Source organism: Necator americanus, chromosome V (genome assembly GCF_031761385.1).
Source record: "Necator americanus strain Aroian chromosome V, whole genome shotgun sequence".
Taxonomy (NCBI): Eukaryota; Metazoa; Nematoda; class Chromadorea; order Rhabditida; family Ancylostomatidae; genus Necator; species Necator americanus.
Window position 1 is genome coordinate 24,867,402 of NC_087375.1, and position 61,414 is coordinate 24,928,815.

At 40.2% G+C, this 61,414-nt stretch overlaps 6 protein-coding genes across 7 annotated transcripts; 3 read left to right on the forward strand and 3 right to left on the reverse strand.

The window, feature by feature from the left end:
- Positions 1-2,384: 2,384 nt before the first annotated feature.
- RB195_015089 (uncharacterized protein) lies at positions 2,385-11,624 on the reverse strand (the record flags this gene model as incomplete). Its single annotated transcript, XM_064205624.1, has 5 exons — positions 2,385-2,505; positions 2,595-2,706; positions 3,274-3,320; positions 9,373-9,492; positions 11,572-11,624. The coding sequence occupies 5 exons, from the start codon at positions 11,622-11,624 to the stop codon at positions 2,385-2,387; spliced, it is 453 nt and encodes a 150-aa protein (XP_064061505.1).
- Positions 11,625-13,670: 2,046 nt separating this feature from the next.
- On the forward strand, positions 13,671-19,371 carry RB195_015090 (uncharacterized protein; the record flags this gene model as incomplete). 2 transcript variants are annotated; one of them, XM_064205625.1, is made up of 8 exons in its annotated part: positions 13,671-13,767; positions 13,847-13,968; positions 17,077-17,203; positions 17,272-17,447; positions 17,546-17,648; positions 17,709-17,870; positions 18,357-18,677; positions 18,740-19,371. In XM_064205625.1, 8 exons carry the CDS (start codon positions 13,671-13,673, stop codon positions 19,369-19,371), a joined length of 1,740 nt encoding a protein of 579 aa, XP_064061506.1. The 2 variants fall into 2 exon arrangements, with proteins under 2 accessions (XP_064061506.1, XP_064061507.1); XM_064205626.1 differs by lacking the exons at positions 13,671-13,767; positions 13,847-13,968 and having other exon boundaries at positions 17,146-17,255; positions 17,306-17,447; positions 17,709-17,861.
- Positions 19,372-19,715: 344 nt separating this feature from the next.
- Positions 19,716-20,297, forward strand: RB195_015091 (uncharacterized protein; the record flags this gene model as incomplete). The annotated part of the gene is made up of 1 exon (XM_064205627.1): positions 19,716-20,297. The coding sequence occupies one exon, from the start codon at positions 19,716-19,718 to the stop codon at positions 20,295-20,297; it is 582 nt and encodes a 193-aa protein (XP_064061508.1).
- Positions 20,298-22,171: 1,874 nt separating this feature from the next.
- RB195_015092 (uncharacterized protein) lies at positions 22,172-34,263 on the forward strand (the record flags this gene model as incomplete). The annotated part of the gene is made up of 30 exons (XM_064205628.1): positions 22,172-22,186; positions 22,247-22,384; positions 22,457-22,547; positions 24,012-24,187; positions 25,264-25,329; positions 25,566-25,700; positions 25,762-25,888; positions 25,941-26,014; positions 26,070-26,204; positions 28,046-28,177; positions 28,241-28,413; positions 28,827-28,983; positions 29,213-29,343; positions 29,718-29,808; positions 29,906-29,959; positions 30,021-30,112; positions 30,172-30,316; positions 30,380-30,527; positions 30,675-30,748; positions 30,807-30,895; positions 30,960-31,020; positions 31,990-32,119; positions 32,181-32,303; positions 32,376-32,467; positions 33,004-33,142; positions 33,195-33,289; positions 33,349-33,417; positions 33,530-33,622; positions 33,775-33,849; positions 34,108-34,263. The coding sequence occupies 30 exons, from the start codon at positions 22,172-22,174 to the stop codon at positions 34,261-34,263; spliced, it is 3,276 nt and encodes a 1,091-aa protein (XP_064061509.1).
- Positions 34,264-38,663: 4,400 nt separating this feature from the next.
- Positions 38,664-44,832, reverse strand: RB195_015093 (uncharacterized protein; the record flags this gene model as incomplete). The annotated part of the gene is made up of 12 exons (XM_064205629.1): positions 38,664-38,789; positions 38,910-39,019; positions 39,072-39,174; positions 39,246-39,336; positions 39,394-39,539; positions 39,763-39,906; positions 40,560-40,682; positions 41,017-41,184; positions 42,551-42,700; positions 42,774-42,870; positions 44,272-44,428; positions 44,706-44,832. The coding sequence occupies 12 exons, from the start codon at positions 44,830-44,832 to the stop codon at positions 38,664-38,666; spliced, it is 1,542 nt and encodes a 513-aa protein (XP_064061510.1).
- Positions 44,833-54,909: 10,077 nt separating this feature from the next.
- Positions 54,910-55,482, reverse strand: RB195_015094 (uncharacterized protein; the record flags this gene model as incomplete). Its single annotated transcript, XM_064205630.1, has 1 exon — positions 54,910-55,482. One exon carries the CDS (start codon positions 55,480-55,482, stop codon positions 54,910-54,912), a length of 573 nt encoding a protein of 190 aa, XP_064061511.1.
- Positions 55,483-61,414: the final 5,932 nt, after the last annotated feature.

The window sequence follows — 61,414 nt, forward strand, 5'->3', positions numbered from 1 at the left end:
ATAAGGAAAAAAACACATTTGTATAAAAATATTACGGTCTCTTCCTACGAACTAAGCGGTTCAAGTAAAAGGTACGAAAGAGGAAATTCTTGATGACTCCTTGGTAAACAAGGAGAACCAATGCTTGCAAACAAAGCGTTTCGATCGGCTTCTTGTTGTGTGTGTAGGATTAGACTCGGGAACCAATTTTTTATTATTGAAAAATATTTATGTTTATCGTGTTGATATTTTTCTGCATACTGATATTCTTTAGCACGCAATCACTCTCTTCCGACTGAACGACATGCATTTCCACCGAGCAGCACATGAAAAGTAAATTCTTATAAACTTCACAGTAACCGTACTTTCATTTACAAACTGGTACGGTTATTAGCGTTTAAGCTGGAAAGATGAACGAGCTCAAGTTAGCGAGACAGGGCCAGTGGATCTAACACCAACGGTATTAGAGCTAGAATAATTGGTGTTGGCGATCAAATTACCTCTTGTTCCGTTGCAAAACACTGAATATAACGTTCTTACCAAATGTGAAAGGTAAACTTTAGTCTCAAAAAAATTGGAGCCATGGTACAGCAGCCGATTTCCTGGTATGGCTTAGTGTTGAACACTTTCCTTCTTCTCTTTCTTAGGACCAAAAAAATCAACGAAACTGAATGAAGAGGCTTCTTTCAAGAGGTCAGAGCATTCCCATCTACGTACAGTAATCACAGTAATTCTTCGCCAGGAAACCAAAAAAAAAATGCGAAAGCGCGTCTCTTTCTTTTTCTCTCAGTAACTTGATTCATTTTACTTTGAATCATTAGATATGGACGGAAACCATCGATTTGCGATGACGATATCTATTTACCTACCTATGTAGTTTATTTTGCACTCTAAAAAACTATTACAAAATCACTTATCTTTTAAATCGCAAGCGGCAACAAGTTAAGGAACCAGATCCTGAAATACTGGCGCTTGGAGGATATATGAGCTTAGGTGCAAAAAATGCGAGGGAACTGAAGTTATAGTTAAAGGCATCACCCCACGAATCTGAGGTGGTGCAGATTTCAGGTGGAGTATTCGTATACTACAGAGAGGGAGGTGACTTCGTCCATTTCCTGCTAATTGCCGTAAAAAACGGCCCGGAAAATGCGGCGCCGCACAGGGCTGACGCGCTCCAATCGAACTCCTTGCAGAAAATAGTGCGCCGGAACGCTCGGAGCCGTATCTTCCGGGCCGTTTTCTACGGCAATTACGAAGAAATGGACGGAATCACCACCCTCTCCATAGTCTCCCATCCCGTATACGAATACTCCACCTGAAATCTGCACCACCTCAGATTCGTGGGGTGATGCCTTTAAGTATTCGTAAAGTAGACGTTACCATTCCACTCTGCTACCCCAATCATACGTATATTTCAGGTCAGACTGCTATGCATTCCCAGCTGGAGAGGATTCAGTACAACTTTAGGAGAATTTCTTATTTCTCCTTCTAAATGCTTGCTAATCCTTCTAAATGCAGCTTTCTTGGAAATACATACTTGTTTTGAGAGCAAGTACACAACTTTTTCTTTTTCCAACTTTTCAGCGGTTGTCAGTGGCCAAATATAACCGCTTCATTTCTGCAACTTGAAACTTTCTCAGAGAAATCTCTTGTCTCTCTGATATGTGGGCATTATACATACTTCTTTACGTTTTTAAAATGTTCATATAATTTTACAGGATCAGTTAGTGGATGAAATTTGAGATGCTTCATCAAGCATGATTGCTTTTCTTGATTGAAGGAAATTATAGCTCATGAAATTTAAATTGCAATTAACGTCAAAATATCGGTATCCGTGTAAGTTGATGAGAAAAAAAAATGCAGCATATGACATGTGCCTCAAAATCAGCAATTCAATTCAGTGCTCTTTGAGATCTTTAATTAATAAGGAATTGAGTTTTTATTTAGAACACGTCAGTCCATTTTTTAGTTGTACAAATCCCAGCAGTGGTAGGAGATTTGAACTCTACTATACTATTTAGCAGATAGGTAGCTACATGCCATTTACTATACCATTTATGCAGGAACAGTCCATAGACTAACGTGTACATACATATACATATGCAGCGTAAAACAGCTGTGCTACCACGTTCTGATACTCGGCTAAAATTGATTGTAAAAAGAAAAAAAATGTATATATAATATATATATAAACAAATATATACTATATACTTTATATATAAATATATATAAAGCCTGAGCGAATCCTCATTACACATCGTTTCTTATGTAGAGAGCATTAAACAACACTACTAAGGAGTAATGGTACTTACTAGAATAAGGACGTTGAATGAAAACACCTCAAACTGTCAAATACGGATATCGCTTCCACTTCCATCAAATACTTGCGGTCATTATGCCAAGATTTAAGGTCGAACGTTTACGCCTCCACTTTTCATAACAACATGCGTTACAACAAAATCCTTAAGATTTAAGTGACAAGTCTGATCAAAATGCAGTTTCTGCGATAGCTCAAGCGAGACAATCCTTTAATATAGATGAAAATAAAGAAGAGATACGACAGAGGGTTAATACAATGATTTCATGTTGTTGGCGAACACTTTATAGACACATACTGTTGTGGATGTTTAGAAGAAGTGTTTACTGTATGGGTAATGCGATAAACGGTGTGGCTTCGTTGCATTTCGTCACAGGACGCTTTTTCTCTCCAGTGTTCCGAGTACTTCACTTTAAAAATTGATATTAATAACGTAAGTAGGTTTCTGTATCTTCCCTACGATCTTTCACTTCACTTTGATTTTTTACCGGGTCCTGACCTCAAAAAAGCCAAATATATATAGGATGTAAGAAGAAAGTTCCCAACCTTAAAATTTTGACCTTTTCTTTTAAATTAAGTTTTTTCAATTGAAAAATTACACTTCTCTTATCTTATCTTCAGATAAAATAAACCCCGTAATATTGTTGAATTTCACATTAATCTGCACTGCAACAGTCGGTGACTACTCTTATCAGTGTTTTTATCCGGAGAAAGGTTATACGTAACCGATCGCTCACAAATAAGTGCTCGGGACGCTTCGGACACATACAAGAATGATTTTTCTTAACATAGCAGCTTTCAAATATGCTACCTGTGACCCACAACTTTCAGGGTGAGCCCGAATGTATTAGAGACTATAGTTTGCTAAGAGTTGGATTGCTTCCACCCTGTATTCTCTTATTCTCTGGAGAGATCAAACTTACCTGCATGCCGAGCGCAACCACTTTTAAAGGGAAATAATTTGTAAGGATTCTCACTTGGTGGGACTTCGATGAAGGAGATCACGCTGCAATGAGCAATAGTTCTGAAATCAAAATGGATGATAAAAAATGGTAGGGTTGTGTGGCTAGGATTAGCGATCCACATTTTTGATTCGCCAAGAAATATGATGGCAGGAAAATGCTTTTAGACGCCAACCTCATCCAATTCTTTATATTTTCATTCTCACACATCATAACGTTGAGTCATATAAAATAATTTTGGGAACAAGAGAGCTATTTTTAAACGTTGAAGAGTTTAAGATGCGATTTGATCAGAGTAAAAGATAAAGTATAAAGTCCCTTGCGTTAATCAATCCGCTTGGGATGCGCCCCCCACTTCACTTCAATTCAGAATCGTTTGAGGTTAACGAACGTGTAACTGACCTATGCAATGACTTACGGGGACCAGCCGATGTGTCAAGTCAGTGTTTTTATCCTCCCAGACAGCTCTGGTACCAATTTATCGACCCTGGAGGGATGAAAGGCTTGGTGAGCACTAGGGCGGATTCGAACCTCTGATCGATCGTGCAGGAAGCGTAACCAATTTGATCAGAGTGACCTTCTTTAATTCGTAACTGTAACCTAGTCACTTCAGATCTATATGATCTATATTAGACCTATAAATTATTTCAGTAAGAAGCGAACGAATTCAGTAAAAGAATAGAATTCCTAGTGTTTATCAATTCCTTTAGAACTCTATGTAAAAGCGCTGTGAATGTGTATGTGGTGTGTATAAGTAATTGCAGCGGGCAATCTACCAAGACATAGTTTTATATTCTTTCCGATCAAACTAATGCAAATGTATCGTCCCTTGAAACGCTTTGTTGGCCTGCTGCGGTGCCGAACCATCGGCCGCACCAAGTTTCTGGTCTTACTATCAAACTGTCCCTGGTGAAAACGAAATTAGATTTAAGGATTGATTTTCTTCCCACAAATCATATTTTGTTATGCTCCAAGTTGCTTATAATTAAATAAATCACAACGGCGGATAGAAGTATGCGGAGAAAGAGAACAGAGTTTTTTTTTTGTGTAAGCCGAGATAAAAGTGAGATCGATCGGGGAATGAACACGATCTGAAACGTATAAGCTTGGTGAATCTACAGCAAACACCACTGGTGGCTGCGCATCTGTTGAGAATGTAGCAACTGGGTGTAGAATTAACCGAAGCTGGGCTGGCAAGCCACTTGACTGCTTCGATAGGCGTAAGATGTGAGTGCCAGCCCATATGCGTGTGCATTTTCGCACCTCTACAATTTGAGGAAGATATGCTTCCCAGATTTATTGCGATGGCTAATGTGGAAGCGTTATAAATTCAATAAAGAAGCTGTTCGTCAAGGTTGTGAATTTCATTGTACATATCGCCGAGAGTTTTCTTTTACATAACTGCATCATCAAAAATGAACTAATTTCAAAAGAGTACTAGAGCAGAGGTTTCGAATATCTGGAACAAATCGCTTGTTTTCTTGCGCAAATAAGTTTAGATACGAGCATTTTCGAATTAATCTATTGTGCTAGTAAAGAACAAGAAGAAAGAGCAGTAGAAAAGCATGGATTTACTTTATTCGTTGAAATTATTAGTATGAACAACTCGTTCCAGATGAAGTTGACACTTTCTGCGAAAATAAAGAAAGTACGTGTGAGTACTAAAGAATATTTTACACAACCTCAAAATTGAGACACTACGGGAAATCCTGTGCAAGATAGGTTTGTGTAAGCTATACTCAGTTGGAATAGGTTTCATACTTCTTGTAAAAGAAATCTTGTAAAGTTTAATGAGAAAAATGAGCCTAAACAATGCCCACTAAGCGCAGAGATCCAGAACCCTGATTCGATGTTGTCCCAACTATGGCGAGATCGCTGGAAGAAAATAGTAGTAAGAAAAAAAGAAAGCATTAGTAGAAGCAGAACTTTAAAGAATATTTAAGAAGATTAAAGATCAAAGAATTTTGAATACATACATGTTGCAGGAAAAGTATGTTTTCGTCAACCAAAGACTCATTTATCAATGTATTCTTTTTTCCAGATCTCATTATTATTGTAGCGGCTGAAAGGAGGTACCTTTCAAAGTGCTATCTGTTCTGATTCTCAAGATTTCTCCTTTTTTTTCCTTCTCAGACTGTTCTTGTAACTGCAAAATTGTACTAAAATTGTAATATACTACAATAAACTTTATCAAAGGTGTTCCTTGACCCAAAAAGAGTTCCCTGAAACCACAACATTCTAAAGAAGATAAATGAACGAAAATTTGCAAGGATATGTAGTTCAACCAACATTGCATCCCATACTGCAACAAAGATTTGGAGCAGCCTTCACGCATAGAAATTTAAGTAAAGTTCATCTGGACAAAATACATCTGTGAAATGAACCACCAGCAGCAGAAAATGCCTAAGAAGAAGCCTTAGAAGCCACAAGAATGAGTAATTGAATTGAGACGTTACTTAAACGAAATTTCATGCAACAAATAGCGTGAAAGAATTTCAAAAATTACATCACATGTACTTTAGAAGGATAATTATGAAGACCTGGTCTCGTTTCAAGTTGCATTCACTCAATTTTGGAAAAGCCTTTTTCTTTTGAAAGAGCAATACCTTTCTCTGGCAAGACCGTGAATACTTTCTTCCTCACTTTGCTGGGACATCCAAAAAATTTGATATTGATTGTGATTTCACGGAGGAATAAAATAGACGAAAGAAACCCCTTCAGAAAAAAACGGTTTGTCGGTAGGAACCAAGGTTGGGAGAAATGTTGTTCCTGAAGCTTGAAGCACTAAGCATAAAATAAAATTCTTGAGAGCGATCACAGTGGTTAACAAAGAAAATTTAGTTCTCAGTTCATATTCATTTTTCCCACATCTCAGAAAATTTCTCTATTTGATTTGGGTATTGCAATTCCCGCCGGAGTCTAAATCTCACCCTGATGCTTCAATTATTGCAAAAAGATTTATGAAATCAAATACGAACTACTCAATTTTGATACACTGCTTTAAGGAAGCAAAAAAGGCTCTCAGCATCCCTTAAAAAATACAGGAACATGATAAGAAGAACCTCTCTTCCTGACGCTATTCTGAAGAAACTCATTTTCACCGCTAGATTAGGTGAAAACAATGATAACTAGGGGAGAAAAGTAGTTCCTTACTTCTACTCAATCGAGTTAGGTTGTTTCAGAGAATTGTGCTGAATGCAAGCATGCTCTTTCTTTCTTTCTGCAGCGGTCATGATCGCAGTTGCGCAAAACGCCACTTCCAAAGCAAGAAGTAAAGGACCAAGGTGTTGGATACATTCTCTTGTCGCAACATTAGAGATGTTTGGGTCAGTAAAAGGTAGGAATGAAAGTATTTCGAAGAAGAACTGCTCTAATTCTTAGAGTTTCATCACTGTCCAGCTTGACGTAAATAATAATGCTAGGAATGTAATGGTGCAGGAATAATCAAAGGCAGCATTCCTGAAAGTGTTGGATGGAAAATTATGGGAAATTCTCTCCAGTTTTAGGTTTGAGGAAGAATTTGAGACACTGAGACACAGTTTGAGAGTTCCGCATTTATCAATACAAAAACCAGAACCACCGTTTATAGATTCAGGAATCGCATGGGTCAGGAGCATTAAAGTGACCAGCTTACCCGACGAAGAAAAGGTGGTAAATTGGAAGCGCGTGATTTGGATTTTACCACACAAGGTAAATTTTTCAGGGAAAACCCAGAGGTTCATCTCCTGATCCATTTCACTTCTTCGATTGTGGAAACAACCTCACATTTTCGCTGATGGACTTTGAAACTACGTCAAGAACCCTATTTATGTAGCTGGAAAGAATCAAACATCAAAAGTGACGATGTCCTTAATGTGAGGTTAGCGAAACTTTGTCCGAAAGATGTGAGTTCCAGATCGAGTTCGAGGTTGAATCATTTCGGTTTGATTTCGGCAGACTTGTGTTCATATCAGGAACTCCAACAGAGCTCAGTCTATTACTCCAAATTTCATGGATCCACAGAAGAAGTAAGTTCTAGATTCATAGAAGATATAGAGTGCGAATTTCTTCACAGTCTTGGAAAATTCTTTCTATTTCTGCCGATCCATCATAGCTACACCTGCATAAGGCTCAAGCCTTACAGAAACACAGTCATTTTACTGTTTTTAAAATGAATGGGAATGAGATCCAAACTTATAAGTACATGATTGTAGATAACTGTAAGATTTTGTATGGGAGAAATGATTTCCGGCAAATTTCAGTGCTCACGCTCAGTTCTCAACAGCAACATTTCCTTTTTTCCAACCAAATGAATTAGATATTTCCAGTATTTTCTACCGATTTTACTTAAAATCATTTTTACGCCATATTTCAGGTTTTATAGACTCCAAATGGAATTGCTAACTACCCAGCGACGTTGCTCAGTGGATGCTAACAGAAATGCGAAAACCATCCTGTTATCTTGCCAATAACAGTAAACGAAGAAACGCAAACGAAGAATAGCTGACAGCACGCAGCATTTTGTGGTGTCCATCAAACACAGACATAACAACCAAGGAATTTAACGTCAAAATATTTTACAATGCTGCTTGCATGAATATTTTATGTGTTTAACGAAGCGTGAACGAGTTTTTGCGCATGCCAAAGCACACATTCTCTAAGCCATACAAGAACGGGGGAATGCATGAGGACGTAGAACTGCTGACATAGAGTAAAATTACAGTATTCGTGGTACCTTGCCTATTCTTTCATCCGATATACAGTGCCGATTAAATAAGCAGTTTATATTCTGGAATCAGTTTCCAGTGTATCGTAGTGGTGAACGGGTTAAACGCGGTTTCTACAGTCGATGGTTCGTCACCACCCATGGCCAACCGAGCAGGCCATCTCTTCAGTGTCAGTACATTGGTACGATATTTACTTGAGAGGGTAGAACACTGATTTCAAACATCGACTGGCTCGTCATTCTCGTACAAGACACTGGTTCACCGCATTCATTTATGAATGATTCATGAATGATTATGGTAAACACATTGCTATAAGTAAAACACAGAATACTCTTGCACAGCTATTATTGATCCCAACTATAACCGAATACCTTAGCATTAGCGAAGTACCGTACGCTGAATGAACAGACGCCTCAAGTTTTATTTTACTGGTGAACGAACGCACTCTATCCAAGCAGATAGTCGTCGTGCATCAATAGAATAGAGTCCGGCTCTCGTGTCCAATACTATTTATCCAACTGGATAAACGTGCTTTGGCGGATAACCGTCTACGTGTATTCTGCGCTAATGAAAGTTTTCTTTGCGGTTAAATGCAGCATGCAGCGAAAACCCCATGTATTCATTCCAACATTGAAATGTTCATCTAACGAATACCTCGTTACCGCAACCACGTACCATTGCACTGAGTTTGCGTCAGTAAATCTATCAAGTAATAGTGGATCGCATGGTCGGAGAAAGAAGTTCGCTTATCACTTTTATCGTACCCATTTATCTTTGAAAGCCTAAATATATTACGGTTATGGATACGGTTTCAGAAGCCCAGTCGCTTACAGGAAAAAATGCAAACCATACTGCAAGGGAGAAAGTAAGAATTTAAAGGCATCACCCCACGAATCTGAGGTGATGCAGATTTCAGGTGGAGTATTCGTATACGGGACGGGAGACTACGAAGAGGGAGATGATTCCGTCCATTTCTTGCTAATTGCCGTAAAAAACGGCCCGGAAGATGCGGCGCCGCACAAGACTGGCGCGCTCCAGTCGAACTCCCTGTAGAAAATAGTGCGCCAAAACGCCTGAAGCCGTATCTTCCGGGCCGTTTTTCACGGCAATTAGGAAGAAATGGACGGAATCACCCCCCTCTCCGTAGTCTCCCATCCTGTATACGAATACTCCACCTGAAATCTGCACCACTTCAGATTCGTGGGGTGACGCCTTTAAACCTAATATGCAAGTAAGACACCACTGTTTATACGATATTGTGAGAGTGAAATGCATGCTAAAAGAATTCCCAAAGTACAGCCCTGAAAATACTGATTTTCATGAGTAGAATAGCAATGCTGACTCTGTTGTCACACAGGATATATATGGATTTCTTCAATTTGATTATACCGCTATAACGTAAACATACTCCGTAAAGCCGCCCAAATAAAAAATTCCAACGAGCGACGAACGCGGCAAAAATTCCCAGAACCTCCATTTTTTGATAGAGTAGCCTTTTTTGGATGTGATGGAACATGAGAACAGCTCCCTGAAAAAATATGTCATAAAAATCCGAAAAAATGGTCCGCTTCCCTTCGCTCTCAATTGGTCCCAAATTTCTCACAAAAAAAACTAATTTTGAACTTTCTAAAAATTTGTAATGGACTGTGGTCATCGGCGCGGCGTTACTTATACTACTTAAAAAATAAATAGAAGGGCCCACTACACAGCAGTGATCCACTGACACTAACAATCACGGACTGGCAAAGATCCTGGATATCCTGGATAGCAGGAGTGCTTTTTACCTCCAATAATTAGAGTAAATTCGATGGACATCCGAAACTGATGAAAAAGAAGAACAAATAAGGAATTATATATATATATATATATATATATATATATATATATACATTTATATAAATGTGGAGGCGGGTCTAGTGTAGCGGTTAGAGTTTCCGCTTCCTGCACGATCGATCGGAGGTTCAAATCCGCCCTAGTGCTCACCAAGCATTTCATCGATAAATTTTTACCGGACTTGTCTGGGAGTATAAAAACACTGAATTGACACATCGGGCGACCCACGGCAAGTCATTGTCTAGGCCAATTACACGTTCGTAAACCTCAAACGATTCGGAATTAAAGTGAACTTGGGGCGCATCCCAAGCCAATCGATTAACGCCAGAAACTTTATCCTTTAAACTCAGACTTTTATCTGTAGAAGTAATAAAGAACAGGGTTTTGAGGTCGTTCGTGACTCTTAGTTTTTGCGACCTCATCCTCGAGAATGGGCGTCACATTTCAATACACTGGTGACATCGATGACAATCGTAGAAACCAATAAGTTTTAGATGTATCACGCGAATTACACCTTTCTTATCTTATTATTAAAATGAAAAATTAAAATGAAATGAATCCTATTAAAACGGAAACTACGGTAGGATGACGCGGTACATACGCGCCCTGCAGAAAGCTGCATAGCTTTCACCATAAGTGATTTGTAGCAGTACCGAATACTCAGCAAATTCTAGGGTTACAGTGTCATTCCACATGAGAGAAAATTTCAAAGACTTCTTTAAAAGCAGCATCGTCATCCGCTCGTGGAAGCGCGCGCACGGGAATCGCGTATTGTACGATTTCGCGAAAGAAAATTCGTCAAGGAAAGCCGTCTCAAATGCCCTTTTCCAGAACTATTAGTGGGAATGGAGCGTGAACATGCTCATTTTCCTAACCTAGCGCCTAATCCTATGAGGCAAGAAAGGGAGAGTGTCTGGAAGGAGAAAGATATACAGCGACGTAAAAAAAGTTTGCCAGTTTTTTCTCCTGCCATTTTTCCTCTGCTATTTTTCATTTTCTTTTGATTAGATCTAGTCTACATTGTCGTTGTAAAGAATTCAATACTGTTCTAAAAAGGGGAAAGGGCAGGAATAAACTCCGTATTTTTAAATCTATTGAGAAATGTAATTATTTTTTACATAGTTCGAGTTAGTTTAGCGTTTTCTTGTTGCGCCTTTGTCATGTTATATACTTTCAAAACATTTTTTGTTGTAGGTGTCTAGAATGCTGTTGACAGAGTATGGATGTACATTAAGTGGGATTTTTTTTTATTTTTGCATCCTAAGAAACTACTTTGATAATTAGCTTCTGCATATCCAGAGCAACTTTTTGCTTCTTATCCAGTTCAAAAAAGAAGAAATTTGTTGCGAAAGTGCAGAACATGACAAAGGTTCCTCAAGACAGAGCAAAACTAACGCAAACAAAACATTGACTGAAAAATTGCAAAAGTTTTGTCTGAAATTTCTAGAAATAGACATTTTGTTTGTTGCTTCCGCCTTTTTCAAACGGCAGTGCATTTCTTCCATCGCTGCCGGTAATGTGTTCTCGATTATACCAAAACAAAATAAAAAATCACAGCAAAAATTCAAAGACGAAAAAGTTGTTAAACTTATGTTTACCACCGTACCCACTGTTTTACCACCGCTTTACCACGGTGGTAAAGAAGCCAATCAACTAAACATATTCGGAGGATATTATGTGTATCAAATATATAATATATATATATATATATATATACATATAAAGGATGAAGGGGTGGGTGTAGTGTAGCGGTTAGAGGTCCCCCTTTCCGCACCGCACGGTCGATCGGAGGTTCGAGTCCGCTCTAGTGCTCACCAAGCCTTTCATCCCTTCGAGGTCGACAAAATTGGTAGCAGACTTGTCTGGGAGGATAAAAACACTGACTTGACACACTTGGCTAGCCACCGCAAGTCATTGTATAGGCCAGTTACACGTTCATGAACTTCAAACGATTCTGAATTGAAGTGAGCGTGGGGACGAATCCCAAGCGGACTGGTTAACGCCAAAAACCTTATCCTTTATCCTTTATATGTAAAAAAGGCAACTTATTGATGCGAACTGAGGCTACTAATTCTGGAAAACATTACAAGAACTCAACATGTACCAGCTTGTGTCCTCACAAGGTACCGGATTTGCGACGATTTCACTTGCAGCACGCCACCCTTGCGCACGTGCCGCACTCAACTGCAAGCGGTCGGAGAACTTTGCGTTTGCGTGTTACATTGCGTGTTACTTTGCGTGTTAGAACTTTGCGCGCTCTAACGTTATTCGTGGAGAATAAAGCTGTTTCCACACCTTTTCTCACGACGATCAGGGAAAAATGAGCGAAATCACTCTGGGTTCTGCGGCCTACTTATCCGAACTCTTGGCACAGCCCGTAGTACGCTTTCGTTGTGGGTTCCGCACCACTTCAAAATTGTTATGGACTGAATTTAGGGGAGCTTAGGCACAATGTCAACAAACGAAGTAGCTGTAAAATGATAAAGATCACGTGAACTGACGTTATCAGGTGTAGTACGAGTTCCAGATTCAATGCAAGTAATCATGACATTATCTATGGCCGACCGGAAGTCAATCAGCTCGTGGTGATGAAAGAACTTCTCAGTTTAGCTACTCATCTGCTCACTAGAAACGAGATTAGTTCGCTCTGGCGGCAAAGGGAACTACGAGGAGTTTTCATGCCTCATGAGGTGTTTAGATAGGAAGTAAATAAGAGGGTTATGTCGGTGTACATATGTCGGTTTTCTTACCGGTCTAGCAGAAATTCAAGCTGAAGAAGTAAGCAAACAAGAGAAGAAGGAAATTTGGAGATAAGCGTGAAAAGTTCGGAACAGATTTGCCAGCGAAGTAGGTTGGATAATTTCGAACTATTATAACTTGAAACGTCATGGAGGAATTTTACAACTGTGTTTTTACAACTTAAACGCTAGTGTCTACTAGATGAAGTTGTAATTTTGGGGTTTCTGTAGGCGAACACTGATTGTCGTTCACTACCTGACTATAATCGGCCCAAAACGATCTGAACCCTGGTCCGGCTACTTATAGGCAGCGTATCACGAAATTGGGGTGAGTCACGCGCAATAAAGGATTCAGAGTATAGATTACGAGTATGAGCGTGTTCATGCTCAATTCCTCCTAATCCTCCTGAAAAACGGCGTGAGAAACGGCTCGTAGACGCGACTGATGCGATAGCGGCGCGTTATGAGGTATCGTAGAAGTTCCGCACACCGTTTTTCTGGACTCTCAGAAGAATTAAGCGTGAACGCACCCATACTTGTAATTTATACACCGAATCTCTTATTGTCCACGAGAGATCCCAACATCGTCAATTTCGTGATACTCTGGCTCTGTGTGTCTGGGCTCAAAACGTTGCGGTAAAGCCAACATTCGCGACTGAGGTGAGGTCCTCGCTTACATCACTCATTCCCATCGGATTGCTACAGACGAGGGTGCTAGCCCGAGAATAACCTCTTACACAATTTCATCGGGCGTCGGTCTTTGACTCCATGAGACTACATGAGCACTGCTAGATTGTCTGTGTTGAATCATCGTAACACAACATTGATGTGATGCGGAACTCACAGCGAAAGCGTAGAGTTCGAATCGTAGATTGCGAAACTCAGCGCGGTTCTGCAAATCCTTCCTCAATTGTCGTAAAAAAAAGGGCGGAAACCGCTTTAGTTCCTACGAGTTAAGTTAGAACGCGTCTGAATGTGCAACTTCCCCCACCACCCTATCCATTGGTTTCACTCGCATAGGCTAGTGAGAAGAGATCATTAATCTTCGACCGCGCGCTCGTGGATGCGGTGCGTGGGTGGTGCGTTGCAACTGAAATAGTCGTAAAAAAAGGTGTCTTCCATGCCGTTTTTTACGATGATTAGGGAAAATCAGTGGAACCACGAGGGATTCTGCAATGTATTACCAGAACTCTATGCTTACGCTGTGGATTTCGCAATACGTCAAAGCCCTGGTTCGTTGCTTTTAACTATAGTTCTGTATCTAGTGGTCGCAACACTGAGACCTTTCTTAACCTCAGAATTGAAATCAAGCTAGATCGTTTGTTGTTCGAGGAGGCCTTGAGAAATGTGATGACGGTGTGAATAATATGGATAGTGTCCTCAGAAAAGCGCAACACCAAAATTTGAGAGTTAACTTAGACGAACTTTATGAGGTATTAGCATGCTGAAATAAAGAAATATCAAGTGTTTTTAAAATAATGGAACGGCACAACGTTCTGAAACATTACCGACAAATCTACGAGGCCCAATTGTATAACTAAAAAAAAAAAGAAAATGTTCTGTGTGATGGTGAATTAAAGGCATCACTCCACGAATCTGAGGTGGTACGGATTTCAGGTGGAGTATTCGTATACGGGATGGGAGACTGTGGAGATGGGGATGATTCCGTCCGTTTCTTCCTAATTGCCGTAAAAAATGGCCCGGAAAATGTGGCTTCAGGCGTTTTGGCGCACTATTTTCTACAGGGAGTTCGACTGGAGCCTTGTGCGGCGCCGCATCTTCCGGGCCGTTTTTTATGACAATTACGAAGAAATGGACGGAATCACCCCCATCTCCATAGTCTCCCATCCCGTGTACGAATACTCCACCTGAAATCTGCATCACATCAGATTCGTGGGGTGATGTCTTTAAGATTCATACTTGTAGGTATCTTAAAGAAACCCTTGTGTTGCTGGATGGGCGTTGCCGTGGAAGCTGTGGTCATTTGCGCAAATTCAATTACTATGAAGTAAGAAAAGCATATCTAGGGCCTAATTCAAAAATGTTGAAGATTAGCAAAATTAGTATCACTCTTCCAATTCGCATTTTCTAGTGAAGATACTTTGGAATGTGGTAAAATGAACGGAGAGACGAGGAAGCAAATAGCGCGAACATCCAAGTTTTTGTAATTTTCGCCACAAACGCTCTCCATAAATTACTGGAAAACTTCATTTCTTTTGCAAAGCTCTACTTTGTGTCCGTGAATGGGAACCTCGAAGAATTATTCTAATTTCTAGAGAATTCTAATTAGAAAATGCGTTGGTGTTCTTCTTTCGCATGAATTATCCTTGATAACTCACAATCTCGCTCTTGTTCTTAAATTCAGGAGTTCATCTAAAGTTCATCTTGACCTGATTTGATTCCGTAATCTAATGACTTTTGCGTCATTGAAATACCCTACATGTTTTTTTTAACAACTGTTTCAGAAGCTGAAAATGAGTTCTCCGTAAAGAGAAAGGTACTGGTGTTCAGGCTTTTGTGCAATAACTAGGAAGTGAATCCGACACTGGATTCAGTATTTTCTTGAGCTGAGCCCGCCACAGGGTTGTTGAAATTTTCATTCTTGCTTGCGTTACGGCGACTTCGCTTTCTTCAGAGCCTGAAAGGCTCAAATCTAATATCGAAAAGGATACTTGGGAATTTCATTTTCGGGCGGAGAAGGCGTTTGATCAGATAAATCACTTTCGATTCCACCTTTTCAAACTGTGAAGAAGACGATCTCGCCGAGTCGGGAGTCGCAAATAAATGATTTTAACAAGTGCCCGGATCAAAACAATAAAATACAGAATCATCATCACGCTGACGTTTATTAAAAGTCAGACATGGTGACAACAGATCGTTGAAGAAGTCATCAGCGACAACACTTTAAAGAAAAAATGAGATGAATTTTGATCAGATCACCTAGAACTCTAGCTGCCTACTTTACCACCATATTGAAGCCAGCGAGAAATTTCAGCTGCACCAAAGCCCGGAAGTCTCCTTTTCTCAATTTATATGATGGGAATAAAGGACAGGTCTCAAAGAATATGGAATTTAATTTGTCGAGATGAACATGAAAAACAGATTACGAAGCTATAGACAATGATGAGACTATGTGAAGCTCCCTGAACTGAAGGGTAAGGCTGAGTTGTTCACATGGGTGGAATATTCTGAAAACTCAGCATTTTTACTGGTTGTAAATATTTCCGCGCCAAGTTCTCACATGAAGGTTTTTTGAATCCCGTTATTTACCGCTTGAACATGACAAATACGTCGGTTATGACGCAAAACGTCATTAGCACACTTCTGAATACTTTCTGCCCTTGGATTTTTCCCTTTTAAATTTAGCGAATTCTATAGTCATTATATTATAGGAAAAGTGAAAATACTGTTTTCGTTTCCAAAACAAGAACAACCATATCTGGTTCAAATGTGTTTTGTTTCTCCACACATAAAGTCGTACCCCATACATAATTGCATGTAGCCACTAATTTTCTCAGTTTTGCATAAATCACATAGTGATTCAAGAGCTGGGTAAGTAGTAAACACTGAAATGCGGAGCTGCAGTAAATTTCAGAAGCGGAAGGATTCCAGTGTTAAAGGAAGGCTTACTCATCATGCGTTCCGGACAATAGTAAATATCCATGATATTCTTGGAAGTCATAGCTGCAAGTGTCTAGGAACTCATTTAGGGAGTTAGGCGCTCATAATTTCACGAATTAAAAGTATGGTTGGGCCACGAGTGTTATAATGGAACAAGCCGAACAGCAACGCAGGACAGAAGTCTTAATTGAAAGCTTTTGGAAAACACCTAAAAAACCACAACAGCAAAAAACAACAGAGTGTAAGAAGAAGGCAAAGATGAACGGATAACACTGAGATTCAGCGGAGAGAAAAGTGTAGAAAACTCCACGTACACATAAACCTGCAGCCACTAAGTTTAGTCCTGATAATCTGACCTGCCAAAACCAAGAAATAGATCAAAGTCATGGAGATTTTTTAGTAATTGGAAGATAACAAGCTCTAAGCCAAATTGATGTGAACTGTAGTAATCAGAAGGGTCGTGGTTATGGCAATTGTTGGTTCCTCGTCCATGAGCCTACTCGTTATTTGGTACAATAGTAAGCTATTGTGATCCGATTGTGCCATCGTGATTCATTCTGATGATTGTGATCCACGAGAACGGTAGAAGTGCTAGCTGAGCAATCCCCTTCTCCCTTGGCGGTGGGCATCCATAGTGATGTAGCGGTGATGCTCTGGCAAAGCCACTAGGTACGAGTTTCTGCTACGGGTGTGTCTCAGATTTGACGGGACCTTTATCGACCACTGCACACTTAGCACAAGACATAGTGCAATGAAAATTGTTCCGAAATAGGAAGATAATCGCGGATATCTGTTGGATCGGCATCGACGACATCGATCACGTAATATTCTGGCTCTGACGATTGTGATGGATCACGATAACGCGCTCACCTATTTAAAGAAGAAACATTACGTTTGATCTCTATAGTGTTGTAATTCAGTACTATCATGATCTATTACTGAAAGGGGCTGCGTATAAAGGTACCTACCATTTCTGGCCTGAAGGGAGCATGGGATCTTTGGCAACAACCATTCGTTTCGTCACGCTGAACTGTCGAACATTGTCGAGTGAACTCCAACAAACTGCCCTGTCTCGGCTTCTGCGATATCTCTCTGTGCCGTTTGCTGCACTGCAGACAACACGCACGCAAGTCACACCATATACTGCAGCGATACTGATGAGAAGAAAGTAGATGGCTGCGCGATAGCTGTGAGGAACGATTACAGCAACCTGGTGGAGGAATTTGGCTCAACGTCTTCTAGATGCGCCTTCGTAGGACTGCAAGATCGCAGAGGACGTAAACTTCAAATCGTAAGTGGCCGCGCACCTACGGAAACCGCTGAAGAAACAGTAACGTCGCCTTCTACGATGAAGTCAATGCGTTAGTGTTTAAAACGCACAACAAGCAGGTGATCATTGTTGTAATCGACGCGAATGCGAAGATTGGACTTGAACAACAATTCGATGTGCTAGAGAAATGGTATTATCCAGTGGAGCGCACGTTGGATGAGGGTAATCGTCTGGTCGACTTTTGTAAGCAGCACCTGCTTCATCATCGTTTGAACGCTTAAGAGGAGTCATCGTCGCTGTCAGCTTACGTGAAGAAGGTCAACTCTTTTGACGCCAGAAAAGCAGTGCAAGCGGACGATGAGGACTCTCAAACGTTAGCTCGACTACGTTCTGGCGAGGAACATCCCTCAGTCGGATATCCGAAAATCCAGAGCTGTTTGGGATGTTGCTTCCGACACTAATCACCGTCTAGTTCTTCTCAGCCTTTCGTAACTGTTGCAGAAGAGAAACCGAGGAGTACCTCCCCTACCAAAAATCGATATGACGGTCTGAAAGATGATGAATGCAGAAAGAATTTCCGCCAATGCCACGTCTATTCATGTTGGAGTATGGACCAGGAAGAAGCTTTGCGTTGCAGATTCCTCTACAAAGCGCATCCAGGACGCTGCAAAGGAAACCCTCCCGGTTCAAATACTGCGGGAAAAGTTTGCTTTCTGCATCATCCGCGGAGACAAGATCCACGCACTACTACGTATGTGTCGCTCGCAGCACTGGCGATTTCTTGGAAGGAAGTTGCATCGTCAACCGCAACAAGACCGCGATAACGACATCGAAAGCGAAGGAGTCTGAAAAGGCTCGGAGAACAAGAACCGCGGAAAACGCATGCTTTATTAAAACAGTATGACGAAAAGATAAAAAGATGTTCTCCAGTCCACAACACTGCCAGTGGAAAGGCAGTCGGTGAAGCAGCCTTTCCAATTTTGAGGGATCACTTCAAGACCTTGCTGAACCGGCACGCGGCATCAGTTCTCGAAACCGAGCACGTTCGTACACCGATATATGCGGTTAGCGAGGAACCACCGACCGAGTCGGAGGTTCTGATCTGTATCCAAAAGATGAAAAATGGAAAATCTGGTGGAGAAGACAAGATTAACGCAGAAATGCTGAAATATCTTTCTCCGCCTGGGCTTCGTGAAATGGCAAAGATCATACTTCAATATGGATATACGAAGGGATACCTGACTCGTGGAGGTACGCTATCATAATTCCCCTTCACAAGAAGTTATCATCCACGGACCGTAGGAATTATCGAGGAATCTCCTTGTTACGTGTTACATACAAGGTTTTGGAGCGGATTATCCTGGACCGACTCATTAAACATCGCGAAGAAACAACGCGCGACGAGCAAGCTGGCTTTTGTCCTGGCCAATCTAAGATTGACCAGACGTTCATCGTTAGGAGAGTGACCGAAATCTGGCAGCGGTACTCGACGCCAACGCAATCAGCCTTTCTGGACTTTGAAGCCGCTTTCGACTCTCCTCATCAAGGCCGTGTTCTGAACGCGCGCCGACAGAGTATCAGAGAGTTCGTTCGCGTGCTTGATGACATGAATCAACGAACAACTGCTGCAGTGCGAACACCAGCCGGATATACAATACCATTCGAGGTGGTAGCTGGAGTAAGACAAGGGGCAGTGGCAGGAACCTTCCTGACCAACTTTGCTCTCGACGATATCATGCGAGAAGAAGTCGATCAGTATCCTGCCGACATCGTCTTAGAATTATCAGGGTGCCCCTTGACTGATCTCAAGTACGCCGACGGTGTTTCGCGTTATGGTCGTATGTTATTCGCTGAAAGCACTACAAGACCTCAACATGTTGTCAACCTCGTATCGAAGTTGACCGCAACCTATAGATTACGTCTACGCCCTGATAAATGCAAGTAGATGTGGATCTCTTCGAGACCTCGAACGAACAGGGAATCAGGGTGGGCGAACAACCAATTGAACTCGACGATGAGTTCTTTTACCTGGGCTGTTTGCTGAAGAACAACGGCAGCTACGAGAAAAATATTCAGCAAAGATGCGCTAAGGCCATTACCGCATTCAACTCCTTTACGAAATGTCGACCTCCTTCACCAACGACGTCTACCTATCCACAATTCGTCCAATCATGATATACGGATCGCAGAGTTGGGCAGCACCGTTTTCGGTGATGGATAAGCTTGTTTTCACGAAAAGGAAGATGCTTAGACGGTTGTTTGACTACCTTTGGCCTGCAGTATGCCACAATGGTACCGGCTGATGACACGTGGAAGATATCAACATCTCGCACCGCCATCGAAAGTGGCTACAAAAAATTGTCTTCGCTTCTTTCGTCATATATAGGAAGACCAGCAGGTCGCCTTGTTCCACGAGATTTGAGTTTGTCGGATTCAAGCTGGAAGAGGCCGCCTGGTCGAAAACGGAAGTTCTTCATGGAGGTGGTGAAACAGGACCTGAGGACACTCGGCGGAGATAGGCAGTTCAGGCGAGACGTAAGGTTTCGCAGGATATTAAGTAGCGACGAATGGATTGATTCCGTGCAAGCTTTCGCAGAAGATCGAAAAGGTTGGGCGGAACTATGTTCAAGGATACACCTCGGCGAAGATGCGGGTAATCGCGTCAGGACATCTGCCCGTCGATTGAGTAAAGTTAAGTCATCACCGGAAGATTTTGCCATTGAAAAAAGAACTCTTTCCTTTCTTCCTAAGAGAGAGATGAGTGGTTTGGGATCCGGCTTCAGCACTGAATGGCCGCAGTGGATAAGTCTGTACAACAAAGACGAGCTCGAGAGATTTCGGAATCGTTGTGATTCTTTGAAGCAGAAATGAAGGTACTTCCTGTTTTTTTTTCTCTCACAAAATGGGCGTCCAGCATCATTGTAAGCTTTGTTTTGGACTCGGTACAGAATCTCCCCCTCGATTGAGCTGTTTTGCACTTCCTGCGGTCTAAGCACTTCTGCTAAGTGATTATTTTTTACTGTTCGCAACTTTATTCTCCTGACTCCTTATTAAATTACTGCTGTGCTCTCGCAAATTACCACAGCAATCAAATATAACTTTAATGTAAAACAGAATGTCGTAGTGGTAGAAAATTCTTGGAATGCAAACATCTTCAGTTGTTGTCGAACATGTCAGCCTGATGTCCTAGGTCCTTGTGTGCAACCAGTGGTACAGTTGGGTCAACATTAAGCACGGTGTAGTTGCACGAGCGGCCGCGCTGGAGCAGCGCGGTGTCTGACCGCTCGTAGACGGTCTGCGGTAGGCATTGTTTGCAATTCCCCATGTGACGTCAGTCAGTCCGCAATTTTTGATTGTTTCCATTCTTTCTGCTTTTCTTTCTGATTTTTTGTCTTTAAATTTTTCTGTATTGTTGTTGTTTGCTGTATTTGCTTTTGCTAAAGAGACCTATATTGTACCTGTATTGCTCTTAAGTTTATTGCTCCAAGTTATTGCATTTGTTCATGTTTTGCTTTTGAGATTTGGTTCACAATTGTATTTACTTCTGTTAAAGTTTTTCTTTGTTTCTCTGCTAACTCACCGTCCTTCATGAACAAAACAAACATTAATATGAAAATAAATACATAAATAGGAACAAAACAATATCCTAAGAATAATTCAGATACAATATAGATCTATATAGCAAAAGCAAATACAGCAAACATAACAAAAACACAAGAAAAGAAACATAAAAGACGAAAAAAAGTAAAAAGAACCGCTCGTGCAATTACACTGTGTTTCATGTTGTTCTGACCCAACTATACATTTGCTTTCTGTATCCTCGATCGATACGACGATAGTCGTAGTGTGATGTCTTCGATGGTAGCGAAAAAGGATCCTGCTACTGAAGAGGATTTTGAAATAATCCGAGTCATGTGCATGGAGAGAAGGAACGAAAAAGATACAAAAAAAGTCCTTGAAACTTATCGACGACGTCGGTGCATCCACTAGCACCTCACTGATCTTCCGTTGCCGGGAGGCGGCAAAACAGTGCACGCCGAGGACATAACGTATAAATATGGCACTAATCCACTCATCGGTGCTGTTCGTGATGGTCCCACCTCGATCCAACCGCTAGCTCCTCTACACAACTTCGGGCGCGACCGCGCACGCAAGTGCACCGAACTCCGTTTCATTTGCACCCGACTACAGATCACAACACTCTTCAACATAATAATGTAAGTTCTTAGTCTCTTCAGTCCTTCTCAAAGCCTAAGGTGAATTATTACGTAAGATTTAGTTCTTTCTTTATTTTAGTTTCTGCTGTTAGAACATGGCTACTGGAAAGTAGTGTTTGTAAGGATTTTACTGCAAAACTGCAAAACACTAATTGCCTGTAGATATTAATGCGTGCATCTCTCCCAGCAAACCACAGCCCCGATGTTGGTGGAGCCTATCTCGAGAAAAAAGATGCCACGCAAGGGGATGCGGACCCCCGGTACATAGATAGTAACTCTGCGTCCCTGCTGTACTTGGTGTCGCTCGGTCTGCGCTCTTGCCTCGTAGTGGACATCGGCACTTGCGGTACATTCTTGTTAGCCATCATTCTTGTTTGCTTGTTGTTTTTTCAACATTGCTTCTGCATTCATTTGATACGCTTACAGTATGATGACTTGGTGTCAATATTTGGTTTTAGTCTTACTTGGACATCTATTAGCGTTTCCATCTTCCTATAATAAGAGAGAGCAAGAGACATTGTTAGAGTAATGGAGGAGCTTGAGGTAACACTTCAGTCTATAAATGTTTGAATTGGTGTGGCGTGAAATTGTCTAGGATTCCAGGTTCTGAACCGTCTCTGCAAGGAACTAGGAGAGAGCATAGATCCAGTCACAAGGGCACGGGCGGAGCAAAATCTGGCGGAACTTGTCGATTCACCACAATGTCTTCGACGTTGTATGCTTCTTCTGGAACAGGGCGATGTATGTACGACTTAACCGTGAGTCCGGCGGAATCGCGGAAAAACGATGATATGGTCGTTGCTTATATTTCAGTTACCGTATGGTCCTATAGTAGCAAGCAATACTCTGATGAAACTTCTCAATTCAAAGACAGGAATTCTAGTAGAACAAAAGCTTGAACTCAGTGAGTTTTTTTCATTGTTGTTATCTAGGCGCTGTTTTTCCTTCCCTGCTGCTACACATGCATTGTAGCAGCAATGTAGTTCTTTAATTTTATAAGAGGTTGCTGTTGTATTTATCTTTTCGTATTTATCATGACCTGTGCTCTCTAGCAAAGCAAGCATGAAAAAGCCTTTTACTTTTAAATGGTAGCTCGAACGATTGCTTTCGCAGTTTTTAATGCAGTTATCGGCGCGTGAAAACGACCTGAAGTTTGGTGCAGTTAAGTTGCGGTTGCGCTCGAAGCAGAACGAAAGGGTTGGATCAAGATGGAATCATCGCTAGCTTGGCACGAACTTCAGCTATGAATGGTGTCGCTTACGCTACTGCAGCAACTTGCAGGTCACTTTGGCACGAATATAAAACGTAGGAGTCTGTGCTCAGAGGTACTTTTAAGGTGTCAGTCCTACCTTTTAAATTTTTCAACTTTCGGGACGTCCATGACTAATTCAAGCGTTATTTCACACTCCCAGAACGATTGTATCCATTGGGCTTAAGAATGAAATCTGTGAATGGTTTTCGAAAGAAATCAAACAAACTGCTCGTGGCTAACGTAAGCTTCCTTAAAGGCAGCATACCACGAATATGAAGTTGTGAGGGAAACCTAGAAATGGGGTCGTTGATTGCGGGATCATGGGTGGTTCCGTTTTTCACGACGATTTCAGTTGCAACGCGTCACCACTGTGCACGCGCCGCATCCAGCTGTGCAGCGATCGAAAGCTAGTGAGTTCTCCTCGACTGCCTATTCAAGTGAAACAAATGAATAGGCTCGTGGGGACCAGATGGTATACGTACAGGAGCCTTCTAACGCTCCTCGTAGAAGTTAAAACGGTTCTCACGACGTTTTTTTTAAAGACTATCAAGGAGGGGTGAGCGGAACCATCCCTGATTCCGCAATCTACAACTTCATCTCTAGCTTTCTCTGCGGATTCCTTGAGATGAGAGATCCGTGAGATTCGTGATGTGCTGCCTTTAAGTGGGAAGAAAAAAAATCATATTACCGAATACTGACATACCGTAAAAGAAAAATTAAGAAATTAAAAATCAGATCTGATCAATTTTCGAAATGGTTCGAGATCGAGCCACAGGTCAAACGAAGTCTATGTTCCCAATTGTTCGCAATTGGTTAAGCTCGTGCCCAGAAATCTAGATTCGTTCTACTACATTGAAACTGCTTTTAGATTTAAATCTGAGAAAATGTTAGTGTTATAGTCGTTTTCTACGTCTGATATTACCCCGAAAAACCCCTCACCGACCCCAAGATCGGGTCTTGCCTATCCTCCGACCCGACTCCGTTCATGCTTATATCCGTGCAAGTTTGCGATAGCATCTCTGGTAAAAAGCAGTAAAATCATACTTGATGAAGCATAGTCGAAAAAATGGTTGCAACAAACTCACTAATCACAGTCCGCAGTCCTTCTTTGTTTAGGTCGGTACCTCCTCAACCTGCTCGGTGCACGCTCAGCCTCGCTTCCTTCATTCATCGTGACGTCATTATGTCAGCTGTTCGCAAGAATCACAAAACAGGAGTGGACATACACTGACAGCAGTGATCACCATCCGTTTCATGCACCAGTTTCGGATTTAATTGCTACTATCGATGTGGTAAGTTGCTTCGTGGACGCTGCATGTTTTCCAGGAGATTTCATTGGATGTTCCTAAATTGATGACCGCAGTTAAAATCTTCTTTTTGGAATTTTGACATACGAGGATTTATGTGTTAGCCACACATGAGTGGAACCAGCTCTGTCTAATTTCAATAAAATACAACAGTTTTCCCCTTTTTCTTGTAGTTGTGTGGATAAGAATCAATGATTTCTATCGTTAATCTTCCCGCGCGGCGTAATCATAGTTGCTGCGCATCGATAGGAAATGTAAGGTGGTTGTTTGAGAAATTGCTTAAGAGAGATACAGTCGTCGAATTTTGGGATTGTAGCAGTCTTGAAGAGCTATTGAAGCATAAGGTTTTTCAAAACAAAAGGAGTTTTTTTTCTGGTGAACGGCTGGCCTTCGGATAAGTTAACACATGGTCACCACAGTTTCGTTGCGGTAGTGCTTGAGAAAAGACATTAGAGTAGATTCCATACGGATTAGAGATCACACTTTATGTGATCAAAGTGGCAGTTGATTCCTGCTTGATTTGCTCAAATTCTTGTGTTACACATCTTCGGAAACTTCCTCAATTTCAAATAAATTGAGATAAGGATATTTTTTACAGTAAAAATCTTATTATATAAAATTCCTCCATTCAAGGCTCAACCTCATTCATCTAAGACTCTTACAAACTCGTCTGACTCCCGAAGATCAAAAGTTTTTGAGTTTAGAGGAGACTACGTTTTGTTGCCAGTTTTTAGATCTGAAGTGTTGAAAGAGTTCAAGTAATGTTTAATTCTTCGACAAGTCTTTCTTCGATAGCTGATACTTTTTTTGCGGGAGTTTAAGGACATTTTTGAGCTAGAAAAATTCGTCAAACTCGACCAGGAAAAGACGTTACAGCAAATTACTTGTTCATGTTGTAGAGGAGTTTTTGTTTCTCAAACAACCTTTGGGACAACTTAGCGGAATAAGTGGCTGTTACATTACACGAAGAGACCTTATTAAACGGAAAGGTCTCTTCATGTAAAAAAGGTGCAAACTTAGTAGTCTTTGATTGAACATCTTAGTCAGCATTATTTTTACAGAATGGTGGAAGTCAAAGTATGCTGGCCCTGCAGTTGCTTTCAACATTGCTGACAGACTTCAACTCGGTATCTTTTTTTAATGTATGAAGTTCTCTCTTATGATCTCTACATGCCTGGAGGCTATGCGTTTTATGCAATTAGTAATTTTCGTTAGGTTGTATGACATCCATTCTGCAGTGAACAACCACGTTGTACTTAATGAAACTAAATTTAATTGATTACCATTCGAATTTCCAGAATATTTTGGTGGAGCCATTTTCCCACCCATTGCTTGCTCAAAATGCTTTGACTTGTAATTTTAGCAAGCAGGAATGGAGTCAGTGAATAAACATCGCAAAGGAATAGCTTTATTCCGCGACTCGCATATTTTCGAAATCTTTGAGACGTCTGTTTCACTGCTTGATACCATTTCTCAAAAGGACATCTCTAGTTTGCAGGTACCTAGCAATTTTTGCCTAGTATTATTTTAAAGTACGGCTTAGTTAAGCCAACATTCAGATGCCATTTGTGCTAGCTGTTTTGGACCTGTGTTTAAATACTCTTCTGTTTGACTTCATTGGGAGTCTTTCTGATGAAACTAGTGAGGACAACTATACAGTGCAGGTCCCGACAATCTGGAGAACAGGCGAGATCTAGTTTTTGCATCATGATTTCCGAACTATTTCTTTTCCTTTCAGCATTCACTGATGGGAAATTGGTTGATCTAGTATTCCAGCTTTACCTCAAACTGCCCAGTATTGCGTCAGAAAAGGCATATTCTCTTATGATTTCGCTGCGCTCTTCATGTCCGAAATACTTCCTTTCAGATTTTGCATATCGGAGTTCAGTTAGCTAGTGTGCGACGAACACTTTTCAACGGGAGCGAACGTCAGACCTACCTCGAACATGTTGTTGCTGGTGTCAAGAAGGTCATTGAGAATCCTGACAAGTTGACGGAACAGGTTAGTCACTAGATTGTGGCTAACAACCGGAGCGCGTTAAGCGTATTTGTTGTAAGTCTTGCTGGACAGTGAGTAATAGAGTAGCTCACCAAAATCAGCGGCTGATGAGTCCGAATTGGCGCAGGAACCTCCGCCAATGTGGTATTTCGCTAACAGCCTTGCTGAACGTAGATCGAACTTTTGTCGTGAGATGAAAACGATCACGATTCTTCTCGATTCTTTTCTAGTGGTCGGCACCCCTGTCATGTCCGACCATCTCCTCTGGTGGTATCTCCCGAAGGGAGAATCCGTGGTGAAGCCCCACCATTCGGAGGTGCGAGTCACGAATAAGAGCATGAGACATGGCACACCTACGGACGTGATATCAACAGACTTTCTTCGGGCTGTTGAGCATCGGCATCATGTAATCCTAGCGGCGCACATGACGTCCTATTTTCAGAAAAAAGGATCCCAGACCAGTGAAACAAATCTCGAACCGTTCTCCATAAGAAAGCTGATCGAGAAGACCTTCGAAATTACCACTGCTTGCAAATGTCAAACAGTTCACGAAGATCCTCATGCGCATATCAAAAATATTGAAGTTTAACCTCAAGAACAAGCTGGGTTCCGTTAGAATTTCAACAGCATGGACCATATCCAGATAGTGTCGAAAGTCATGGGGGTTTACCGCCTTCCCATTGTCGTAACCTTCGTGGACTATGAGAAAACCCTGGACAGAGTTTAAATGAGTGCAATATTGTTAGCGCCGGTCGATCACTTATTGACGGAAGATTCTTCTCAAGCCTCCATTTGGCGGGCAACATCGTTCTTTTTCTGAGAAAAACTGGTGAAGCAAAATCGATGCTCAAGGAATTAGAAGAGGCAGGGAGATAAAAGAGATTGTGAGTAAGCAGAAAGAAGAAACAATTAATGGTGAATGTCCAATGCGAGGACATAGGAATACAACATAAAAGCTACGTGGTCGTGGAAACTTGGTCATACGTGTAACTCGGACGTTCTATCAACATGTAGAACTTTTTAAAGGAAGAACTGAGCAGAATAACGAGAACGGCGTGGGCAGCTTTCGCATCCGTCTGGGAGGCTACGGACCGAAATTTCCATGTTCATCTGTTAGACTCGACAGCTCTTCTAGCGCTGTCTTACGCTGTTTGCGGTGTTTGCATACTCTTCTAGCGCTGTCTTAGCGGAGAAGTATGCAAACACCGCTGCCGCATTTAGGAATCTACTTACTACCCATAGAGCTCTAGAATGAATGGTGAGCCTTCGATATATATATATATATATATATATATATATATATATATATATCGAAAGCTAAACATAGATGGGCGGTTAGATTGCGAGAATCGACTATAGATGGACTAAAAAACCGTTAGACTGGATCCCAATAGATGTTAAATACTCTCGAGGGAGGCCATACACGAGATGGGTTGATGTGTTCGCTGCACGGATGGACCAGCTGAGTGCTCAGCTGGTTACGGCTCCTTTACCTCGTCAGCGTCACTCACGAAACTTGGGAATATCTTCGATGCCTATTGAAGGGAACGATTGGAAAAAATACGTGGGTTCCCGTATTCAATAAAGCCATCTTTTGTCTTCTTTAAATTTTTGAAACAGTAGACACCTAGATGTAAGGATTGCAGATGGAGTGTGGGAAGTTCGAAGTCTACCATAGGATGATGGTGTTCTGTTGTGAAATTGAAGCGACTGAAAATAAAATAGATTGCTCCTTAAATTGCGCTTGTGTTGAACCCTTTCTTTTCGGATTTCCGCAAGTTCCTGTTAATTGCTCTTTCGACTCCTGTATGAATGCACTACACGATTCGGTTTCTATTTTACAGCCGGCATTTCACGAATTCTGCAGGATGGTGTCGCGCCTGAAAACGAACTTCCAATTATGTGAACTGATCAAGGTTCCGGAATATGCTGCTCTCATGCGCCTTTTGGCACAATTCACTGTGGAAAGTCTCAGGGTTAGATTTTTGATTTCTCAAATTTAGGATATTGTTCGTTTCATTCGTCTGTTTCAAGTTTAGATGATGGATTTGTCTGCTAACAGTACGTATTTCTTGCTCACATTTTGGCAGCGAATGGTTACATCCGTACCTTACGTCCGTAGTAGCGAGGATCACTTATTAAATCTATACTGTCCGGAAATCATGAATGCTTTCGTGGAAAGTCGGTTGCAAAACGTTGAACGAGTCGTGAGGTAGCGAACATTCTGATCTGTTGACTCTTTGTTTGGGTTGCTTAGGTATTTTCTAAAGTAAGAAACTTCGAAGTTCGTTTATATTCTATGCGGGATTTCGTTTTTCAACTCTGTGTGGTCTCATTTTCTCATGAAATACTTTTTGAGCAGTTCAAGACTACTTACATTCGGCTTCAAAAATGTCGTAGGTTGAGGATGAGCAAGCTATCTCTAACTGATAATTTTTCCTCCTTAACTTTACTGATTACTGAATTTTGGAACTTGATGGACGATTTCAGTTCGTGGGCTTAAGTTGTGGTTTTCCTGAGTATGGAAAGCTTTTGTAGTCCAATATAAATCACGATTTTGTTGAACTTTTCAAAGTGATATTACCTGACCACTATTCATGTTTTTACAAGAACAGTTTTTGTCAGAGATGGGCATGACGATCCGCTAGAAGATCAGGGATCTACATTGCAAATTATGGAACATTTGGCTATCATATGCCGTTGTGAATACGAAAAAACTGCTCGGCTACTAGCTAATGCATTTGATGAAAATGCTAGGATAATGGAAGCCGGACCGGAAAACGTACGTTTTTTCTCACCCTTCCAAAAATTGGATAACATTTGTGATTCTGATAAGATTAGAACTAGCCATAGAATTGTTTCCTATAGTTCCAGAGTACAGAGTCTTCTTAGCTTTTGTGGAAGTTTTTCTTTATGTATTAGATTTCTTGGTGATTCAGGTATACTGAGGTGTTGTTGCAAGCTCTCTAAACCGAGAAGCCAAAATGGTGTAGAATGTGCTAAGATTGCAGGATGTTCGCGTTCGAATAGCAGAAGGACGTCTTGTTTGGCTGGTTACACTTATCGGAACTGCTGTTTTCGGAAAAACAGCCGTGTCCAACAATGAAGAGCATGACAAAATGGATGGAGATCTTGTTGCTAGGTACACTGTTGTTCCGTACAAAGTTTAGTTCCCTACAACCTCATACAGTCGTGTGTAGGGTCGGTTATAAAGGTTCACGTGATCACAGATATTTTCATAACTGCCGTTTCGGACAACCAAAGAGTAGAATTGTTTGATTCTGTCTCTTGCTGTGTAGTTACTGCGGAGCCATCTGTAATTTTTTTTTAGATGAGGTTTACTACGATGAACATATACAAAACTTTGAGTTGCACACTACACTTGATAGGTTTCCGTTAGTTAGTATACTAAAGATTGTAGGATTTTATTCTAACACCAATATTATTGAGAGCTTTTGCCTTTTATGTTTTTGTATCGCTTTGTATATGAAGAGATTCGTAATGCCGACCTTTTAGGTGCTTGAAGTTCATGAGAGTTAATGATAACAGGCTTGTTTTTCCAACAAACGTGAATGCTAATCCAGGCAAAGGGAATGTTCGTTTAGAGGTAATGAAACACCTACTTCTTCATTTCCACTTTTCTATGGTCTGTTATTCAAATTCCAATTTATTTTATATGTATTTCCAATTTATTTTCTTTGTAGGTGGCCTTTATTCACTTGTTGGAACAGTTCCGTCGGGCGTACATTATGGACCAGGTTTTTACGGACCTTTTTTTAAAACCTATTCATTTAGCTGGATTCAATGGGTGTTTTGCAGATAACAAAGTCAAGTCCTGTATATGACAAGCTGAACTCTGAGCTTGGTGTATCTGATGAAACGGACATGCTCAGTGTTATAGTTCAGAAGATGTGAGTCGCATCCATGCATTTCGCAAGCATTGTTGCGTTTACAAGTTGCAGATCTTCAGCCTCACTAATTTGAAGTATTGGGCTACTAACGAGCAAATTCTGGAGCTGTCATTATCTTTATTGAAAGATCTTTCTCTCGGTTATACAGCAGTTCGTAAACTGTTTCGGCTGCAGGAAGTTCAGCTCCTCCTCAGCAACCATACGGTAATTTCTCAAGTATATGAGAAGAATAAGTGATATCTGCATGAATTTTATCTCAATTATCAGGCTGAGCATTTTGTGTTCCTTGGTCAATCCGTACCCTACTCAACGATGAAACACCGTACTGTTTTCTATGAGGCGCTCACCCGTCTTCTTACAATTGATCTCAACGATGATGAACAGCTTTTTGATCAGTTCATGCAACCACTGGCAGGTAGTTCGATTCTAAGCTTTTGTTCGAGCTATGAATTTTCAGTCATATATTCCGCTAGGCTGCTTTACTAGCGGTTCAGCCAATAAATTCGGATTTCCCACGTACACGATGTGACTTAATTTCTATCCAAAATTTTGTACCTTATAGCGACTAAGCGCGAGCTGACTGCAATTATGACCACTCCAAACTATACCGGAGGGGTATCTCAGGATGAACTCCAGGTAGGTTTTTAATTGCACTTAGTAGTATTTTGCTATGCTTCAAGACAAATTATTCCAGAGAGTTGTTGTTGGTCTTTGTCGGGATCTTCGAGGTGTAGCAGTCGCATGCACGACAAAAAATCTGTTCCAAATCATGTTCGATTGGCTGTATGTTTTACATCGCTCCTCCTATGCGCCTTCATTCTTTTTTCTGCTGAAAACTGCTTTTTAGGTATCCGGATGTGTTCAACATTATGCAACGTGCTGTCGAAGAATGGTCTTCCTGCCCCCAGGTAAGCCTTCTTATTGTTATGAATTTTGAGCCGGTTGGAAAATCTAACGTTAATATAGTTTCATCAGAAGAACGTAGAAATAATTTTTGTGTTAACAAGGAAATCTGATGCGGTAAGGTTGCTGAGTGGTTCCTAAATTTGTGGAGGGGTCCTAGAAAAATCTCTTCCTAAGTTAGTTTATTTGCTGTTTGCAGGGGAAGTAAGCTCTAACGAATTGTTTTGGTCAGTAGACAATGAATTTTGGATAAGTATTCTTGTTCTTCCTTAGTTGGCCTTTCCGCATTAAAGACATCACCCACGAATCTGGGGGTGGTACAAATTTCAGGTGGAGAGTTCCTACACGAGGAAGTAGATTATGGAGAGGAGGGTGATTCCGTCCATTTCTTCCTAATTGCCGTAAAAAACGGCCCGGAATATGCGGCGCCGCACAGGGCTGGCGCACTCCAATCGAACTCGTGGAAAATAGCGCCCCGGAACGCTCGAAACCGCATCTTCCGGGTCGTTTTTCACGGCGATAGGGATGAAGTGCACGGAATCACCCTCCTCCCCATAATCTTCAACCCCGTATAGGCATAACCCACCTGAAATCCGCACCACCCTCGTGGGGTGATGCATTCAACTAGTGTTTGACATATTTGCGAAATGCGTTCTTTTCTTCGTTGTGGACGTTACTAATTCCTCTGTCACTTTATGGCCTCGGTTGAAAATAAAAGCCTGGCATTATTTCATTTCGGCTCTTTTTCTGCTTCTTTGAAAACGTTGCATCTTCGCAAGTTTAACATAATAGTGACAGGGGTTTTAAATGCGATGCCTTTTTTATTTCCAATTTCGTGAGAGTTAAAAAAGTCATTGTATCAGTCTTCCAGACTTTGTATCTTTCTTTCACGAAGCCGTATTATTTTTTTAAAAAAAAATCCATCTTCTCTTTTCGCTGTGGAACCATACTTTTTTTCAAGACTTCTTTTGCAGGTGATGACTCCAATATTCCGACTTCTTGCTGAATTGTGTCAAAATCGACAACAACGTCTTAAGTTCGAAATGAGCAGTTGCAGTGCTGTTCTTTTGTTTAAGGAGGCAAGCAAAATCATCTGCTCATATGGTATATTGTAAACATCTGACGAAGCCTGAGTGTTTTCTCGTTTAGTCGTCTTTATTCTAAGGTAACCGCATTCTCGTTATGCCGGATGTTCCCAAGGAACGTGCATATGCAGAGCGCTATAAAAACATTGGAATCATATTTAATGTATTGAAGTGTGCCTTGATTGGGGCTTACGTTCCTTTCGGTTAGTTTTAGCAAGTTTTTTTTTTTCGTTTGCCGTTGTTTCATTGTTCGTTTAGTTTTGACTTTGATTTAGGTGTGTTCCGATTGTACGGTGATCCTTGTCTTCAGGATTCCCTTGACATGTTCGTCAAGTTGTTCATGAAGATTCCGGAAGAAGACTTTCACGTAAATTTCCTTTGCACTACCATTTTTTACCAGATGTTCATATTTTTCGATTTTCGAATGACCAATGTGGAATTCCAATTTCATATTATCGATTATAGAGGTTATATTCACTGCCAATTATAGCACAGGTATGTAAAATGGGCAGTGGATACATGCTAGGCGTTTGTGTTTGTATGCACCCCACAAATGAACTGTGCCCAAGAAGTACTGGTTAATCCCTCGACTTTCTCACACTGTTCTCGATGGGCCCATTGAAACAAAGTAATTTTAATATGGAGTAGATCAACGTTTTTGGGGATAAATTACTATATATCTTATGTATCCAGTTGCTTGAATCAGGAAAGAAAGGCTTCGCGGGTTGATTAACCTCAGTGTGCACTGCTAGAATCTATGCAGTAGTATTCCACCGGTAACCTTCCGAAAAGTTTAAAGACAGCAATAATCAATTGGCATGAAAAAGGATAATAATGGTCGTTATTCATTGAGACACTATTGCTCTGTGTATGTGAACGGTTTCTGTACTTCACTATTTTCAGTCGTACACCAAAATTGCTCAACATTACTACAACTTGCTCGAAAACGTGGTCCAAGACAACATTGCTTTCGTGTCCAACCTACAGCCAGAGGTGTTCGCAGCGATATTGCGATCAATTCATACTGGTGTCACTTCTCTAGGTACAGATCAGCTCTGTTTTTGAAATAGTTAGTTGTGGAACAATATTTTCAGACGCTGTTGTTATAACTTCTGCATGCTCTGCTTTGGACACCATTTTGAATTACTTGTATAAGAGATTCACAAGATCACCTCACCCTGTGGCTAAGGTGTGTTGAGTCGGGATTGCTAGGTGCGCTTGTTTTGATGCTTTCTAGATGTATTACAGGTAGGCATGGAACCTGAAGGGGATTCTTGCCTTGTTGCTGTGAAGAATCAACCGCAACTGATGTCTGATGTGGGTTTAAGTTACTTTATTCTGCTATAAATCGTGTTCTTTCTGAATATGTACGCTCTATGAATATGTCCTTCACTTTGAATGATGACTTTTGATTGGTTGTAATTTTCAGATTTTGACGTCGATGATGACTTCGTTAATGTTTGGTGAGGTTAAATGTCAATGGAGCATATCTCGTCCATTGCTAGGTCTTATCCTTCTACAGGTGAATCAGTATTCTTTTACTTCGTAATTATATACTCTTGCCCACATTCTATGGGTGCATCGACTCGTTCGATGTTCATCCTGTTGCTAAAAGCAAATGCAAATGGCAATGTTTATCATGATATACATAAATAAATAATCTTTCACTTTTAGGAAGAAGTGTTTACTAACTTCAAAAGGGAAATCATTTCACAACAACCTGAGGATAGACATGCTGCATTTGATCAGGTGCGAAGTATATGAGACATCCTCATCTTTGCTCCTTTCTCTTGTTCTTCTTTTCATCAGTGTTATTGAAATATCAAGGAGTAGCTTTTTTCGTTTTTTTATTTGTTGAACAACTACTAAGAGAAAAAAATCAAAGCAATCCCATTAAATTGAGCTCGGTGTTGCATTTTCCTTCAATTTTTCTGCATGTCTCCTTTAGCATAAAGAGAGAAATGGGAGCTGGATCATTGAAATACTTCTCTAAATTCCTAAATCTAGGCTTTCATCGCCTTAATGGATGGTGTTGAACTATCGCTTACTGTCAAAAACAAGGACATTTTCACTCAAAATTTGGCCAAATTCCGGCGTGACGTTGTTGAAGCAGTGAAGGGCAAGGAAGTTTCACCATCCGCTAGCAATAACGAAATGTGCTGATGACGATTCACTTTTATCCATCCTCTCGCTCGCCTCTTCTGATCACAATTGGCGCATTCAGGTTTTTTTTTTCATTTTGCACGCTCTTCATCATATATTTCTTCGCTTATGTAATTTTTGTATCCGTGCGGGTGTGCTCATTTTTTATTGAGAAAATGCGCAACCGGTGTGCATCTCGGCTTTATAGACTCGTATATATGTCTAATTGATTTGCGACTCTTCCGTTTCTATTTTTTTGGCGACTTTGTATTTCTCTTCTGTAGTGTCATGATTAGTATCCTCGTAAAACTTTTTGAATATTTTGACTTTGAGACTTTGTCAATGTTTTCAGTTCTTGTTGCGGTCTGGTGTATACCGGTTTTTGATATCTGTGACATGCTGTTTAATTTATAGAAACGTAGATTAGTAAATCTATTAAATTTGATTGCTTCTTCTTCTTTCAAATTCAAAAAGGTGAACAGTTCTGCCCTTGTGACACAGCAACTTCTTGAAAGTTATATTCTCAACGTTGTCAAAATGCACCTTTGTACAAATTAGGAATCACAGCCAACCCAAACTCTGGATCATAAGTGCCCATACACCTACCGAAATGCTGAAGAGAACAACTGGTACGCCCTCTAGATGAACTCAATGCGTTGATGTTCAAGACTGTCCTAGTAAGCAGGGAATGTAATTGTCAGAATCAATTTCGCTATGCGATTAATCAGGTCCCATTGTTCGGAGAGTGATTGAAGTAAGAAATTCTCTTTCAATGTTAACATTTTAACCGATAACATCATGCGAAGAAAAATTGAACGATGTCCGTTGATGCCGTTTTGATTACGTCAACGTGCCCTTTGACTGATATGTGAACGGGGATACACTAATATTCGCTTTAAATACTCGACGTTGTAACAAGATATTGAAATTAGCTGCAGACAAGACACAAGGATTCCCCTCGATAAGTTGCGTTATCTACCAAGAGACATATTCAGCAGAAATGCACAGGAGCCAACTCGGCATTCAACACTTTAATGGAGTGTCTGTGATGGACCATTCGCCAATGAAATCACACTGTGACTCTACCTATCCACACTTCGATATATCATGATGTACAGATCAAGACTTGAAAGGCACAGTCTGCGACGATTGCAATAAATCGGATCTCGTAAGTGAGCCGCAAAGCCGGCTGCTTGGTTACTTTCGGCCAGTGGTGCGTTAGAAGCGTTTTTTTTTTTTGGGTATTACGCTAATAAAGGCCCCTTTGCGAATGTTCGGAACTTCACTGGTGATAAGCGACGCATTAAAAATATGAGCAAGAGGAAGACACAAACGTCTAGGTACGGTAAGAACTTCATTTGGACAAATAACAAAGTCGAATGACCTTTGAACAACGTGAACGGCAGAGGAATTGGTTGTTGGCAATCAAAGATTATGACAGAATAAATTTAATGAGTAGTTAAAAGCGAAGAGTTCAACAATTGCGTTATCCTTTTCGTGATAGGGTTTGATCAAATTCCCATTGTCAGTCCTCAACACAGGCAGTTTTTGTGCTAGTTTAATTCTTTTAGCAAGAAAGTTATGAAACTTTCATACATGTTTTCGACAGACGCCGCCCACGATATGCAAGGTATTTTTTCATGTCGTAGTAAAGATCTGCACAAATTTGTCAACCAAAAAAAAAAACCAAAAAGTTTAAGGGTTATGGAGGGGAGATACAAGAGTCGATTCTTTTGATCAAATATATTTTGTATATGCAAAGGATAAGTAGGTGCACGATTCTTCTTTCAGCGGTACAAATTTAGCTAATCTGTCGTAAATCACCACGCAAAAACGGCGATACATTTCTGCAGCCGACTGATGGTTGGTCATAGCTTCGAGCCAGTCTACACGAGCGAGATTCTTCCGTAGCTGAGAATAGTTTTCACGATAAAATCTGGCAAGGACAGGTAGAGGGGTTCTTCAGTGTTGAAGTCGAACGTGAAAGTAACAATATTATGATCAGAATTGGCGAAGGGAGTAAAAATTCAATACCGTTGACAATTGACGGAAGAAAGAATGAGATCGATAATGCCATGCAGACGGGTTGGAACCTCAATGTTTTGGACCATATCGCAACTTCCCGATAAAGTTTCGAAGAGTTCAGTAGTGGAATTGCTATGTTTGTTCATGTGAACATCAAAGTCGCCCACAATTATGATTTTGGGTGAAGAAAAGCAGAGTTCAAAAATAACATCAAACAATGTGTTATCGTCAGTCCTAACAGAATCTGGGGGTCGATAAGTAGTTACAAATTTGAGATAATGAGGAATGAAAAAAGAGGAGTTTAAGATACAACATACATCAGCAGTCATTCGAAGTTTGAGTGGAATAAGAATCGCGTGAAACCTATCACTAGCTAAGCAGCAGACATCTCCGCCCCTTTGAAGCGGCCTGTCTGAGCGAAACACGAAGTATGTTAAACCAGTTCGGAATTGGAAATGGTAGAGCTAAGCCATATTTCAGTAACAGCTAACTTATCAGGTTGGTCCAGACGAAGAAAGGAGTGAAAAAGTCCAACTCATTTACTATGCTGCGTGTCTTAAACAAAATACATTATGCCTTGGAGGGAGGTCCACGCTGGATTGCAAGTTTCCGGTCATTGATTTGCGGGCAAGCTCGGTTATATGAGTGCGACCATCTTTGTAATCCACTCACGCGTAGATGACTTTTCTGCCTCAACTTATAGTCCCGTTTTCGTCCTGCCGCCGTCACGCTTTTGCGTATAAATATGTTCGAAAGACTGGTCCAAGAGAATCTTCTCCTTACACCGTTTGGAAGGAATCATCAGTTTGTATGGAATTTGTTTGGACCCCGCTTGGACTACTACTACTAATCCACCAAGAGAAGCAGCAAACTGCCTTTGACCTCCCATATACTGATTACCCCACTTGCGTGGCCCTATGCAAATACTTATTCCATGGAATTCTTCAAAGTTATCCTCGTTGTGCTTATAGTAAAAGACAATGTTATTATGAGAATTGCGCTTTATTTTTTACTGGAGTGACGAGAGTTGGAGAAGATGTCGAGGAAAAATGTTGTCTTACATTCACAGCAGACATAATTGACTCCCTATAATCACCAAACAAGCCGCTATTCTCAATAAAAGATCTATGCTGCTGCTTAAACCACCATCGGTTCATTACTGACAGTTCAAATGACTGCTGAAGGACCCGTCTTGGTGAGTAGTAAGGAAATATAACAACACCTGTCGTGTGCAAATGAAAGAATCAACTGGGTGTTATCAGTGTTTGCAAGGAGCCACAACAAAGGCAATATGAATTTCTTCAGAAGGAGAGGAAATAGCACAAATCAGTTGTGAAACAACACTAACTTCATCAGCTGCACACCACAAGGAATCATCTCACAATTACGCTTTAACTTCATGAAATCACAAATTGATAGAAACTGCACAATCACATGTTTTCCAAAGAATGTTGGGAAACATCAACGGCGAATCTTTGAGGAAAACTAGCATTCGTTAATGAAGGAACATATTTGACAGGAATTCAGTCTTCACAATCAAACCGTCAGACAACGGACTCCACTTATTCAGAACTTTTTCAGAAAAATTCCGGAGAAATTGTCACACTACTCACTCTCCTCTCAAATTTTAACATCTATTTGGCATTCTTTTGTACATTGATCATCATGTGTTGTATATTCAAATTATATGTTAAGTGCAAGTTACACACATCCAAGAAAACTCCTTAAGCCAAAAATAAAGGAAAACAAACTCACTATTTTCGGTGGGGGAGAATGGTGGAACATGTAATGTAATCAGCATATCTGTGCTGTACAAGCTACAGTCAATCGCTCAGTCTAGTGCATTCTATTTTTGTATCCTTGTTATTCACATATTCTTATATGAACGAAAAGAAATGTTGGCATTTCTAATGATATTAAGTATTTCACCTGTACCATTTAGAAAGGCATATAAGGCTCATGATATGCTTTTATGGGAGTTTTTCTCCCTTGGTCCGAATAAACGTTTTCCACGGCAATTTTGACTGATGAATGACGGGTGGCTCTTGATGACACATGATTGTGATTATTTACCATATTTTAGGGACGAACCGCTGAGAAAAAAAAACCTGCAAATTGACGTTCTTTGATATTTTATTGCTTCAAACATGTTTATGCTACTCTTGAATACAACATCACAAATATGAATTTGTCCGAAAACCCGTAATAATCGAGCATTAATTTACGTACACAATACGCAACATATATACCCGCTAGAGATCCTCGCATCGGATAATCATCATCCGTGCATTATAAACTTTGAGAAATCGAGATGAATCGCCGTTGTAGACCATTCGTTTCGCACTGGTGGAATTTCGAGCGGTTTTCCCGAAAAAATGCTTTGGAGGCCATCCGTTTCAATACTGAGTTTCACATTGGATAAGGTTGATTCGCCGTTGAGGGCTGCTTTCGATGGTGTGACCTGCTGACTCCCAGAGTCTCCGAAGAGTCGAGATGGGATTTGGCAGATGGATGGATGGCGGCTGAAAAGGTAGGAATCAAAAGAGGTCGTCTTCAAAAATGTGCGTATTTCAGGAAAGTGAAATTCAGGCGTTTCTCTCTTCTGATATTCACCATAAAAAATATGCTCGGATCTCACTTACCTTGTTTATGTCGGGGACCACCAAACGAATTTCGTGGATCTCCAGGCTATCCCTCGCCATCAGATCTGTTCCTTGCCGAGCGTCTACGCTTACACGCGAAGGAGGAGCATCTGTTACATGCCCTATTTTTTTCTCCACAGATTAATTGAGATACTCCCTTACCAACTGCTAACAAATTCCCGGTGTACATCTTCGAAGTGCTTTCTCTGGAACTCGCATGGATTAGCATTGATGTGGCTGAGACACGATGTGAAGTTAATGCAAGCTGAAACAATAGCTCAACTATGATTATTTCCCATGCGGCCGTAATAAGAAGCACAGCTGAGTCCAGCTCACCTGTTCGGATTTGGTGAGGTCAGTAAAGCCGGACGGTTTGTGACGTGATAATTCCATCTGTGCTAATCCAGGCCAATCTTTCAGGAACTTCCTGAAACGGTCTGGACGTCGAGTCCAAGCTGCAGTAAGCAGGAAACGTCTTGTGTACCTGTACAGTGGATCAGGGAGACACGCGAGGAATGTTTGTATGAAGACGCTTCGAAATTTTCTACTCATTGCACAATATATTAGGAAGTTGACGGCGGAGTTTAGCAGCGACAACAGATCCATAAGGTCACCAAGAGGTATATAAATCTGAAATACATATCCTTGCTCACCATAGTTTGAGAACCGCTAGTCATTCTGCTATAGAAATCGAAGATCATCTAATTTCAATTTTAAAAAATCCAACAGGCTCTCCCTAGCTGCATTTTCCAGAGTTCCTTAACCGGATCTAAACAATCTCATTTTCATATATCTCTTCCTCGGTTTTTTGCATTGGTCAATTCACGAAGATCTGCATGTGACTGATACTAACTTTCTTATAGAAAGTCTCATTCGAGTAGATCGCATTGCAAACGTGCAGCATTCCCTGCGGCAATTCGGCAACAAGAAAAATGGACAACACAGCCACCAGCATCGGTGTCGTATGGTCACGAGGCATTCGTTTCTTGTTCATCACCTATAAATTCATTTTGTAGTCTAGTTACTTTAATTAAAACTTAAAAGCATCACCCCACGAATCTGGGGTGGCACGGGTTTCATGTGGGTTATCTCTAAGCGGGGTCGTAGATTGTGGGGAAGAGGGTGGTTCAGCTCACCTCTTCCTAATCGCCGTAAAAAACGGCCCAAAAGATGCGGCACATCCACAAGGCTGGCGCGCTCCAATACAACTCGGGGAAAATGTTGTTGGGGGGAGAGGGAGGGAGCACTCAGTTATTTCCAGAAGCTCTAACTTACTTTCTTCTCCTAGTAGCTTAAGTTTACATGTCATAGATCCTCTAAGACTAATGCTTAGGCCTTAGGGCCCCGAGTGATTTGATTATTTACTTCGAGAAATAAGGGCGCGAGTGAGTGCCGAGTGCCTTTCCTTTCCCCTCCCAACGACATTTTACCCTACAACTCTTCGTGGACAACAGCGCTCCGGAACGCTCGAAGCCTTATCTTCCGGGCTGCTGTTTTGGAGCGATCAGAAAGAGATGAACCGAATCACCTTCTTACCCAAAATCTACGATCCGGCAGTGGCATAACCCACATGAAACCCTTACCACCCCAGATTCGTGGGGTGATGCCCTTAATTAAGGGTAAAGTAATTTATGGATGACTGGAAGAAACCTGTGCCAACGACTTGCGTCTGTCAGCCACGTCTTTGATGATTTTTAACAAAGCGATGATTGAGACGGTGAGCAACATACACGGGACGACTTTAAACAGGATTCCGTTTGTCCAGAACGCTACCTGAAAGTTTGTTGCTCGTTTTCTAGTCGAATAAACATTTTTTAAAAACAATGTTATAGAAGAACCAATTAACTGCAACATCTCCTTTAATGGCGACGCCACTAGTGAGCAGGAATTTCTCTGTATTAAAAAAGCTTCGAAAAATGGAGGAAACGAATGATAGTACATATGAAGCAGTGCGAAGAAATTTGAAAGAATAAGAAAAGAAAAACATTCAGATTTATTTAATTGTGGCCGTGCAATGCAATGCAATATCGTTTCAGAAGCAATGCACACATGTACCTTCCACCGGCATCACCTAAAAATTACTGGAAAGCAAAGAAAATCAACAAACTTTTAGTAGTTCGCAGTCATTTTCAGATGCCCGGACATGGAAAATTTTCCCAAACGAGGAGCGTTGCGTACTATTCGTGGCTAATTCGGCAACGGTCATTGTTACATCGTCCAGAACGCCACCATTTTTAAGGCACGGCAGCCATAATTCTGCATCAATTTCCACTATCTGAAAGATGTAGATAGTTAATTAGCTCAGGAACATCCATTTTTTCCAAATGTCAAACAAAACTGCATGCCATGAATGCGAGTTATAAATTAGAATTACACGCACTTATAAAATAAAAATTTCAATGTCTTTTTTTAGCGATTTTACTCTACATCGTTTGCGTACCTCCACATAGCATGACATAGTACATAGATACTATGCCATGCTATGTGGAGGTTCGCAAAACCGATCCGTCGAATGATTACAGAGGTATATTTTCATGTCTGGCTAAGCATTGTTGGGTTGTATTTTTTTTTACAAATTTCCTCTTCAGAAATTGAAATATACCACTACCCAGATAACAGTAGTAATTACTCTGCAAGCGAAACATTAAGGAAAAATAAATGTAATCATTAACAACAAAAAGGGAATGCAATGAAAGTCAAGTCGAAATGAACCTGATCTTACGTAAGCCTGGATATGGGCGTATTATGCGCTTGTCACATAAGTGAATATACAAGTGTTTTGCTGTTGGTTTGAGGATATCTATTCGGTTGATTTTCTAGATATACTTACTGACTGGTTTTGGTTCGTTTGAGGCGCATTTCAGGTTCCTGACGAGCTAATTGAACGTTTTGAAGAAGATAACAATGAATTATGGTATGACTTTCATTTGATTCCTTTTCGTTGAAGATCTATGGTTATCGTACAATATTTCATTATTATTTTTCTATTTAACATTTATTTTATTTACAATATTGAAGGTGGTGGCTCATAGAAGTATTCATCAGTAACGCGGAGAATAAAAAAGTATGAATGGTTCTGTGTGCAAGACGTTCTACGCCACACTATTAAATTCTTATGAACTGCTTGATCTCAATGTCTGTGTTTCCAATGTGCGCCCCTTTGCGATCAATGATAGGAAGAAACTCGATCGGCGGCCCCTCCAATCCTCTGCCTTGATGTGAAGCCGAAAATGAACTTACTTAGCCGTACCACCTTCTTAAGGTCACCATAGAACGCGAGCATGAAAATAGATTTTAAAAAAATAAGATGTAGTTTGTACGGCTCATTGGTCACTCATCACACCTACTTAACCTCCACAGCCTCTGACGGGATAGGTACCGCTCATGGTTCATAGCAAACGAGGAATTCAAATCTCTCTTCATTGGCTGTTTCACACGCATCGACCACTCCGGCCGGGGCTGATCAACGCAGATTTGCGCCGTATAATATGCGGGCAAAATTGCACCGAATAACGTGGGATAATTCACCAGATGCAGTAATTGCTCGTCATCTTCTCTACTTTTCAGGTGAGTCCAACTTCTGACTAACATCACTTTGTTTTTTTTAAGAAAAAGAATAACTGAATTCCCAGTTAGCTCACCTCAAATGTCATAAAATTCGGAATATTCACTAAAGCAACCACACAAAGGGTGATAAGTGCTACACCACCAGTCGCACGAGCTGTAATTGCTTCAGACGGGCCAGCGGTTGCCCGTTTTATAGTGTACACACGTATTTGTGCGAGAAGGACCTAAACCTTGCAAGTCTCCTCTGCTAATAGTTGTAGATCTAAAAACTGCGTAAAGAAACGGGAAAATAAGTACCGTTAGCCATATGCTTGTAGCATGAAGTATTACAGTACTTTGCGAATGAGCGAAAAGAAAATACGCCCACGTCCTATCGTAATCGCCTGGATCACATCTGAAAATAGATGTCAGTTATTTTTAGCTTGGTTATCATTGAAATTTTCAGAAGTTGGAAATAAAGGATGACGGAAATAAGAAACAAAAGGAAACAAAAAAGAAACAAGCAAAAGAAATAGTCAAAGCAGTTCTACAAGGATTTTTGGTGAAAAATGCAATTGCGATAATTTTACTTCTGATTACATCAACTCCTCTTTTCACAATACTCTTCTAATCGGAATAATTTGATACCGTTGCAGCTGTTCGTGAACTCTTTGATGAAAGTTCAGGAAATAAAGTAGTAATAAAAAAACTCTGACAGCAATTAGTTCCGTGGAAAAACAAAGCTATCATATCACAGCTCTCAGAATCATACTGGAAAGAGGTCTAATGACGAAGTTTTTAGAAAAGCTATTTTCTAAACATGCCATGATTCATTTGGGGAAGGATTAGTGGAACTGCATTTAGATATGCAGAGGTGAAATGTAAACAAATAAAAGACTAGTCAATAAACTGGTGAAAAATTCTGAAGCAGGTTATTTAAAAGAGAATCGAACTGAATGTAATAGAGATAAATTTGGACGTAATTTTGTAAAGCGAGAAAAAATGAATAGAAGTACATAGTTAGGGTGTGTTAGTAAAAGTAGTTATAATGACTTCAGCTACAAAAAACCAAAACATGAAGCAGATGTGCAGAAAACGAGGTGGAGAGAAGCCCTGAACATTTCCTATGTTATGAAATCTCTTTATTCTCACATAATTTTGGAATCTTTCATTTGAGGTTCTTCAGGCAATTCGATGCGAATTCTGAATGAATTAGATTCTCACAAATGTTCATCTACATTAATTATATAAGACTTCTGGGGAATTTTCTGGAATTAGAAAACTGCGAAGGTTTTTTTCAGATATGCACTGTAAGAAGTGATATTAAAAACTAACAATATAAATGATTAGAAGGGTTTTCTCCTTTAAATGAATGTTGTGGCTGATTTTAAAATTGTTTTTGCTTCAAATACTGAAATTCGAAGAGCAAGCAAATCTTGGAAGTATTTTATATGAAATTGTTTTTTTATAGAAGGAAAAAAATTTCTCTTAAAGCCCTCTGCTATCAAGTGCATAAGTTCTAGTATGGAGAGGTTTCTATGTCCTTTTCAAATAAACAATTGGAAATTTTCCACTTTTCGTAAAATGTAGTTGGAAAGGGGTTCTGATGCCGTTATGTCTGGAAGTAAATAACTAGATCAGTCGGGGCCCTAAGAACTAATAATTTTCTTAGAGGAACTATGACTTGTAAGCTATAGTAACAAAGAGAAATGAGTAACATAGACGTCCAGAAGTAATGGGCGCCGATGAGCCCGCAATCCCTCCTCTCCCAAATACTACTTTTCCCCCACATTTTCGCATTTTCGCACAATCTCACCTGAAATTAGAGGATATGAGAAAATGATACACGAACACCAGCACCGATGTCATCACCAATATATCACAGATAGCAACCGCACAGAGAATTGCGTTGATCGGCGATAGCATTGACGGTCGCGTCAGAACCACAACCGTCACCGCATTCATAGCTGTTCCTACAAGGAAGGATGTAGATCGATTGAACTAGCTTCAGATTTAGCACCTAACCTTTTTGAACCCAGATTTCTGGATTCTTGAAAGTTATGGTCTCATTGGAGTTACAGTGGCTAATAAAGTGTTTATGGCCTCGATTATCCTAGCAATATCTTCTTTATTGCTATGGACGCTAGCAAATAGCTACGTATCATATCGCTCTAATGGCCAGTGACGTGAATTCTTCTCGGAAGCAAATTTTCGGCAAATAATTATTGTGGATTCGCTGAACTCGTTTACCTGCTAAGCACAGAGCTACAGCCATGTATGGATGAATGTGAGCGTAGGCCCCGTGAAGTGCCGCGACCGCATCTTCGAGCCATTCGGCGTCAGTCAACGGTATTGCGCCCATCTCGCACATAGCCATGGCTGATCAACGCGATCCGTCCCCACTTCGAGAGGAACCCTTACATATGCCGGACGGGGCTGAACTGAAAAGATTCTGCGAATATCGAAGAAGATAAGAAAGATATTCCGAAAAAAAAAAACAACGGATTTGAACACTCGAGACGAACTAACGTGTGAACAAGTTAAGAAAAATGCCAGAAGCAGATACTGTAATGGATTTAATATGAGAAATTTGTGCAGAAACGGAATGGAAACACAGCGGTTTCAATAAAGCTTAGAAATAGTTCTGACATCCTCATAGGATTTGAAGGAAATCAATGGAAACGGCAAAATCGAAAGTCCTTTGGACGACAAGAGAGCTGTTTTCTTGTTATCGTCCCTTTACCGTTGTCGTTACTTTTATTTCTATTTGCGGTAAAACAGCTAGAAAAAAGAGGGGAAAATCGACTCACTTTACTACTCAAAAATTACTCAAAATTCTTCGTGTAATTTTGCAGAAATAGCTTCCTCGTTTGCCGGATTTTCGGATTTTTTTTTATGATTACGACTATAAAAAGCCCAAATTGGGAACAACTATATGATGAAATGAAGCAGACACAGATAGCGGTGCACTATGATGAAAAACCAAATGAAACTAGCAAAAAAAAAGAGCTGAAAAATGCTTGCTGTGCTCTGTGGTAGCTAGCCACTGCCCTTCGTCGCCGAGCCCAACAAGCTCGCCAAAACACCACTTTCGAGAAAATGTAAATAACAATTTATTTGTTTAAAGCTTGGTAAAGGCCACCAGAATGTAGAAGAACACTTCCATGGTATTTTAACAATTGCTTACATTATTTTTTGCAGGCCACTGACACCGGTTACTGAAAAATTCATAGAATTGAGATAGGAACGTTACGATTCATGAAACCTTAGCCTGCTAACCACAGGTAAATCGCGAACGTAGTCAACACAAGTGTTTTGATAAAAGAAATGGGATAACTGTAACGTTTGCCTCGATGAGTTGACTTACTCTAGGGAGAGGAATAAACTGGTCAGTTATTACAATAAATACCATGTACACCAAAACATAATTACAACACACCTAATGCTCCTAAAAATCACTTGACGGAACTTATTTATCCACTTCTTTTATTCCGTCGTAGTGGTCTCATGCTACGATGAATGGGGTTAACCGGTGACTAGGCTGGTCGCATGGTGTCTTGACAAAAATGTGCTTTTGGATAAGGGCGGCAATCACGGACTTGAGAATAGAATCATACTTGAAGGACGTTTCGTACGAAGAAGCAAGATTGCCAAGAATAACGATGGGAAAGAAAAACGGTCTGAGACACACTGAAAAGATGCATGTAAAGTAAATTAGCTTGTCACAAAACAAAGAAGATTTGTCACAGAAAGGAGAGCAGCTGAAAATGTTTGAAAAGTGGTAAACCAACTGTGAAAAGCCAGTAGACTTCGCGGATGCCGATAGTGCGTCGAGAAAATACGATGAAATCAAGAATCTGCACTCACAACGAACTTATAGGCTGCATGAGCTGTGAAGAGTACGTTGAACTCTTAGCGGTACACTGGCCCAGCTTACGAAAACAATTTGTTCCATCGTGTTATAGCTCCTCCCCCTCCAATTGTACGAAGTGGGCATGTTGTTTTTAAACTATTGGAAAGCTTAGAATGTTTTTTTTTTTCAGTTGACTTAACGTACATACCTCCTTTAAGACAAGATTTGAAAAAAATGTTCGATTCGATAGTGATTTCAGAAGCTTTTACGCTATTGTTTCTGCTGAATTTTTGCTAAATATAGAGTTAAACTCATGAAGAAAAATGCGCTAATACCACTAATCATACTCTTTGAATTGTGTGGCCGAATTCTTCGGAAGATTGCAAAATCTGTGTAAATGAGGAAAAATGACCTTCACAGCGAACGAATTGCAATGATTTTCTCTGCACTCATGAGAGGAAGGGCAATTTTGGACTAGGAAAAGATATCCTAAGGGCCTGAATTACGTAGAAAGAAACCTTTGAAGCTGATGGATGTTGTCTGTATTTGCAGATTACTGTTCCCCTTCGTCATATTTATTTATTTATTCTTGTATTATTTGTATAAAGATGAACCTACATAAGTAAACAGAGCAGGGGGAAAAGGAGGAAGTAAAAAGACTACTACTGAGAACGAGTTGTAAATTTTGGAAAACAAAAGAAGTTAATCCTATTTCGCATTAAACATTGAAGTGAAAATAAGGAATGGTAAGAATACAGTAAGCTGTCTCGGGAATAATATTTAGAAAGCCATCAATTACAGATCTAATGTAGGCTTTTTGTAAAACTAATACAGTTCTTTATAGAATCCTGAAGAAAAGGCATATTTTTAGGTGTAGAGTTTATCTCCTGCGGTGGGCGACATTCCTAGCAATCATGTCTCCCTATTTTCTGTTACTCATCCTCACCGTTTTAATGAGTGCACCGAACGCAATAATAATCTCAACACTTACAGGAGGAGTTAATGAGGAAACTTGAGTTTTCATGAAGATAAAATTACTCATTAAAAATAAAATTTTGCAATTTGTGGCATATTAATGCAGAAAAAAAAGCAAACATCAAGGAACTGTATCCATCGCCCGTATTACCTCTTGAAGAGTTGAACTCTGACTTTCTGAGAGAAAGGAGGGTCAGAAAGTGCTATAAAGTGCATTTTTAGTGGAGTCCACATCGTCAAATATGCTATGAAATGAAAGGTATAACTAAGGAGCAACGGCAGCTGCACAGCTAGATAAGAAAGAAATTTGGTGAGCAAATCGGCAGGAATGAGGAGTCCAACGTTGATTTATGAACGGATGATGTGGGTACGGTAGGAGGAAGAAAAATAGATTTACAGTAAAAATTATTATTATGCCTAGCGGCGAAACGATGATTGTCGGGATATAGGAAATGTCGGGCGAATGTTCGCACGCACGTTGGCGTGATTAGTGCAGTTGCCTATGAAATTGGAGCCGTCAACAGACACGCTCAAAGACACAGTGTTTATGACTTCGGTGAGCAGACGAAGTCGGTAAAATTCATGCTACATGATGAACACAAAACCTAACTAGAGGACGGATAAAAAAAGCTCAAGTGATCAGTGCCGATCTGTCCCTTTGGAGCCCGCCAACAGGTTCCACTTCATTTTGGAATTGCAGGGGTTTCTGGACACATATACAGCCTATAGAAGAAGGTCATTCGATGTATTAAATCAATATACTTATCTTCCGAGACAAGTCAGCTACCAATCTGTCAACCACAGATCCATGGAACACTTCTTCCGCTTTAGATGGTATTAAACTATGAACCGCTCAGACACAGTGGTGATCTCTTACCAGTGTGTTACTGTCACCAATACTTGGGTGTATAGAAAAAAGCTGGAAAATTAAAAGAGAACGGGGAACAACTTTTTTTTCACTACTTTTAATGTCACCATCACTTGTGCTCCTTTGTGTCTTTGACTTACTATTTGTTATAAACTTTTGGAAATCTTTAAAAAAAATAAGCAAAGAACTCATCACTTCAACACGATACATAGTCCTAAATACACATATATATGTGTATATGTACATATGTACAGTTTCCATTATAGTGACGGAGAAGTTATCTAACCTGAGACGTTCTCATAAATTCTGAGAATTTAGAAAGTTTCACCTCGAAATCCATCGTTCACATCAGATTTGAAATGTATGGCGCACATGATTTAGAATTTTATTAAGTAGTTAGTACTTAAAAGCAGAGATTTCTGAACACAGCGATAATAAATAACGAAATAATCGTCTAGAAATCTGCATCAACTTTTTCATCCGACGTCTTCTTCGATTCATCTTCTTTCTTTCGCTTAGTCGTTCTACAGACTTCGCATAGTCCGTGGAACGACCGAGCGTGTAGCAAACATTTTTCGTCTCTGCCAGTGAATTATTGCATCTCTTAGAAAACGAAAAATGGGACATAAATTTCCAGCCGAGAATTATGAACGTCGATATTTGAAAACATAGTGATAAAGGATGAAGCTCTTGGCGCTAATCATGACGCTTGTGATGCGTCAACATGCTCGACCCCAATTTAGAATCGTAGAGGTTCTTGAATGTGGGTGCGGACTGTACACGAAATGCTTGGGCCGGTAGTATAAAGTCAATCACTTTTATCTTACCATACAACTATTTAAAATTTCGTCGACGTTTTGTGAAATTGGCCTTGGGAGGTAAGAACTATAGACCGCGCAGTCGCAGCCAAACTTCCACCAGCTGCACCACACTCATCCACCATTTTGATTTCCATTTCGCCGACGGAAAGAAATAACAAGAAATAAAATTGATGGGAACATTTTCTCAATGTGGTTCCGATGACGCGACATCAATCCTGTATGCGAGTAGAAAGGCGTTCCTGCTAGGAATTGCAAACCACAAGGAAAGGGACTACAAAATGTGAGAACGGAAGAGTAAAAAATTGGAAGAGAGAGAGAGAGAGCTACAGTCCTCACCAAATGTGTTCAGCAACGCGTCGGCGGTTCTGAATGCGCTTTTGAATGGACGAAGGGAAGAGGTAGTTTGTCGCAAAGAGCGTGTGTTGCCGCAGGTTTGAACATATCTGCGTCGACTCAGTAGGAGTACGGAGCTACCGCATATTTTTTCTGCGGAACCTACTTAGTAATGTAACATTGCGTGGAGCCATGTTAGCTTCTACACTGAAAGGATCACTGGATTCCGGAACGAACCAAATGCAGTATTAGCTAGCCCTTGGAGTAAGTAAAAACCTCAAACAAATAAAGAAGGAAGCAGACATCAGGGGTCAAAGTTCCCTTAAAAAATTAGCTCAGATTTCTTATATATGAAATAAAACGACATACAGGGTACCCTATCCTGCTTTAAGCAAAAAATTAACTTAAGTTTTTGGCTTAGGTAAGGTTTTAAACATTGCTGTAGTTAAAGCAGTTTATGAATTGCAGACCGTCCTGTTTGGAGTTGGTCCCTTGAACTTGAAGGTGGGATAGAAAAGACGTGCTGTTGCCTTATAATTGTTTGACAAGTGATATTGCATTTCAGGTATCTAATAGAAGCTCCCATACGTTATGAAAGCTCGAAACATGGAGAAGTTACTGGTACTCGCTCGATTCGAAGAGAAACAGAAGTCAAGGTGGTCAACGTGATAAGAGCAACCTTTGAGTTTTGAAAATCCTTTAAAATACACTGAAACTGTGAAATGTGAAAGTTATAGGTAGTGAGAACTCGATTTTTCTCGTTTCCAAAGCAAAATTCAGCAGCTTTTCGACAACTTTCGATATGTTTCAATTATTCTGGATCCAGCTTTGCTTGCAACATAAAAACCCGTCGAAAGAAGAATTCCTAAAGTCTCCAGGGAGTGTGTTACTTCACAGTGGTTTACCGTATAGCTGAAGTTCAACATGATACCTGCTGGCAATATGTTGGAAGCAGTAGTATTGTGAAAATCTATAAAAATTTCTTGATATGGGCAGATGGCTAAGCGGTGAGCAGTGTACATCGTAGTTTTGTATCTGTAATGGATTGACCGAAGGGAGAAATGATATCTAGTGAAATAGATGCACATCATATGAATAGTCAGTTCTGAATGTGTTCAACAAGAGAACCACGACGCATTCGCAGTAACGCAAGCTATTCCTGTTTTCGTCACATCGTAATTTTGCCCACTCTAACCGAAGACGCATCGCGCCTTTCTGTTTCAACACGTTCGGCAAATTTTTAGAGAGAGTCTTGACGTGATGAGCCCATATATATACTTAAAGGAATCACCCCACGAAACTGGGGTGGTGCGGGTTTCAAGTGGAGCATTCGTACACGGCATAGTAGATTATGGAGGGGAGGGTGATTCTGTCCATTTCTTCCTAATTGCCGTAAAAAACAGTCCGGAAGATGTGACGCGTGCACAAGGCTGGCGCGCTCCAGACGAACTCGTTGTGGGAAATAGTGCGCCGGAACGCTCGAAGCCGTATCTTTCGAACCGTTTTTTACGGCAATTAGGAAGAAATAGACGGAATCATCCTTCTCTCCATAATCTACAACTCCGTATAGGCATAACTCACCTGAAATCCGCACCACCCCAGATTCGTGGGGTGGTGCCTTTAAAGGAAGGGTAACATTTCTGCTTTACAAATCTACGTTATGACACGAATATGAATTTATAAAGGAAAGATTACTTTCCTTTATAAATTAATTTTCCAAACAATGTTCAAGAACTCTAGAATTTCCTAAAGAAGAGAAGGAAAGGTGTCGAGAGTGAGGACTCCCTTTATCCTGTCTTCCCATCCTAAAAGAGTCCTAGTCCTTGTTTGCAGATTCTGAATAAGGGAAGAGGGGTTTCGCGGAAGTTTTCAGCAAAAATACTGTAGAGGCAGAGATCCTACAAATTCTCGCAAAAGTAAATGATTTAAATGTAGTCAAGTTCCTGAATGCAAAGGAATAAGCGGCGCGGTGAATGGATCCGGTCACACCCGGCTACAGTACTCTTTTCATGATTAGCGTCACATTTGTGCACAACGAAGAAAGAATCTACCCGTATTCCATTAGCTAAATCATTTCAGCCAAAATTCTGTACTTTGTGCTAGTGAACCTTGTTAACTAACTGAATCAAAGAACCATAGCCGACGCTAGACGCAAAGCCATCCGGAAATGGTTAAGAAGTGTGGAAACGTTTTGAAAACGAATGTTGGCTTACTACATGGAAAATGCAAGAAAAGTTTCTTGCATAGAAAATGCATGTAAAGCGTTTCATTTGGTAAGAATAGTTCATAAGTACGTGATAGCTGCGATGGTTAAAGGAGGCACAAATAAAGAAGGGTTGACGAATTTTCGACACGAATATAGTTGTCGCTTTTGATTGGACCGAACAGAAGGAAATGACTCTTCGTTTGAGGCAAGGAGGGAGTGAGTTTGCGTGTGACAGACGCGTCGCGTTCTCCTAATTGAACAGATTTAGGTCCGACGTTTGTTAGGAGACGTCACAAAGACTTCACAGTGCATCGAAAATTTTTTGCGATTCGAAACCAACCGAGAGAAATTTTTTCTGCAGTTTTTGTGGGACATTGATTGTGGTGATTAATCAAGGCATTTTGCATTCTATTTACGGCTTTTTTCTTGCTTAGAGATAGTTTTTCGAGCACTTTGCTCGGTTTTTAAAAGGAAATAACTGATCTTGAGGTTCAAATGTGCGGTTAATGTCAATATCAGAAAGCTCAGAAGAGAACATGAGTACAAATCTCGATCAAAACATAATCACAGAGGTGAGAAACTAGATCCTAAAAACTCCTTAGCACCACTCATTGCGTAGCGCACATAGAACTCGCGCAGTATATGAGTCATCAATCTTCTATCACTACATTCTTTTTCTTAGAAAAATACATATGTAGTAGAAAATAAAACTTACGTTTTCAAGAAACGTAACCACTGATTAATCTAAGAATTGGAGAAAGAAATGAAAGACCATAAGCAATGAGAAACAACATGTTTTCAAAGAGAAATAGCTGTTCTTACAAGAACTCGGAGCTTGCAATGCAAATTTTTATGTAAATATGCATATGGGAAACTTCATGGGATTCAGAACAGACAAGTTGTACTTGAGGAAAAATTCTGCTGCACATAGAGAATGTGTCGAAGGGAGAGGTATTCAGGGATTTGGCTACGAAAGAATGGAGCGAACTCTAAGTGTACTCTGATTGCACTGTTTCAAGTCGATAGCCGTAGAAATTGAGGATATTTTATGCATAACGTATTTGGTTCTTAAGAAGGATCGGCCTTAAGGCTTTAATATTCCCCTAAAGCGGCAGTGATAGTAGCAACAAAATCAACGCAAGCCTCAGCACATTATTGCGACGTATTTCGAATCACGATTCGAGAGCAAGGATAAGGAAAATTGAGCGTTATAGGAAAATAGATCAGTGAACATCAATAACAGATCTATTGTCAAACAAATATCAATAATTATTAATTATCACATTAACATATCTGTCCTCTGTTTCTACCACTTTTGCTTTACTCCATCAATGTTCGTACAAGGAAACTTCTGGCAGAATTCACTATATACTGCTGAAGAATGCTCCTGCATTGGTGTCTGTAGGAAGGAGGACTCGTGATTATCAACAACAGGCAGCTATTTTCCATCTTCTCAGACAAAGGGTGAAATATTTTTTTGAGAGATAAGACCCCACTAGCGAACGCTTACATGGGATAATGCAAGGAATCCTTAAAGAACTGTCCCAGAGAAACATTGCACTAACGTGGATTCCACATTCCACCAATTAAAAACCATGAAATGAAGAGAGCGTGACCAAAAAAATCTTTTCTGCCTTCTGAACTTACATTCGAAATATTTTCTAGCAAGCAATCATTACAGTAAGTAATAAATTCGTTTATATGCGACTTTTTGTCTTTTCCAAAAGTCTTTAGAGTCCCAAAAAGAGCGACGGTGGTCCAATTTGCAAGTAGAATAATATAATTTTGAATGACTTTGAAAAGACGTGAGAGCCGAAAGATTGGGCGGCAAATGAATGCGTTTTCCATAGAAATCACCTCTTCCAGTAATATTTTTGCGTGAACACTTTTTATGAGTCAGGTTACAAGTGTGAAAACTCCAGGAAGCAGAGTCGCAGGCAACCGTATCGACGGTGTTTTGGATTGTTTAGACATCACCACTGTGGGTATAAATAGAGCATTCCCGAGAGATCCATGCTATCCTTTTATGGATCCGGATTTCCATAAAAAGTAACACCCCCACTGGCAACATCTGAAAACATGCAAAATCAGCAAGGACAACGAATGGCAGCAGGAATTCGGTGGATGTGCACCGAGTGTGATGCGATAGTTGTCTGAACGGGTGCCCTCTCGTGGACATTACTACTTGAGAGCTGGTAATCAAATTTTTCTTGGATCTGCACGTCATGATCCTTCACAGTGCATAAATAAGGCACTTTCGTCGTAGTTCCCATTCTATAAGTTCTTCTAAGAAGAAGAAGTAGAAGAAGAAAAACAAATCATGATGAAAGGATAGATTTCAAGATATATACCTGGCACATGAATAAAAAGTACTCCTGTCATTCCTAGAAGGGGGAAACTTTATGACAAAATAAAACTATGAAGTAGATCTAAATATATGCCATACTCTCCCTTTATCCGTTTTAAAATCTTTTTCAATTTACTCCTGCTTCTCCTAATTCTTTTAATTTCATCTAGCTATTTCCGTTCTGCTCTGGTTTAAGTTTTCTTGATGGTAATCCTTTAGAAACTGTATAAAACTTATATTAAAAAGGAAAGAAAAGACGACACTGTGAGGTAGAGTTTGTCAGGAATGGTGACAACCTAATCGTAATCCCTAAGATTTGGCTTTGAAGAAGGCGATATTCCCGAAACGCTAGACGCAAATGAAGGATAATAACAATTTCGCGTCCGGCTCAATTAAAGAAACCAAATACTGAAAAATTACCATGCCGAGGTTTATTGAAAGTCGCACATGTACAAATGAATTACCATAAAATTAATTTCCAAGTTCTCTCTTCTTGAAACCTCGGTATTGAGAAGTGTATTTATGTTTTTTGTTATGCCAACGATATTTAGGCGGAACTTTATTATTGGCCTGACGTTTCGACAATCTCGTCTTTATCAAAAGCCTGAGAATGGTTCGAGGTCGTAGATCTCATGCATATCCCACCAACCTCCTCTTTTTTGCTTGCCAGGCCTCGATATTTTTCTAAGTACACCAGGCATGACTTCCAAAAGGAAAACAAATTGACCAGTCTCACTGAGAACCGGGAGGTGAACCATATTCGTCCTTACATTATAGATTGTCGCCAAGACAAATGAGATCTGCGAACTGTGCAGTATCCTCAAATGCTAATATCTGGATAACGATAAGGAACTGCATGTGGGACAGTCTTATAGCTCAGAGAGTGATACGAACGGCAAGAAGTTATTGGTAATTGATAAATGCTTTTTTTTGTTATCCACGGCTGGATTTCTAACAGAAATTCAGAATGCTTCCAATGCCTTCAGAGCAGATATTTCGTTCTCGAGCGCTAATATCGTACACTATTTCGAACTCATTTCCAAAATGTTTCTTATTTTTGTGGCGCCCTAATGGTTACTGAACTATCACGCCTTCTACCAGCCAAATGCTGTTTGATACGCAGGTTCAGCATCCTTCCTGTTTCTCCAACGTAAATGACGTTGCACCTTTGACATTCTATTTGGTAGATAACTACGACTTTCGTGCAATCTCCAGTCTTAGCGAATGGACAAACAGCGCAGCACTCTGACATACATTGCCTATCGTAGAATCTATTGCGAACTAGCTGTCGCTTGGTGCTGTCATTCGAGATGTTCACCAATACAACATCGTCTCGCAAAGCTGTAGTGTCCAGTGTATAGCAGCACATTAAGTAGTCAGAAACGAAGGGTATGCACAGAGGAATTCTGTCTTCACGTGGGATCCTCATCGTCTTGTTTGTAGCTCGAGATTGAGTGTTAGATTTCGATCTCGTGTAACCGCTTAAACTAGCTATACCTATGGCTAGTTCTAGTGTTTCCGCACGTTCTCTTTCACCTTTGCACAATGCTGTTGCTGTTTTGACCATATTTCGCATAATTGCCTTTTTCATGCCAATAGGATGAGCTGACGTTGCGTTTATCATGTTTTTCGAGCCTTCCTTGCGATACCACTTTCACACTTGCAAGCCCATTGTGCACTTTGTTTAAGCATTTAAATAAGGCAGCCAACCATCTTTTGGTTGTTCTCGAGTGAGTTTTATGTACTGCGACCGTTCATTCAAAATTCTTAAACATTCATCCATATTGGATTGTGGTGATTATAATTATCCAATAATAGAGTTCCATCTAAACCTCGTTGGCATAACAACAGAACATAAATGTTACAGAAGTTCTAAGAATTTAAGAAGAAAGCTAGTACTTTTCAGTGAAAGATAATTCTGAGGTCAAGTTGACGTGAGGATGGAAGGTAACTGATGAGTAATCCCGAAGCTGATTCCGATGGTTGTGATTTATTCAATATTTGGCTAGAATGCACAGATGAGCGCACGTTATTGTGAGACGCGGAGACTATGTTGTATGTCGTCAGCATAGAATTTCTCGAAGACACTTTTTTTCTGTTCATTAATTTCCAAACTTGAACGGAAATGAGAAAAGTGGAGAAGATTGCATGAAACGGACATGTTAACAAGGAAAGAAAAAACTTAAATTCTACTAGAATGGAATGAGGGAGATTAATTGTGGATAGAGGATAAAGCGTCTGGCATTAATCAATACGCTTAGTTTAATCCAACGCTTTCGACTTCCACTCTGAATCATTTGAGGCACACGAACGATGCTTAGCCTATACACGACTTGTATGCCGATCGACCAAATCATTGCGTTTTGTCCTCCGAGACATGCCTGGTGACCAATTAAACAGCTGGTCAATTCAATGACTTTAAAATGATCAGTCAGCTAGCGATCCTGAACACATGAAAGGGTTAGTTGTGCTGTTGTGGTTCCGAACCAAGAAATAGCGGTGGAAGAACTGAGCTGCAGCTCCGTTGGAGACCCATATGATAAAAAAAAGTCTTTTCCTTCCCTTTCACTGAAGAACCTCCCACACTTTCTAAACCTCTTCTCAATCAAACTAATAAGGATTACTCTGGTTATAATACAGGATGTAGACGGAGAGCGACCACACAACCTACGTTCTGTTAGGTTTTCAGTCACCCATGAGCATAATTCATTCATGCTGAAAGTTTATTTAAACTCATAAAATTTCTGCTATCAAGAACATCTGGTACTTATGGACGGCGCTTAAGAAATCTGCTTCTGAACGATCGCAGTCTCAAACATCTGGAACTTCTACAAAGATGATGTGGAAAATTAATACAATGAAATGATGGGCGAATGTATGCATAACATATTTGGGTTTGCACTATATTTGGGTTGAAATAGCTCATGACGGGCTATTTCAACCCAACTAAAGTTCTCCGTACGATATTTCAGAATTTAAAAGAAGCGAAAACTACGGAAAGTGTTAAGCAAAGTGCAGAAAACGGTTTGGAATTCGAAGCGAATAAAAAGTACTGGTCACTATCCAGAGCATAATAAGGAGTGCTTCATATTATTTTACAGAAAAATGAAAAGCAGTTTCAGATGTATTGCTAACAATGAATTCTTCACTTCGTCTAGATTACGACAATTATGTTTCAAAATCGCCTCAGCTCAAACTAAAAAGTTATATCTTTAGAGCACATAATCGCTAATCTCTTAACTTAGCAAGATATTGTAAATGGGAGAACTCCGATATGAATTTGCAAGACAATAAGAGAAGTTTTGAAATAGAGTGCTTCCAAAAATGTTTTTCTCGAACAAGGTGTTCCCAAAGAGCCAGGTATCGGCCAAAACGTGGAGTTTTTTGTTAACGCCTACACCAAACAGATAACTGCAAAGAAATAGGCGCAAGGATAAAGCACACATGGCTACCAAATCAGGCTCAGTAACGAAATTTGCTGAGAGCGAAGAGCAAGAAAATAAAAGGAAGCGGAAGGAGGGAAGAGAGAAGACACGTAGTCGGCGAAAGTGTGGAATCGACACCAACGTCGGAAATCTGCTGAGGTAATGAGGTGGTGCTTGACAGGACACCGTCGTCTCCTTAACAAGGAGACCTCGAAGGAGCAACATCAACGCCGGACGTTAGTTGATCGTGGGTGTCACATAAGTACGCGTCCAGACAGCGGCAATGACGACGAAAACACCTCGTCTATGGGGATTGAAAAAGTCGAGTGAGTCGTCATGTAAAATGTCAAGAGAAGCTGAGCGGTGTTTAGTCAGAACGCTCATGCTATTATTCTAGGGACTGCCGAGGTGTTTGGATAGTGAAGCTTCAGATTTGTTTCTAATTGCGTAGAGGAGGTTATTTTCGTCCGTGAAGTTTCCGCGAAGTTTCCTTGCAACTTCTGCTAAAGCAGTTTTCTAATGCTTTAGCACTCGGAAACAAAAGTTTTCTTTCGCAAGAATGGGAATCAGAAAACGTTTTATTCCTAACCTAATTTTGAAGACTATGAAGATTCTTTCAGAAATTCTGAAGCAATTGTCGCAGCGTGTGGCGAACGTGTGGTGAACTGCAGCGAAAGAAAGCCGCTAGAAGATAACGAGCACATAAGAACTTACAGAGAAGGCTGCAGAGTTGCATGAAAAGTGTTACTTATGATATTCGATGCTCTGCGCGCCTTTTTAAGTGAGTGTCGAAAGATTTCGATTGAATTGCAGCTCCACAACGTCCTGAGCTAGCAGGATTCTCATCTCTTCGTTGATCCTTAATCCTTCTGCTTATCATTCATCTCTGCGTAATTTCGTTTTGAATCAAAACAACAACAGCAAAACCAGATCTTTGGTGATTCCGTTAAAAATGAAAAGATGCCGGAAAGAGCGAGAATCAAAGCAAGGATTTTTTTTTTTGATTTTGGGATATGGAAAGGATTTTGTCCTTTCGAAAGCAGAACTATGGGCGAAGAAAGGCTTTTTTTGGTTATTCCCCCCTGTAAAAAATCACGCAGGAAAAGCGAAAGCAGCGAAAGAATGCTTGTGGTAGCGCCAAATTTTGCTTTCCTATACTACTTCATGCTTTTTCTTCTATCGATTAATTGTATATGCTAATGTTAAAAGACCGAAGAAGGAAGAGTATACAATAGCAAAAAAAGCTAAGATGGGCAGATACGAATTGCACACACCTGGAAATGTTTGACGTTTTCCCAGTTGCAAAAGTTCACATTTCCTCTGTCCACCTTCTACGAAAGGTTAACAGTTTTCCAGAGGATTTTGTGTTGATAATGTTCAGAAATTTTATGGAACCACACATTTTTCTGAAGAAAAATTGAGGTCGGTAACTTTGTGTAAGCACATTTTCAAAAGCAGTCTCATAGTTAAAATTTCAAAATAAGTTATTTTTCAGGTGCGTTTAGGCACCCACTTTTTTATATAAAAATGATTTTCATTACCATTTTATTCAATTCAAATGTTGTCATTGGGTTAGAACTCTCCTTGGATGTATTCTTTGATGAATAAAAAATTGCTGGGATCTGCACAAAAAATATTAGCAAATATTAGCACAAAACAGAAGAGAAAGATGTTTCAAACATGAGCTGCAGAGTGCATCGGTATCACGAGATCCAACAAAAAATGCAATGTTCTATCAGCCTTTTCTTGGTCATGTCAATGTTCATGAATAACTTATCCGCTGCTGAATCGTTGACTGACAAGATAAATGACTGCATTCATTCATTGACGGAGAACTATGCTTCCAAAACTAACTACTTGGAACTTGTTGTAACGAAACATTCCAGTCAATTCCAATCCAGCAAAGTCAGCCTGAGGGATTTGATGATTTCGTTGTCTTCACAACTCCTCATTTCCAATAAGAATTCAGCAAAATATTTAATTACTAGGCATGGTTTTCACTGAGAGAAGCGATACATGCCAGATACATTTAAAAATAGCTACCAAAATTAGAACAGAAAAGTTCATTACAGACAACCTACGAAGATAACTTCTTCATACTCAATTTTATCTCTCAGGAAGTGAGTCTAAAATAAACTAAGGAAGTAGAGCTATAAATGATGTCAGAATTACGTAAATCTCACTACACTGTAACATTAACACTGTAACAAACATTTGTAAGGTAAAATGTTTCTTTTCAACCGATTTAACACCAAATCAGCAGTTACTTGAGCGCCTAGGAGATAGAGGTGCCTTAAATTATTCTTCATTCCAATTTACAGTTAAAGAAAATTCTTCTAATTTATTTTTGTTCATTATTAATATAAAGAGTGACTGAAAGAGAACAAGAAAAATCTTCCCTCTATCCTAAATTTTCATACTTAGTTAGTGTAAGTAAAAGGAGGAAGGAGCTGAATAGAGTCTTCAGAACTCTTCATTTTTCATGATGGCGTGTAGTCCAAGAATGGATTGCGGATGCACAGTCATCTATTTTTCATACAAGGAGAAGATGTATTGGGATTGATCTCAACCCACAGAATGAGGCTTACCGTGATGCTTACGTTATTTAGGCAAGAACGAGGTTCTTCAAATGCTAACAGGGCGGCAAAGAGCAGCTCAGCTGAGCTGCTGTCGCCTGCCTGCGATGTAATATGGTGAGATGAGAGACGAGACGAGAAGCAACGGAATGACGAGTGAAACGGGTGATTTGATTGAGTGCAAGAGATGTCGAAGCCTCTAAGACATTTGAAAACGTAAAAGACAACTACTTTTCCCATTACGTGGTAGGGTAAAAGTATTCCTGAAGAAGTATTTGCAAGCTTTGCGAAGCACTTCGGTTCTCTCGTGGTAGATTAAGTGGTTGCAGTTCCTGTTCGTCATATCCGGACGCACGAGTAGTTGCTGCACACATCTGATCACAGGGTAAGAGACTGGCCGTGTGCAGTTAGGGAATAATTCAACTCAATTCTCACCACTGCATAGACAAGCCGATTTATTAATGGCGGGGGACCACTTGAATAGCGGCACTCGTCGCGTCCTAAGGACAACGTGAGACAACTCGAATAAAGCGCTAAGATGCAGGCATATTCGCAGAGTCATCGAGTTGCATTTGAAAAAGTTGATATATAGATAAACGACAGTTAAAATGTGAGAAAAACCGAATTTATTGAGCACTGCCAGAGTGATTGTGGACCTTCGTGCTCTCGCCTCGTTTCCGAAGCCATTAGTGATACATTAAAGAATTTCAAGTGGATGTTCGTTTTCAACTCGCTGATGAATTTGTCACTTCTCTTGTGATCCGATCGTTTTTCGCGTATTTCTTCTGGCTGTACTCCTCCAGATGTTTGGTTATGTCGTGACTCATGTCTTCTTTCGCCTATCTCGCGCGATTTTCCTCACAGACGATTTAGCAGCGCTGAGTAACGAGGACTATGACTGCCTTCTGCTCGTATCCTCTTTGAATGATGGATTTCATAGTGCTTCTTACATATGTACATATTTATAATATTCCTTGAATCCACCCACGTTTTAGGTTAACTGTCTTATATTCAACCATTTATTTATTTTCTTCATTTATCCTTTTACTTACGAAGGGTTTATAATAAAAACATCCAAGGTGATGTGATATGTTAACGTGATATGCCGTGGTGGTAATGTTCAGTATTGTTTACGTGAAATATTAATTGCTCGAAAATTTACCATCGTATTAACTGCATAAATAGTATCTTTATATTTTTAATATAAAATAAAAATTAATACAAAAATAATTTTTTGATATTTACATTTTTAATATAAATAATTTTTATATATTCGACCAGCATTTCCTATGTATGTACTTTGCTGATCAGTTCGGGTGGAAATAAAAACTGCTGTTTAATTTCCGCTGTTTGGTAGTACTCCGCGGTTTGTTTTAGCTTTCGTACGAGATCTCCACACAAGAAAAGAGTGAGTTATTATCCAAATATATCCAGAAAATACCTGCTCCTTAGGCATGGAAAAAGAACTTCTTTCGAGTTCTTACGTCTATATGTTAGCTATACATTCACTTTTAGCTTGAATACGGGTGAAAAAAGGAAATAGCTTGAACACAAG